The sequence below is a fragment of the Hirundo rustica genome, chromosome 16 (assembly GCF_015227805.2).
Source record: "Hirundo rustica isolate bHirRus1 chromosome 16, bHirRus1.pri.v3, whole genome shotgun sequence".
Taxonomy (NCBI): domain Eukaryota; kingdom Metazoa; phylum Chordata; class Aves; order Passeriformes; family Hirundinidae; genus Hirundo; species Hirundo rustica.
The window spans coordinates 2718554-2788285 of NC_053465.1; the positions used below are offsets into that span (position 1 = coordinate 2718554).

The following is a 69732-nucleotide window of genomic DNA, read 5'->3' on the forward strand; positions in this document are numbered from 1 at the left end:
AACCATAGCATAAGCCTTTTCACTGGGCCTTTTTGTTTTAGTTGCATGCTAATCTGCCAGGTTTCTTTCTATTTGTAACAAGAAAGGGGTGAAATGTTTCACAGCTGAACATGTGGTAAATAGCACAAAACACTAAAGGAGTTTAAACAAGATGAGAAATTAAACTAATCTCCTAAGAAGCCTGTTGTGATTGCAGGAGGAATTGTAATGACAGAAATAAGAATATCATGCATCCAGGGCAGTGTTGTGAGGAGGTGTGTGTGTGTCATTGATCACACGACAGTTTTTTTCAAATCATTTAGCACAGATGCACACAGTTTCAAGTGCAGACTTGTCCTGAGAAGAATCTCCTTCATACCCTCTAGACACACCCAGCTCATTAAATCCATCACTGCCTCACAGAAAGCCCCAGGGTTCAATCTTTTCTAGAGCACTGTTACTATCCAACCTTTTAGCTCATATAGTGGGCAGCCAAGATTTCATGTCTATGCATATAGTGGGACTCATAGCCAATATTTCCTACAGTTTCCTTCCCTCCATCCCAGTCTGGAGATATATAATAATTTGGTTATGTTGTTGGGGGCGGGTAGAGCATTTGGGGGGGGGTTGTTTATTTTTGAGGGTTTTTTGGAGGTCTTTTTGGATAGGTAAAACTTCAACGTTGCTTTCAGATTAATTTCTTATATCCTGTTTCTATAACCTATATGAGGGTGGCAAGTCAAAACGTAATAAAATGAGGAATCTGTGCTCCATGTAAGTAGCTGGCCATGAGAAACTGCAGCAGGGATGGATATTGAATGACTTCAATAGCCCAGCCAGGTTTTATCAGAACAGGTCATCAACCTGTGGGCTGCCTAAACCTGTTCCACTGCTTCCCCATTGATTAAATATCTGGAAGCATTCACAAGTATATCAAATTCTCCATAATCTATTTTATCTTAATGACACCCAAGTTCTTTGTCAAGCTGGAGCAAAAATGTTCCCCCCAGTGATGAGAGGAGATGGTGTACGTCCTTAGTGTGCTTCAGTACATTGAATTTCCTTGAAGCCAAACTATGATCTCAGGTTCTCATGGGCTGAAATATAAGCGGAACTGCAGGGATACAAAGGAGGTAAAACCTGCCTGTGTACACCCAGATGTTAAGGAATTTAAAACTGGATTTTTTAAAATTGATTGCAGACCTGACAAATACGGAGGAAAGGAAGGAATAGAGGGAATGTGTAGCTTCCAGCCAAGTTCTGATGGCCAAAATTCCTTCTGAATATCAATACCTGTATCATCCAAACAAGGCAAAGGGTTTTGCCTGAAGTTGTCACCTGTCCCTGTCATTTGGGGATTTCCACTCTCCTTCCTCTGTGTTTGGGCCCAGCCTATTTTCCTGCTCTCACTCTCTGCCCCAGACAGAGATGCAAACATCCTGAGCACTGCATTCCCTCTGTCTTGCTTCAGGCTCCCAAATGGTCCTGTCTTTTTTCCCATTCTCACCCCCTTTTTTTTTTTTAATTTTCCTTCCTTCCCTAGTCCATGACTCCATGACAATAGGAATCAGGGGAAGCAGTGTGGAAATATGTAAAAATTCTGAAAAAAAACCAACACCAAAACCTCAGCCTAGTGGCATGGCAAAGGTGAAAAAAGGCTGATTATTCACTGTCTTGTTCAACATCATAAATAAGGAGCATCATAACTAATGAGGAGATGGCAAGTCCAAGAACACACAACTTTGACAATGAGTAGTTAATCCGTGGAACTCCCTGTCACATGATGTGCTGTGTTAAATATGTGCATGAAATCCATTGAAAAAAACCCCGATGAATACAAAGACACCACCAGAAGTCCTTGAATATGAATTCCCACCAGTTATTCCAGAAGTCTTTGAGTCATAAACATGTTTGGAATACATCACTAAACACTGGTTTTGTACTCTTCTCATGATGTCCAGAATTTCTTGCTGTCAGAAGGAGAATATTAGTCTAGGTGGACTTGGGATTAACAAGTATAATAGGTCTTATGCTTTTTATTAAGAATAGAAGGCAGGATGCAATTTATCCCTTAGTTGTCAAACAGGACTACAAAGTGTTGTGGTGTTTGCTCTCCTCTTACTTTTTCATCCCTTAATCCAACCCAGTGAAGTGTGGTAGATGTTTCTTATATTTTGTTGCCAACTGTTTTAAGAAGTTCATAAAAAGCTTCTCTCATCGAGAAAATTTATGTGGGGGCTCATGAGTCCTTGCAGCAGTATGTTGAAGCACAGAGACATTGTTAAATCAGATCCAAGCTGATGGAGTCAGTACAACAGGGATAAACTCTCAGGAATGGATTTTAAATAAGTTTCAAACACTAGGCAATGTAATAAAGCATAAATCTATATTTATAAATCTCCAGACATTATCTTTACCATTACAAATTTCCTGTGCAGAAAGCTTTAGTTTGCCTGTAGGCAAATCCATGTCTTAGGTTTTAACACTGTAGAGATAATTATGTCACCCATGTTGTAAACATTTTGTCTTTCTTGAACAGAGGGTCTGTACTGAAAATATTAATCACTGATCTGTGGAAACTGAAAAGTTGCAAAGGAAAGGAACCAATTTTCTCTCTGGGTACTGAACATCTGAATGGCTGGAACTGTGTTTGGGAAGCACTAAAATTATATAATATAAGCCATCTGAAAAGTGCTAGTGGATTTAAAATCCTGAGGGAAAGGTGAAGACTTGCTGGTGTCCCAAAGTGCCTTAAATGGAATATCTGCAGTTTAGGGGATCAAAATTAACCCCTTTACTCTCACACACATGTGGTGTTCTAAACCAATGCTTAGATAAATATCACAGCTGATGTAACAAATACCTGAAAGTGCAGGTAATAAATACAAGAAAAAACCTGTCTCGATTATTCAAGTAACTGCTTCTAGTTAATTAGCATGCACATGGGTTTTGGGCCAATGGAGTTTTGCAGTTTCCTTTCAGCTGAGTTTTTTTCCAACTTTTCTTTTTAATCCCATTGGACACAGTGATGCAATAGTGCCCAAACAATTGAATGAATTCATTGTGAAGAACTAATTTTTGATTCAGAGATGATAGTCAATATTGCACTGCAAATTGAGCACTGTTGAGGTTTGCTTGTAGAAAAAGAATTCATTCCTCAACAAAAAAATGGCATTCTGTCAACTACTAATTGCATACAAAGAATTTTAAACAAAACCAGGTAACATATGCATGTAACATGCCTGTATGATTAAATGTGTGTAATACTGTAATTTGTGTAGTATTAAATGTAGGAGATATCTGAAACAATAAGAAACCAGAGGATGGCAATTTTTTTCTTTTTTTTTTTAAATTTTCTATTGGGTTTTTCAGCTGTACCCATACCTGGGTGTTGTTCTCATAGTTCTTGGGGGGGTTTTGGTTTTGCTTTTCAAAGAATGCCTGAAAAATGAGTAACATTTTTTCCTGATTTTCAACTGAACCTCCCACGCTGTGATTTATGGCCATTGTTGCTTGTTCTGTGTTATGACACTACCTACCCTGAACTTGGCTGGCATCTCTGTAACTGCTGTGCAGGCAGAGACCAGTCCCTGGCCTCTGTTTTGCCAGGACAAGCAAGCCCAGCACCTTCAGCCTCTCCATTTCGATCCTGTGCTCTTGACCCAGAGTATCCCAGCACCTCCTGCTGAACCTCCTGTCAATTCTCTGCACTGCTCTTGGACTGGGGGAGTCAAAGCTGGGCACAGCATAACCAGCCCCATCTATCTGAGTTTGTCCAGCTCCACTGCCAGGTCCCTGCCCTGCTCCATCACTGCCTTTTTCCTTGCCAAATTGGTACACAGAGGTGTCAGGGAGCTGCTTGTGCCTGTTCAAATCAGAGGGTTTGAGAACTTCAGCCTTTTTCTCATCGTGATCGTTAGGTCACCATCCCGGCTATTGGCAAAGTCATATTTTTCTGTTGTACTTGGCTTTGGAGACATTGGCTTCTGTGCAGGACACACCAGAGGCAGAAACTCCATCCCTCTACTACCACATAGATAGAGGCATGACTAGAAAAAAGGAGAGTATGACAGGTTTTTCCATGGATGAATAACTTCTGTGCCCTGGGGACTGTAAATAGCTGGTATAAATCAATGCAAATTGGCTATTACAAATCTTGCCAGTAATGAAGTGAGAATGAACGGAGTACAAAGATGAACTTTACATATCGTTAGCACCACTCTGCCTTGCTGCATTTATGGGTAAGGCTCTACCTAGGAGGTCAGTTGGCAAAACTTACGGTTTCTTTCTTTTGAAAATTATGCATTTGTGGTGCACAGAATTGTCTCTCAAACATCAAGACCATTTGGGGATTTTACAGTTATGAAAACTTGAAAACAATTGTTTCAGAATTTCTCAAGCACTCAGCAGCAAGTACTTTTATTACAGTGCTTTAGCATCACAGTATATAATTTAATATGTTTATTACAAATGTGTCATATAAAACACCGAAGTGTATAATTTCAGAGTAAAAGTTCACTTTCAGTTTAGCTCTCAAACAGAAAACAGAATGATATGCAACACAGAACAAAAAAAAAATCAAGACTGTTGTTGTTAGCCCATAACAACAGAAAATTAACATGAATTAGGATAATGACTAGATATTCTGCAAGAATATTTCTCATAAAGCAGACACTATAGAGGTTATGAAAAAAGATCTTTTCCACTAGGACTGGAAATCAGTTTGAATCTCCATAAATTAAAAAAAATTATTCTACATTATCAGTGACTAAACGCCCTTTATAGGAGCCCAGTGACCTCTTTGGTTTGTGATGTGTTGTTTTCCTCTCTGTACAAAGAAAGTGAAATATGAACAAGGTCCTGAGAGATGGACAGCATTGAAATGAAAAGTTGGGAGCAGTGTTACAAAAACCGGGTCAGTCATCTTTCTTCAGCCTCTGAATTTGAAGGCTATGCCTTTGTTCTTCAAAATACATTCAAAAAAATAAAGATTTTGATATATTGGCCATCACAAAACAGCTGAAATATGTAGAAAATCAATGTATTTAAAACTTAAAGGAATGGTTCTCTCCTGCTTGAACCTTTCAGAGGGAAGAGCCAATATAGTGCAAGAGCAGCTGTTCAGTAACACCTATTATTTGCTTACACTTCATGACTAACATGAGGCACCCCGGCATTAAAATGAGAGTTAGGAATTGGCTCTCCTGATTTGCTTCCTAGCATTCCATAATTTTGCTGAGGCTATGATCTCATCCAGCTCTCCACACCACCTAAGAATCTGGATTGGTTGATGAGCATGTTAATTTTCTTTCTGATGAAGTATCAAACTTCACTAAAGGGTTGAAAGATAATCTTCAGTTTAATTTATAAAGAAAGCTTTAGATATCCTTTTCTTAGGACTAATGGATGGTTGATGGTATATTCAGCAATGTCATTTCTATTTTTATTTTTTTAAAATTCTTCTTAACATGTTAGGGTCCCACTCTTGCATTCCTGGCACTCAAAACTCCTCAGGATTGGATCCAAACATGGAAGCATTCCAGTACAATGCATGAGAGACCCTGTAACACTACAGAGCAGAGGACAAGCAGAAAAATGTTGAAACAATAAATTAACACTACATCAGGTTTTTAGAAAGGAGCTCTGTTAACGAGTGCTAGACCCACCTGTCACCCATCTGTTCCTAAGGCACAAAGAGGAATTCTTAACCTAGCAAAGGTACTGCTGGCAGCAGTCAATGGCTATTTCTCATTCATTTATTGTTTATTAAAATGAATATGCTAACACCAAAAAAAGCCTGGATCTTGCAGAAGTTGTTGTATATTTCTTTCTAATAACGTGTATGATGCTATCACAAGGCTGATGACTGAGATGTGAGATCCAGCAGAGACTACAGCAAGTAATTTTGTTAATATTTTTGCACTGACTTAATTAGAAATGAGGAGTTTTTTAATGATTTAGTTAAACTGATGCAACATCCTGTAATGGACATAACCTTGCAGATGTAGAGATGTTCTCAGTATGTAAGTAATCATAGTAAATTATAATAATATATCTTATATTAGTAAATTAAATAAAGGATCTTAATCAATTGCATCATGATCTTATTCAAAATTCCCTTTCCACTTTCCCATTTTGCCATATGTTATAAATCAGACAAAACGTATTTTTCTGTAAAAAATAAACCAAGCTTACTACAGCTATGCATGGACACTGTGCATTTCTGCATATGGGGAAAAGTGACCAAAATAGTTATTCCTGAATAAACTACCCATAATAGCTCCCTGTGTGGATATTCTAGTCTGGAAAAGTCATGGGTCAAATAAGTCATTGTAGAATAGCTGATCCTGCAATAGCAATTCCAGTCCACTTTCCAGTGCAGAAAAGTCCTTAGTCAACAGCTCCAAACTCCTGATCCTGCCAGAAGACTTTTCTCTTTAGAGAATAATATAAATTTGCTCTATTCAATTCTTTAAGGCCCAAATTCTGCACTGAACTCCCTTTGGGAACAATACGTGAGATCAGCCAGGGAGAACTTTATATTATAGGAGCGTGTATTTATGTGCACAGACTCCACAGTTTTATTACACAGACATTTCATTAACACCTTCACGTGGCTGTGAGCTGTACACACCTTTGGCTGTGGAACATCTGGGTGATTCTTCTGTTCCAGTACCTCCTAGATCCCTAAAGCAGCAGGCAGAAAGTTGCCTGGAAGAAGATCCATCAAGTCAAACCCAAGGTGTTTGGTGGTCCTGGCCAGGAGCAGTGGGACAAGGCAAAACAGGGCAAAATGTCACCCCTTCCTCCACGTCCAGGTACAGGGGATGGGTCACTGCAGTGACATCCAGCTGAGGCTACTGAGTTTGCTCTGAGAAGAGAGAAAAGAGTGATCTGTGCAGAAAGGCTTTGAAAATTGTCTGAATGGGCTAAAATTGTATCCTGAAAAAGCAGCACAGAGTCTTCAATGAAGGCTGACCAGCAATCTCACTGCATCCAGAACTGCTTGTGCAACAGCTCAGTAAGACATGTTTTGGGCTGTATTCGTGTTTATATTTGAATCACGATTTTTCTCTTCTTCAGTAGGGGAAAAAAAAAAAAAAAAAAACAAAAAAACCACCAAAAAAACCCCAAACAAACAAACAAACAAAAACACAAAAAACCCCTCCAAAAACAAACAAACAAAAAAACCCCCACACAAGATAAGACATCTGTGCTATTTTTAAATTTGATATACTTTTTACTGAGCCTTAAGACCCTCAAAAGCAAAGATTGCCATTTATCCAAAATTACATCAGTGCCCCTGGCATTTTTGTGGTGTGGACCAATTGACATTAGCAGCTTAATTAAAATCACCCAAGTGCATTTTAAAGAATGACATAAGGTTGATTTTAATCTAGACTTCCAAAAATGAAGTAGAATGTTAATCAACTGCCCCACCCGTCATTTATCCGGCCCACAGTACTCACTGTCAGAACTCCTACATCATCCTCTGACCTCATTTTCCCCAGGGATTATTAAATAGTTAATAAAAACTGTCTGAAGTCCACCCCAAGTTTTACCTGTTGGCAGAAATCTGGGGTCATGACATCACTAAGTGTAGCATTCCCATAAATGCAGCAGATTTAGGTTCAAATAGTTTTAATGTACAGCAGGTGGCATTTTTGTGTTTAAATAGTAAAACCACACCTGAGTGTTCATGCTTTCTAGGCTTTTGCCAACAAAAGGAAAACAGAAAATAAGACACTTTACTTTTTGAAAGCCAGAAGAAATGGTGCAGCTGTTTTCAAGATTGCTATTTTCAAGCTGTCATATGAGCATGGAATAGAAGTCATTCTTGCTTTCCAGTTATATTTTAGTACAAATATCTTTCATTTGTTTGTTCCAACATATTTCCCCTTCAACATGTTTTTTTAATCAGAATTTTTCCTAAAAGTCTGGAGGAGTGTCCTGTCTTAGTGTGAGACCAGCTCAGGAGAGAAGGAGGAATAGTAACTAAGATAGTACTGGGCAAGCTCAAACTTCTCAGCATGTAAAAATCGTGTGTTCAAATGTTCAGTCATACAGTGCTGCCTGTTTGTAGCTTAATTACTATGAGTGCACATGGAATTGATGCTAAATTATTAACAAGTAATCTTTTATTGAATTTATTTTGTGTTTCTTTGTCTCAAATACCTACTTTGCCCTGACCTGCCCAGAAAAGGCTTTACTATCCCTAAAAGCATTAGAAAATGTGGATCTCAAAACTGACAGAGGTTAGATGAAAGGTACTTTTCCTTTTAAGAATGGTCTGTAGAGTTTATTTCTGGTTGAAAGATAAAAAACCAAAAGAAAGGATGGTAACAAAACCCAACTTCCTCTTACAGTGATTTGACTCACCGCAGAATAAATATTTTGCAGGTGTTTCTCACTCTGGAGCCAGGTAGGGTGAGCTCATGCAACATTTTTGGGTTGTTCTTTTTAACTACTAATGTTATTTGGAAGGAGATATCCCATTTGAAGTTGTGAGATGTTAGCAGTGAATAACATTTCATCTCCTATTTCTCTGGGCTTTGCTCATTAGAAATAGATTAGTAACTTTTCATGTATTTGGCAGGTGATAGATGTTGCTCCTGTTTCATCGTAGTGTTAAATTTAACAGTTTCTGAGCGGTAACACTTTCTCTGGCACCTGTGGTGCCATCTACTGCACAGCTTGGTAGAGGCAGGACGAGAGGACTGCAGCCCTCCACTGCTGCCTCCACTTCTTTCTTCTTAACATTTAAAAATGGTTCCTCATTTGCTTTCCAAGTATTTTCCTTCTTATACATATATAAATGTATATAAATTCGTATCAGAGTATGTACTTATTCACATTTATCTCTAAACGTATATATGCATATTTCTATAATTTTTAAACATATGCAGTCCATATTTGGAATTTAATTTTGGTGGGTTTTTGACAAGAAGATTCTAAAAAGGGAAAATAAATAAAGAAAGAGGAATCTATGAAAATAATCTGCTAGTCCATTTATCAATTTTAGTTCATTTACTTATCATATTCTGGATTCAAAATTATCTTGTTAGATATATTTATATTTACATATATGTGTGCATTATTAAGTTGGAAGCATGGAAATTTTTGTTATTGCTATTGTTTTTGTTAACTCAGATATAAACACTAAGTATTTTAGTTGAGGTTTCTTATGGTTGCTGTTTGATGCTATGAGGAAGAAGCAAATCATTAAATTGGCTTTCCATGAGTTGACGTATTTAGTTTTGTTTGCAAGCTCTTGCTGGGGGCATGGTGTAATTTTGGCAGTTCCATATCAAACAAAAATCTGTTGATTTTGATGTTGAGTTGTTGGAAAGAGCTACAGAGATTTTACATAAATATTTCCGGAGTGATCTCAAAGATACCTAAAGGCCAAAGATTTAAGATGAAAGATCTGAAATTTTCAATTTATTAATTCCCCTTTCTTTGGATTTCCTCTGTTAATTGAAGCACCTTGTGCTCATATCATCATAGCCTGAGGTTTTCCTTGAATAAATCAATGCATGAATTTTATAATTACCTACCCAGGCTGGATTTGGATTGCTCACTCATACAAGTACCAAAGAAAAATGTTCAGCGGCAGTAGCTAATGGAGCAACTTTTAAAAACTACATCCTCTAACTTGCTAACAAGTCTAAGCATCACCGCGTTTGAAATGCTCTTGGCTGTGAGCTGGATTGAGCACAGCTTCCAATACTGCTGACTGCTGTGCACTAAACATGATGTTATCAACAGTGAGCTTTGAAAATTTTTCCCTAGAAAGGACAAGCCTTGAGATATTTATCTCCTAAGCAACTTCTAACACTCTCAGAGAGCCATCTAATGAGGAATCAATTATGATGACATAGTTAGGAACTGAAAATACACCTTGGCATATGATAAGTGCAAAGGTAAGAGCAGTTTAAGTTCATAATATTTGGGGTTTTTTTCCACGGAGCTGATGGTGCAGGAGCCCTGATCTCTGCACACGGAAACACTGCAGAACCAGAGTGCCAAGGAGTACCAGGGGCTGCTCCTCTGGCCCGCACAAGCACTCCCAGGAGCGCTGCATTTTCTCTTTGCAATCGCCATGAATTTTAACATCCTGAAGTGAAAGACTGGATTTTTTTGTTGGAAAAGCTGAACATCTAAAGATGAAATGCACCGAAATACTCATAATGTGCGGGGTTTTCTCGCCAGATTCACCGTCTGTGTCCGGCTGTGTCACCCATTGTGCAGCGCAGCCCTCTGGCCGGGGATCCCACGTTAATAACAACAATCCCAGTTCAGCCATAACCCTTACAAAATTTAGCATTCTTTTCTTAAATTTCAGCTCCTCTGGAAGCCAGTGATTCATGACTCTTAGAACTGGGGTTTATTGTTTGTTCAGAATACAAGGCTTTAACAACGTATTGAGAAAGATTTGACAACATATCACAAGACTGTCGTAAACTTTTGGAATGCTGAAGGCAAACGATAAAAAGTAGCGCTAAATCTTTAATCTCAGTAGAAGTTGAATTCCATTTTGGGGAAGGACATGGATTTTTCGACAGCCGGAGCTGCACTGGAATCCCAGCTCCCTCAGCTTCCCGCCGGCCAGGAACAGACATCCGAGACCGCGGGAAGAGGAAAATGGCAGGATGAGAAAGGGATGGATCAGCGGTTCGGCCGCTTTCTAGCCGGCCTGGTTGGGTTTATCCCAGAAACCTGGGTGCTGTGGGGTTTGTGGCCGGACATCGGCTCCATGGACGTGCCCGAGGGTCAGAGTCCAGCGCAGGCCGCGGCCCCTCAGGGCCCCTCAGGGGCCACCACCTGTCCGTCAGAAAAAGGCGGGAAAAGCCCTCAGGCATCCAGACCAGCCGGAGAAGCCCTTGGCCAGCCGGGACAGGTGGGAAAAGCCTCAGCTGGTCAGGAAGAAGGGTGGGAAAAGCCCTTGGTTGGTTAAGATGTGTGGGAAAACCGCTCAGCTGGTCAGTCAGGAGAGGAAAAGCCCTTAGGTGGTCAGAAGGCGTGGGAAAAGCCTCAGCTGGTCAGGAAGGGCGGGGAAAACCCTCAGTCAGGCAGAAAGGCCAGAAAAAGCCCTTGGTCATTCTGGAATGCCAGGAAAAGTCTTTGGTCATTTAAGAAGAGTGGGAGAATTCCTTGGCTGGTCAGGAAGAGCAGGAAAAGCCCGTGGTTTGTCTGGAAGAGAGGGAGAAGCTCTCAGTTGTTCAGTCAGGAAGGGTTGGAAAACCTTGACTTTGGTTTCTGCAGCAAATTTCCGCCTTTTCTCAGTGACCCCGTGGTTTGAGCTCAGGTCATGAGTTTTACACCCAGCAAGCAGAAGAGCCTTTTCCAATTTCTGTGATAACCTCTTTTTGTCTCTTTTTCACAGGGCTTCTTCCCTATGCAGAGAAGCTGGACTGACCCGCACCAGCCTTAATGGAGGAGCACGGCCTGTGTTCCACTGAAACGCCAGCTGGGAACAAGGCCAGCTTCAGGGAAACAAGTCCGTCTGGTCAGGAGAGCCATGTCCCCAGGTAAAAAAAATGTTAAAAATAGCACCTCTACTCTCTTTCTGTGGTAATGCTTAAGTGGGTGGGACACTATTGCACCAAACAGGCTTATGCTAAAACAAAAACATAATCCAATACAAAAACAAATGGGGTCTTGGATTGCAAACAACATCTTCATTCCCTCAGACCTCTCCAAAAAGTCTGTGGCTACAGAAATACAGAAAACAGTGACAAAATTAGCATATTGAATTACATTGACAAAAAATCCTCATGGATTTTTAAAGAGTCTTTCTGCCCACAGTACATCAGACTCAGCAGTTAGAACAGTCTGGGAGCATCGTGAAGGTATTTTAAAAAGAAAAGGATATTATTAACATTATTACCTGGAGATTTCTTGGTCTCTGGCTCATGACTTCATGATACACAGGTCTAAGTTTTGGAGTGTGTTAGTTTCTTACTTTGCAGATTTTGGATTTGTAACAGTTTCTTTTGTGTCTCTTGTTAGCTGTCTAAAGGTGCTATAATATTAATATTTTGTGCCATTTATGTTGAAGATCAGTTCTCATTCTACATAGAAACAAGTATCCACTCTGCTGCAATCTGTTACAAATGATCAGGCAAACCCTGTGAGCTGTGCAGCACCTTCCCTTTCTCTGCTCAGATATCATTGTTAACTAAACACAGTGAATTTTAAGTAGGCATACTTGGCAAGTGTCGTATGTTTGCTTATTAAAATTCAGATAATCTCTGCAAAAAGAGACAGAATATCAGCAGGGGGTACACGGAGACTTCCTGTCCTCTTCCCCCTATTTTCCATTTTACATATTGCATTTCCAATTTCTGCTGGCTAAGTGGGGAAATTGGGATTGGAACAGAAACCTGGACTTGCAAATTCTGCAGCAAACTTTGAAGTACATCTGGAATATTAAGATAGTTAAAGTGGATGGGATAAAATGAATAAGTAAAATATTTATGAGTATCAAAGCAAAGCAATGATGTGATTTAGAATTCCTACTTATCTGTTCTTTCCATCCATCTGCCCATACAGATTTTTATTGTCTTCAACACTAATTTTTGTTCTGCTAGAACTTCAAATTGCTCTAAAAAAGTTATAATCTAGTTTCAGCAAAGTGGAGAGAGTGTGGAAGCTGAGCTATAACATGAAAGAAGCATATTCAGCTGATATAATGGAGCTTTAATGACAGCTCATTATTGTTTAAGGAAACTCTGCTTAATTTTAAAAATCATTCTTGCTGATAAGAGATAATTCTTTTTGTGTGACATGCACTAATATTAACTCATTTTTTCTCTGTATGTTACTTAATGACAGAATTGGACTCTGCTGATAAAACTTTGAGCTAAAATAAGTTCCATGAATTCTTTAATTCCTACCTAGACTTAGGATAGTGCAGAGTACACTTGTAATTTTAAGGACAGCTGAAATGCTGGAGTCAGATTGCTTATGAAAATAAAAAGCATCTGTCATAACACTCAAACCAGCCTGGAGCTTTGCTGTAAGGGATCTGCTGCAAGGCTACTTTGTCTTTTTAGGTGCAAGATACAGATTTGATTCTTTCCATGGTGCATCTGTTGAGACTGAGCCTTCATGTTATTAAAATCCTTAGCAGTTTGTTCAGGGCAGCAGATCAAAAGGTTAATGTGCAATGGTACAACAGGAAGTATTTGTACTCTTGAACACTTTTTAAATTTATAGCATTTAAAAACAACTTTGCCAAAATCATGGCCAAACCCAATATTACCTCATTTATAGTAAAACATTAATCATTAGTCACAAGCCAGCCAGTTGGTCTAGAAGTTCAGCTGGTGAAAAATTTGATGGTTACAGGATTGAACAGAAATGTACTTTAAATTGTGTCCTCTAGTCATGTGTTTGCAATGGAAGGGGAAAGGTTTTAGGGAAAATGAGCAAAACAAAATTAAAAAATGAAAGTATTCCTCCACATTTTTGAAACTAAAGTATGCTGTAAGCAGTTTTGGTTCACGCGATTTTTCTAAGAGTGGGATAATTGATAAAACTTAAAGTAGAACTGGATTTTATCGTATGATCAGTGTCATTAATTCTCTTTGTTTCAGTTCTGAGGTTCTTGAAGCAATAGAAAATGTTATCCAAGGTGTACTTCAAAGCCTGGCCCAAAAAAAAGCACCTGTTCTCACAGTGGCTAACAGAAGAGATTGGAGGAACATAGAGTAAGTAGTAAATATTTTAAAATCCTGCCTTCTATTATTATAAATGCCATGAATATGAATTTAATTATGTAACTTTCAGAAAAGTTAATCATACTTAATCGTTCTATAAGCATTAGAATCAAGAAATCAGTTTAAAAAGTGATGGACAAATAAAAAGTAATGTTTAGTAACCACTCTGAACAGGCATCATGTGTTAAGTAATAGCAGACCACAGCACAAAGGGAAATATAAAAGTACTGTAATAGGGGTTGGAAAGGAAAGGGAGGTCCTATAAACAATCCTTTTCTGGAAGCAGTAGAAACCGGAAATGATAGGTTGTGTTAGAGTGAAAAAACCTGGTTTAAGCTGGAAGAAATTACTGGCAATTCTGTCCTTCAAACCCTTTGAGTGCTTTCTCTTTTCTTTTTTTCTGCTTTTCCTCATGGTATCAAATTTCTTAAAATGACAGAGATAAACTATCTTCCTATTCTTCGAGAAGATTCATCTCACCTCTCCCTGCTGTGTTTCTTACCTATGTGCTGTCCTAAGTTCATTACCAGCAAAATAAAGCAAATCCAGCTTCCAGCAGGTTATCTAATTTTCAGATCTTCTGCCAGCTGACCCAGACAGGATCAGAGAAAAAGAAACCTGTCCTCCTTTATAGCACATTCTATGATTTGTAGAAGTTGCTTGTGCAAAACTGTTTCTCCAATGAGTTCATTTAAACTGAAAATCGACAAACCCAACAGATTAGCTGATTTCTACAATACATAAGCAAAAGTATAAAGGAAGCCACAAATGTGTTTCTGGACTTGTAAGAGCTTTGGACATCAGTGGGTTAAAGGATATTCAGATTGATAAGATTGCAGAGGTGCTCGTAAATGGACACATTGCAAACATTCAAGGTTGAGGAAGCACAGCAAACTTTCCAGGCGTAACACTCTGGTGGAATACTCATATAATGAGAACAATAAACTTCTGCCAATCAAAAAACCTGAGGGGCCTGAAGGTAATCAGTTAACTGAAAAGCTTGTAGGTTCCAGGGAATTTAATGGTCTGTGTCTTGATCGTTTGACAAAAATGTTTTGCTCAGATGTCTGTAAAATTAAAATACTCTAACAAAGTTTTGCAATTTTTGGCAGTCTTTGGGGAAATGGCATTCCATGCTAGAAAAACAAATGTGAGCTGTTAGTTACCATCCGAACACATATGGGGGAAAATGTTCAAATTAAAGAGAGTTAAGATCACAGTATGTTAAAAATAAGAGTCGTCAATCACATCCAAAAGAGCAGAACCATTATTTCTGGTGGAGAAGTGTAATCTCAGATGTGTGCTACAGAAAACTACTCTGCTGGAGTCAGCACAGTCCTGGGAAGAATGGGAGTGATCCTGGTTTAACCTGAGAGCAATTCAGCGGCGTCTTGATTACAGTTTTCCTCCTTTTCAGTTACAAGGCTGGGAGCAGGCAGGCGAACCGCACCAATAACTTTAAAATGTTGCAACACAAAGGCAATAAAGTTACTTTAAAGCTGGCAGGCAGATGCTACATCGGGCTGTCCCTGTAGATTTGTGCAGCGTGTGCGCTCTGCCACCCAAAGGACGCGCGGAGCAAAACCTCGGACAAACGAACTTGGAAACGTGATGCGGTTTGGGATAAAACTATAGCCATTAAACCACCAGCACTTTTTCAACGTACGCACGAAACTCTTGACATGAAAAAGAATGCTTTAAAGAGAGGCTCATAAGGCACTTAATTAATTTTAAGTATAACAATGGAGTGTCCTCAAGAAAATAACTGATTCTTCTGGTGAAATGTGCACCTTCAGATGAGAAATGGTGAAGCATGAAATAGTGCAGCTCATTTAGGTTAAACAACTGTTCAGAGAGCAGGATATACCTCCTTTTTGTTTCCAACACTTAAAACCTGAATACAATTAAGTTATGCTGTTAATAATTTAAGGACATAAATTAGATAACATTGTATTCAGAAATAGTAACTCTTTTCATATAGTCTACATCAGGAAGTCACTTGTGTCAGATGATTGTTATTTTAATAATGATTCAGGTATTTTCTTCTCATTTATTCCTTCGATTTCATACTAAGTAATTACTGATGCTGAGATATTAACAGTTCTAAACATGTACAAGATGCTTTTCTTGCCTCTATTTTTGTCTGGAAACCTATCTATATTTTAATTCAGTCTTGAAACATCTTCTTGAGGAACTCTTTGCTGCCTTTTTCCTTTGGCCACTCCAAGCCCACCCAAGCTGATGGTTTCTGTGCTGAGTCTGAAAACAGCACTGCTGTATTTGATCATAGGAAAGGGGTTTCTGAGTGTGAGTTACCTTGCAGAGAACAGTTTACCTGTACTCGGGAAGTTTGCAGTTTATTGTGTTTATTTTCATTATGTCAGATTTAAAGATTCTGTAGGTCTACAGATGATACCAGGCTGTACTACAAAACAAATAAGAAGTGACTGCCCTCAATCAGCAAGAAGATTTGGTGAGTGAAAAAGAGTCCAAAGTCCAGAGTTCCTGGGCTTCTTTTTTTTTTTTTTTTTTTTTTTTTTTTTCCTTTCTTTTTTTTTTTCCCCCTTAGTTACCAAGTTCATTTTAAAAAACATCCAAAAATCGAAATATTACGCACTACAGTTTGGAAGTGTGTGGCCGATATAACCTGATACTATGATCAGCCTTTCAGCTTTTCTCTTTTTTCCTCTATTAAATTATAGTGAGTGACGGTGAAATTAATACAATATTCTTAGAGTCTCTCCCCTCCCTTAATGGATATCAACTAAAGGCATATTCAGTAAGTCTTAGTGTAAAAACATCACCCTTCTTCAAAAAGCTGGCCAGGAAAGTAATCTTAGAATACAGACAATACGCTCATTTCTTTTTCTAACTCAGTCATTTCATTTCTTGGCCTGGACATTACTGCATACATTCCCTCACTTAACTCCCTCATATTTTTTCCCATTATGTTAGAAATTAATGAGTCTATTGAAGAGCACAATCTCTCTGTATTTTCACTGTACATTTCAAACTTTTATTTATGGATCACAAATATGGTCTTATACAAAGACAAATTATTGTATGCACATTTCTGAAAAATGGATCAAATATTTTGTAATTTTTTTTTTTTTCCAGCTCTGATGCTCAAAATACTATCAATGATCTATAGGATGGTGCAGAGCAACACTTATGCGACTAAAAGGTAATGGAGTCAATTTCTACAATTTCAAATAAAGCTGTGTTTTAAGTAAGTTCTTGTGAAAAACCAACCTGTAGGATGCAAACCTGCAGGACTCCTGTACATAGAATGCTTTAGGTTTATCTGGTTAACCATGCCTGCAGCTGTTTCAGTATTATAATTACAAATACAATGTTTTGTCTTGATAGAGATATATATTATTCAGATACTCTGCTGTTTGGTAGCCAAAGTGTTGTGGACCAAATAATCGATGACATTTCTTGCATGCTAAAGATACCTCGGAGAAGTCTACATGTAGTAAGTGGCTTCTTATCACTATTTATGTCATTATTTCCAAATCTTAATAAACTGAAAGGAGAAATATCACAAAAAGTTGCCAGCTGGAATTAAGTAGTTAAAATAAAAAGTCTCATTGGTGCTAATGAAACCTAGTTATTGTTTATTGTGGTGCTCAAAAGTTTTTTCCTTCATGGAAAATTCATAGAGTTTGCTTTTTCCAAAGGGTTTGGGACAAATTGCCAGCTAAAATCACAGGGGCTTTTGTTATCATCTAGTGAAGGCTGTGCTCAAACTTCAGAGTGCAAGACACCTGTTTACGAGTCTCTACTCAAATGAATTGATAATTTGGGGGTTAAGTGAAAACTTAAAGTACATCAGAAATGTAACTACCTGTCAAATTGACTCATATCTCATGGCATACATGGGTTCCTTTATATTTAAAATTATTTATTGTAACTAAGTCCTTACGTCCATGAGGACAAAACATCGTTCAGTGTTTAAAAGGCTGGTGGCAGTGAGTCACTGCTTAGTACCAGTTGGAATTCCTTTTAGAGATCTCTTGTTTTGCCTGTGCAACATCCCACTTACTCTGTACAACTTACTATTTTTTCCAGCTGTCTACAACTAAAGGTTTTGTTGCTGGTAATTTGAGTTACACTGAGGAAGATGGTACAAAAGTGAATTGTACCTGCAGCACAACAGTATGTATTATAAACCACAAACACGATCCAGAGCATCTGCCTGTATATAAAGATATTCTCCACTCCTTGCAGCTCGGGTTACAGTGTACATTTATTACACAAACCTCTGCTTGTGGCAGATTGAGGCATTACAACCTGGGTGAATAAAACACGACGAAAATATTGCTTTACTGTACTGTAATTCTGAAGCTTAGCTCTAGACTCACCAAGAATAAACCTTTGCATATGGCTTTTAGCACTACCTTCTGCCATGGGTTCTTGCACAGGAAGGTGTATATATTATAGATCTTAGGCTTTATATTACAGTGTTCTGTCAAAGGAGTGCTCTTGAAGCAAAGAATCCTGGGCACTCTGAACGTACGGCATTTCTGTCACAGAAGATTGAATTCTGGCAGCAAGAGAAAACAAGTCAAAATTGGTTTAAGGAGGTGAGATCCAACTGGCCTAATCCTGAAAGATTTTCTACAGCGGTGCAGAGTATGAAAGCAGAGATAAAGCTCAGACTTGCTGACTACCATCACATTTTCCTGAAAAATGTGTTCATTGTGAGCCTTAGTTGGTCATTTCAAAATTGAAAGGTAACCTTAGCAGCCCATTACACTTTGTTTGTAATCATTAAGTCCCCTGTTACTGATCTCCATATTTTTATTTGCCCAGTTGTTCCACCCTGGCACTGGGGCCGATTTACAGTCCGGAGTTAAAACAGACCACACACTTCCATATATACATTCTCTTTGACCAAATTCTTCCCCCAGTTCCTGTTTTCTCTTCCATATGCTTGCCAGATTCAGCCAATCCTAATTGAAGATGTAAACACCACCATGTCTTCAAGTTGTTGCTCCAAAATACTCATAAAATCAGATTAGAGGTCAGTAAAAGAATGAATTTAATGATCTTACAAAAAGAATGTTTGAATGTTTTAAGCCTGTATATAAAATGTATATAGCAATCTTCACACCGAGCAGAGGTTTTTTTTTCTATCTAAGACAGATAAAACTTTTATCAGGGTATTTTTGTCTTCATCATGCCCATAGGATGAGCAGTTTTCTGCAACAGCAGCACAAATACTTTTGAAAAGCATCTTGTTATGACAGGAGGACTCCTAGACTGCTACAAAATAGTGCATATGAATGGTTGACTACACTTGTAAAGAGGTGAAAATGTCAGAACTGATCTTGCATATAGAGGAGGAATGGTGGATTCAGGATGAAATTGGGTCCTTCATTACCTAATGTTGTTATTTTAAAATATATCATTTTCTCTATTTAAAATGATTAATCTCATTTTTGTTGTTTTAGGCAGTCACTGTGCCGTCTAATGTTCAAGGAATTAAAAGTATCCTTTGAGCAAGAACTCTAATCGTAGACAGAAAAAAAGAAAGTACAAACAAGAAATATTCCAAGTTAAACAACGTTCTGGTAATTTTTGCTGTCCTTGTTGGCTCTGAAATTGAGTCATGGTCACTGCTCTTGGCTCCAGAACAGGTATTTTAGAGCGGTTGGTTTTAATTGATCGGTGTGATGGATCATTTTACTCGCAGCTGGCCTTAACACAAAAGATTTAAACTCACATGCCAAATTTATATTAATTGTAGAAAAAGATGCAACTTTCCAGAGACTCCTGGATGATGACTTCTTCGGTAAAGTGTCCCCATGTATCATGATCACGGTATGCACCTTGTGTTTCATATCCTCCAGCTACACCTAATTTAAGGAATACTTTTGCATTGTAGAGCTGCTCAAACTCGGGCAAAAGTCCATAATAAAGTTAATATGAAACATATTTAATAATAATTTTAAAAATTTAATTATCCTCATAGAAATATGAAATACAGGTTCTAAAGACTTATTTCCTCCAAACATCTCCTTAGAGCTTGGTAGCTTATCGGCTTCCTGTGCTGCTGCAAAGCGGCTGCTCAGCCTCAGAAAGGCTCAGCTGTTGAGTGACCTTTTGTCCTTCAGGACCTGAGGTTTTGCAAACCCAAATGAAACAGAACTGGTTGATTTTGGATTGTACTGAAAGAGCTGTGGAGCCAGGGGAATTAACAGGAATGTGTAAATGAAATATGCATACAATGAGGAAAAAACATTTCGCCATTCCTAAGAGAGATAAGCGCTTCTACTATGCTATGCTGCAAATGGTCCAGCTTCAGTCAGCCATAGCAAGAACTTGTTTTACATTGTTCCATTAGTGCCATAAATATTTTTTTAAGATAAAAAAGTGGCCTTCTTACACCAGCCTATGCAGACACCAGGGTACATCTATATATCAACTCCCAGACTTTACAAATTAACTCTGTGAACAGAGCAATGTCTGATGCTCCTGCAGTGCCCATAATCCAGAACACCTGCCCAGCTGCTCCCAGCCTGGCCCACCCTCTGCACAAAGCCAAAATAGGAGCGTAGAACTTTCCCCGCAAAACAGCTGCTGGAGAAATATTTCTGCCAGCATTTTGTTTGTTTGCTTGCTTTTAAATGGCAAGTGTAAACACATATGTAGCCAGATGCTGTTTCAGTTAATTTAAAACCATCTGCTTTTCTTTTATTTCTTTAGGGAAGAGGCATACCAGATCTTAATACACGACTGTTGGTCAGGAAGCTGTGGGATTCTTTTCAAATTCCTGTTTTCACCCTTATGGATGCAGATCCACATGGTAAATTTGTAGAGGTTCAAAGGCATGAAAGGAAAGCAAAATTTGTTTAGAATGTCCTTTCTCACTCATATGGGAAGGTTCTGAGAGCTCAGAAATCCAACATGATCAGAAGGTGATGTATCTACACTGATCCCACCTGAAATTAGGGAGATTACTGCAAAGTGAGAAGCAGATGCTCAGAGAAATATTATTCTGAGATATGAATAACGCAGGATAAAGAAAGACACTTTTAATAAGAGATGTTGGACAATGTGTAAAAGAGCTGATTATCCTTGAGTTCAAATTGACTGCACACATATAGCGTGAAACATTTCAGTGTATGAAGGTGACATGCTGAGATTCTGATTGTTTTGACATAATCTAAAAATATATATAAGCCATAAGAACCTCTCTAATCATAAAACCATAACTGTTGTGCCATGAAACTGTTTTTTTAAACATTCCCATTGTGCAGACAAACAGACACCTGACTTTTTCTATTTTGCAACCCAGGTGTAGAAATAATGTGTGTCTACAAATACGGATCTGTGGTGAGTATATCTTTTCCCGTTTAAATACACTGTTTTATTGCCCAGCCTGGAAGCTGGAATGCATGAAATGCTACAGCCTTTATCAGAACGGCTGCTGCCTTTTACCAATTTGTTTCAACCCAAAGAGGTGATTCTTAGGCCTTGTGTGTCTGCAGAAGCAGCTTCTTCCTGCAACGAAAAGAAATGGGATAGTAATGCCAGGCGTTTCATTTAACCATATTTCACAGTTTTTCTCTGCTGCACAGGCAGTTTTCAGACAGTCCAAATAGAAAAGAGTTCACCATTTAGGTTTGTTTCTGCCTTAGAAGAGGAACAAAGGCTGGAAAGACCCTGGGAGGAGGCGAACCTAATTTTGAGATGGGTGATTCTCCACAAAATAATGATATGTTGGTAAAGATTTTATTCTGGTGTGAGAATTTGCTTAGGGATACTTGTGTTAGTGTGGAACATTGTGGAAGAAGAGGCAAGAGGAACAAGAAAGTATTGTCCTGTTATGTGGCTACATAGACAAGGTATGGAAACACAACGTGGGAGGCAGGCAGATGTAGGAGAAGGCACAGGACGGATGGGTGAACTGTTCAGTAGAGAAATGGAAAAAGAACATCCCGAGTTAAACTAAAGATCACTGACTGTTATAGCTGACCTTTCTTATTCTAGTCAATGTCCTTTGAGGCCCATCATCTCACCGTTCCCTCTGTCAAGTGGCTTGGTCTCCTTCCATCTGATCTTGAGAGGTGAGTTATTTCCTCAGAAGAAAAAGAAATATCCTTCTGCTTCACAGACAGGAAACGCAGTCTGACTTACTGCAGAAAATCCGTTAAATCCATTACTCTTTTCATGCATTATTTTGGCTTAATATAAGGAAAAAAGATGGTCAAATATATTTTTAAGTGTGTTTGAAAACTTAAGAATGTTTTTGTTTGGTTTTTTTCAGATTAAACATATGCAAAGATGCCTTGATTCCATTTACGAAGCAAGATGAAAATAAGTTAGCAAGTATTCTAAAGAGACCTTACGTTGCTTGTCAGCCCCTGTGGAAAAAAGAGGTTTGTATAAAACTACTGTTTTCTATTTCCTGCTCTCCACAGGACAAATCCTATATCTGACAAGCTCTTAGGACAGCAGAACCAGCCAGGTTTTGTAGCCCTAAAAGAAAGCAAGATTGAGAAAGCCTGAGATGTCTCTCTGAACCACTTTACAGCTCTACATGGGCATACAATGAGTGGATGAAATTTTCTTACTTAACTTCTTACATTAATTTCTCCTTTTTTTTTTTTTTTTTTTTTTTTTGCTCTTTAGCTGGAAATTATGGCAGCATCTAAGCTGAAGGCTGAAATTCAAGTTTTAACTTCTCTCTCATCAGATTACCTGTCCAGAGTCTATTTACCAAACAAACTGCACTTCGGTGGATGGCTATGAATGCTTCTCTGCAAACGAAATGTTTTTCTATATATTGATTTAATTTGACTGCACTTAAGGAAAAAAAGTGCAGAGACAAAGGAGTATCTGTCAGTTTCTTGTTCAGTTTCTTTATCTCTGTACCTAGAATATAGCTTCCTCTTTTTCTTTGTTCAAACTATGAGTAATTATGATTTTTGCAGAGTACTGCTGCTTCCATTCTGTGGTTTCTGCTGTGAAACAGTGCCAAATGAAATAGAACACATAGAAAAAATAATGAAATACATTCTTTCTGGCCAGGAAAAAAAGTGAAGTTCAAAAAATGTATCCAGGAATTGTTTTGCCTTCTGTCTTAAAGCACAGCACGATGCTGTACCAAGCCTTTAATATTTGAAGGGTGTGAAAGGCTTGCCTAAGAATTTATTGTACATGTCTCTTTTTGGAAATTATTTTAGGTACAGCGTTGTGGGGCTTTGTGTTCATTGTAAATTCAGACCTAAAAGCTGGAAATAATTCTTTATTACCGTATATCTCAAGCAGCTATAAATCTTCAAGCAATCAAATTATTATTTGTCTTCAATGGAGAAATAAGAAAGATGATGTTACTGAATAAGAATTTAATAAACAATCCTGTTAATAATGCACATCATAACAGAATCCCTCGTTCATTTAATTTATTTAGTTGGCTGTAAAACAGTAAAGAGAAGCACAAAACTGTGGTGATTAAAGTTTATTAATTTTTACATGAGGGAGTCAGACTGACTGCATAGAAAATACCTCCAGAATTGATCTCCAGAGTCATCAGCATGGATCTTACAGATATTTTCAGTAGGTTTATTTAGCTGGGGCTATTCCGCCAGTATGAAACTTGAGCGAAACGTCCTTTTTTATTCACAGCACAGTGGCAGGGTTGCAAGAAGCACTGCAATCCCAGGGAATACAGGGCTGGTCCAGCAGCCGCTGTGCCCCAGGAGGGTCAGGTCAGCCGCGGCTCAGGGACATCCCCAGAAGCACCCAGCAGCGATTCCGTGGAAGAACACGGGATTCCCACCCTCGGGCGGGGTGAATTCCCCCTCCCGCCCGGGCGGTACCGCCCCCACGGCCCCGCCCCACGGCCCCGCGCAGTGCGCAGCCGCGGCCCCGCGGCGCCTGCGCAGGAGGCGCGGCCCGGCCCGTCCCGCGCTCGCCGCCGCCCGTGTCGCAGGTTCCGGGCCGGAGCGGGCCCGCAGCGGTGCGTGAGGGCAGCCGCGGCCCCGCGCCGCACGAGGGCTCGGCCCGCTGCCGCCGGCCGCGGGGGAGGGAGCCCCGCGGAGCGGCGGCCTCGGGGGTGGGCGGAGAGCCCCGGCTGGGGTGTGCGCCGGAGGGGCGGCGGGCTCGGGGAAGGGTTAGCCGGGGTGGCTTCGCTGCCGCAGCCCCCGGGCTTGGCAGGGTTAGTTCTGCCAGGACGCGGCCCGAGAGGGATCCGAGGCGGGGTGGGCAGCCGCGAGGTGTGGGCGATCCAACAGCAACGAGAAGTGTCTGTTTAATTAATTGATTAATTAATTAATTATACTACATTTTGTTTGATATATTTGCATGTCCGTGGGTGCCTCCCAGGGCCGTGCTGATGCAGTGGCTATGGTGAGATGCCCCGGGCAGGATTGAGGGCCTTGCAGGGCTCAACCTTTGGCTCGTTCTCAGGGCAAGGATGAGTCTGTTCGGTTCACCATCGGGGTTTGGTACCGGAGGTACCAGCATGTTCGGCAGCACGACAGCAGATAACCACAACCCGATGAAGGTACGTGTGCCAGCCCCCCGTGCTGCTCCGTGCGTTAATTTGTCACAGCAGGGCTTACTGACTCATTCTGTAGAAGTAGTAAGAGCTCAGTTCACAGTTTTCAAAAGTTGTTCTGTCTCCTGTCCCTTACAGGATATTGAAGTAACATCTCCACCTGATGACAGCATATCTTGTTTAGCATTTAGTCCACCAACGCTGCCAGGCAATTTCCTCATTGCAGGATCATGGGCAAATGATGTAAGTATTCTCAATTAGCCATGCAGATTAATAAAGTGTTTAAACTGCAAATGCACTAAAAGCTTGTGCAGGGCACCTGAGAACCCAGCTTGTTGAAGAACTGCAAAATTTATGTCTGATATCGAGGCACTAAGTTTAACGTAGTTGATAGATTATCCACTTTGACAGCACAAACCCCAAAAGATTAAGTTATTGATTGAGTTATCGTAACAAGTTTTATTGGTTTGAAGGATGAGGTCCCAGCTGGCTCAGGCAGGAGGAGGGGAAGACAAATGTGGGCACGTTTTCTAACTTGTGTTCTGCTCAGCTGAGGGTTAAGGGTTGTCCAGGACGGTATAGCGAGGGGTTACAGGTTTGCAAGGCACTCTTGAGGTGGAATTGAAGTTGTGGGGTTGAGTTTTGGCCCTGCAGATGAAAGGAACATATAAGCAGGAAAAATAAGGTTTCAATAGTACTGAAAAAACCCAGACTTTGGTATTTATAACCGTACTTTTTGTTGGATAAACTAAGGCTGGGGTCTTCAAGACAAATCTTTTCATGTTTCTGTTAGTATGGTTTATCTGCATTTGCTTCTCCTGTTACAGGTTCGCTGCTGGGAAGTTCAGGATAACGGACAGACAATTCCAAAGGCTCAGCAGATGCACACAGGGCCCGTCCTAGATGCCTGCTGGAGTGATGTATGTTGTATTTAAAAACAAACATTTTTACCAAAAGCCCAAATAAATTGTTGTGTGGTTTGCAGGCAGATAAGCACCACATGTAGCTGCAGCCCGTGGTTATTGCATAGAGTTAAACTGCTGTAAATGTGTGCTGCATGTGTCCTAGTGGGATGGGCTGGCATGGATATAAGAAGGCTAAAAGTGAGTTTAAAAGTTAGGAGTGTCTTAAAAGCTAGATAAAACTAGCACGGTTTGTTCTTCTATGGCATAGTCAAAAGTAAGTTGGGGTTTATGTTTCTTCTTTGTTGTGCAATCCCTGTACGTGTTACATTGATGTAACACTGTTACTAGAAGAGAATAAGACTTGGAAAGTTTTCCCATAGAGCCTGTTAATCTCTTGGTTTTATTCTTGTTTTTTAGGATGGGAGTAAGGTATTTACTGCTTCCTGTGATAAAACTGCCAAAATGTGGGATCTCAACAGTAATCAAGCAATTCAGATTGCACAAGTAAGTAAAGCCCAAAGTACTGGGTTTTTTTTCTTTTTCTGTTTTTATTAAAAACTACCTTCCTAATTTTTATACTTGTTAGATAGTGAAGTGCACCTGAACAAGTGATCAAAGTGATTTAAAAACCCTGTGCACCTGTTTCCCGTTTTACTTAAGAGAGCTCTTTACACTGCTGCAGTGATCTCACTAAGTCACCCTGCTGCATTAGAGAGGGAAAAAATATTTAAAAGTCATTCAGTTAATTTCACAAATACCAGCTTTCTACTGCAACAATAACAGAATTCACAATTTACGTTCTCAAATGTAGAAGTTAATGTCTGCTTGTAGAATATGTAATTATGGTGACTAAAATGAGTTACCAGTTATAACTTAAGAAGAGTTAGTCCCTTTAATGATTGATTCTTGCATGTGTGTTTGTGCTTTCTTTCTTCAGCATGATGCTCCTGTGAAGACTATCCACTGGATTAAAGCACCAAATTACAGCTGTGTGATGACAGGAAGCTGGGACAAAACTTTGAAGGTAGGATTTTTACCAGAATAGATGGACAGAAAGTGTGCTAGTAATTTGTGTGTAAAAACACTCATGTGAAGTGAAAATATTTTATTAAGCTCTAATAATTAACAGACTAGCCTCACTTCACAGAGAATTGCATTATTCTGACTATAAACAAGAATGAAACAGTTGCATAGTCTCTCCTGTAGTAATTTTAAGTGTATCCTGAGCTGCAGGTGTAAGTTTGTGCATTTCTCTGTTCCCCTCAGTTCTGGGATACCCGTTCACCAACACCTATGATGACACTGCAGCTCCCTGAGAGATGTTACTGTGCAGATGTGGTAAGTCAGGGTAGGTGGTAAACTGGTGCCAGCTGGGTGACTGGGAGCAGGAATAAGATTTGGGGCTAGAACAGGACTTGAATAGTGTTGGTGTTTGATGTCTGTGATTGTAGTACTAGAACATTACCTGATCTTCTTGATCAGGCCCTGGAACACAGGGATTTTCATCATACCAGACACACTTGGTGTCCTTTTAACATCACAAAAAACAGTGTGAGCACTGACCTACCCTTAGTTCTGGACAAGTTTGTAAACAACCATTGCACTTCACACTGGAAGAATCTACTCATAATTAGAAGATTTTTGGTGTGTTTTAATTTCTCAGTGGCGGGGAAAAACTGACTTGTGTTTGAAGATATGTGAATAAATGAACTATTTTCTTTATCTGCTTCTTGTTTCGCTCCCTCTCATTCCCTGAAGTTCTTCAGGGTGTCCTGCCATGCAATTAACACAAGTGTCTCTCTTCCAACCTGTTTTACAACTTTATCCAGGTTCATCCCATGGCAGCTGTGGCCACTGCAGAAAGGGGTTTGATAGTTTATCAGTTAGAGAACCAACCCTCCGAATTTAGAAGAATAGAATCTCCTCTGAAACACCAGGTAAATAATAATATTTATATTTATACAGATCACTTACATTCTGGGTTTGACATTTTTTGTAAAAGTATGCAGTGTTCCAAAACCAAGTTATCTCAGCATGGCAGTGACCTGATTTGCATTGATCTGTTGATGATCTTCACAAGGATTTAGAAATTTAAATACTATTGCCCAAATTATTGACAGAATTTGAGCTATCTCTTGACCTTGCTGGTGGTTTTGCTTTACTTTGCATTGATGACTTTGAAGTTTTGTGTCCCTGTGGAAAAGATCTGTCTGAAACTCCTTTGTGTCCTTCTCAAATTCAGCATCGCTGTGTTGCTATTTTCAAAGACAAAGTGAACAAACCAACTGGATTTGCCCTTGGAAGTATTGAAGGCAGAGTAGCTATTCATTATATCAACCCCCCAAACCCGTAAGTATTCAATAAAACATCCTCTCTTTATTGCTCAGTTCACAGTGATGAAAATAAAAAGGTGGATTTTTAAAATTATTATTATTATTTTTTAATTTCCTTTCCAGTGCAAAAGATAATTTCACTTTTAAATGCCATCGCTCCAATGGAACAAACACATCAGCACCTCAGGACATCTATGCTGTGAGTCTCCAACACCTATCATGTACACTCCCAGTGTAAAATGGGCTCTGAATTGTTTGTTCTCCTTGACCTTTGATCTTGCCTAAGGCTGTCTTAGACACTTAAAGACCTGTCACAGTCATTCTTTAAAAGGAAAAGCAAATTTTTATATTTCCCATAAAATGAGCACTAGATCAGCCTTTCATTGAACCTGCTTGTCAACAAGTAGAGTTGACACTTGTTAATTGTGCAGATATTGAAACAATAGTTGTGTAATGGTGTTATGCATTGAATTATTAGGTACTAGCCTAAGAAGATGATGGGTTTTTTTGCTTTGGTGGTTTTTCTTTGGTTGTCTTTGGGGGTTTTTTCTCCAAAAAAGTTAAAAAATTAAGAGCTGTATCTAGTTGAAATTTAGTGTATTTACTCTTGTAGACTTCAGCACATCTTGTGTGAGTGTCCCCATCACCTGTTGCTGTGTGTGGTGTTTTAGCTGGTGTTCTGTGTGGCTCTGCAGGTTAATGGGATTGCATTCCACCCTGTCCACGGTACTCTGGCCACTGTAGGGTCTGATGGGAGATTCAGCTTTTGGGATAAAGATGCACGGACAAAGCTAAAAACCTCAGAGCAGCTGGACCAGCCAATATCTGCCTGTTGTTTCAACCACAATGGCAATATATTTGCTTATGCTTCCAGCTATGATTGGTCAAAGGTAAGAATGGTTTGGACTCATGTTCATACTTTGAGCTGACAGCCAAGACTTCTTCTTGTGAGGTTTTTGCTGTTTTTTATAAGTAGTAGGTGAATCTTTCTGATTTCTAAGAGAGCTTAAAATGGCCATTTTGGCCATCTGATGGGGTTTAACATTGAAGCTGTGAATTCGTGGTGCTTCAGCTGGACAAGATTGCTAAACGATGCTGGTTTCCAAATGTGGATGAGCAAAATGTAAATTCTCTGATTCAGAGGTTGCCATGGTTGCTCACACACGTCGTGCCGTGGGCAGTGTCACAGGGCAGTGTGGCACCCTAACAGCTTCCCACAGAGCTTGTGAAATGCACATCTCTGCTGCTTGTGCAGGGAAAGAAGCTGTCACTGTGATTATAAACACTTGTCCCAGCGTTTGAATGCTCTCTGTTAAATTCTCACTGCCACTTAGTGAGGCTTTTGATGTTGCTTATTTATGTGTTTCTATTCCACACTTGACAATACAGATGCAGCAGAACCACAGCAAACCATAATCTGTGGAAAATCAATACTTGTTAATAGTTTAAGGAGGGAGGGCAGCAAGCTTGAAATGTAACTAACTTTCATGGTGCTTGGAGGATAATGTTCCTTGTGGTTTTGAGTGAAATGAATGCAGAAATCACGTGGGTTAACTCAACTGCATGCCACAGAGATCTAAATTTTAAGTCACTGCATTGTATTTAGTCCTCTGCCAACATTAAAATACTTGTTGGTGCCAGGGCAGATGAATTCTTCAGTTCTGATGCTCGGTACCTTTCAGATCTGTGAACTAGTATTAAGTAGTAAAATCAGTTGTTGCTAAGTACTAACCTTCCTTGCCAGAGCCATTTTTTGTCCCCAGCGTTGGTAATTTCCTCCTTGCATGTTGGACTTCAGTAGCTTTATTAGTGTTTACTCTTCCTGATTTGGATACTTGGGTATTAATTTGGTAATGTGTATGCAAATGAGATGCAAAACAGGACATTTGCATCTGCAGCTGGGGAACAGAAAACTCTGCAGCTGCCTATGGAACTTGGGCTTCACTTGGAAAAAATGTGACCTTATGTCATTTAAAAGACAGAAAATATAAAGTGAAGCTGGCTGGCCATTAAAGGTTCTGTTTTTTCTCTGCCTCAAATGATATTTAAAGGAAATCATATTGAATTCTTAGATTGCATCTGTAAAGTAGAACTTAGTGTGGCTATTTTTTTAATTTAAAATATTTTATACTTTAAAAATGGATAAAAGTCTCCTAAATTTTACTTCATCATTTTACTTGTAATTGCTTGTTCAAGTAAGCTGTTTCTAATCCACCAGTGTGGTCCAATATCTGGTCTTAAAAACGTCAAGATTAAATCTTAATAAACCAAACAAATGGAATATTCATATTCTTACATTTTAAGCAATGCTGATGTTTTTTCTCTGAAGAGAGTAAACGGAGATTATTTTTGTCTTTAGGGTCACGAATTCTATAACCCACAGAAGAAAAACTACATTTTTCTGCGAAATGCAGCAGAAGAGCTGAAGCCCAGGAATAAGAAGTAGTGAATCTGACTTGAGCGCCTCTACTTGTTCTGCCCTTCCTGCCTTTGCTCTTCTGCCATTTGTGCCCTGTTGCACCATGGGTCAGTCAACTTTGGATCACAAACATTTAGCAGGAGCTGTAAAAATTACACTGAATGTGTTTTGACTTGCTGGAGAACATTTTCCAAATTGGATACTCTGATGTGTACAAGAAAGAAAGGCTCATACTGACGTGACTTAACCACTCTCTGTTCCACAGCAATAATGAAATTGCAGCAAAATCAACATCTGGGGTAGATATTCCTGCTTTGAAGTGCAACCATTTGTATCTCTGGATTTATTTTGTTAGTATTACATTAAAATATGTTCATTATAATAGTTCTGGAGAAGTTGTATAAATACTGTATTTTTTGTAAGTACTTGGAGAATCACCAGTAATTCTTCTCAAAGGAGGCTTGTTTTTTTCTTATTAATAATTCAGGGGTTCTTTCATTGCTTTCTGGTGTTTGAAATGGAAGCCTTGTCTGCTGTATGCCAGGAAGAAATGCCTTGCAGATAATTCTCCCTCCTTTTTCAGATGACTGGGAAGGTATGTAAGGGGCCAAAAGCGGTGACACAAACTCAAGACAGAAGAGGGGCCCGGTGCAAACTTTAGATTTTTCTGACACTCCTGCAGTGGACATGACTTCTGAGCAAGCTGCTTTTTCTAGTGGAAAAGTTGCAGTGGTGCCCAGTGGTAAAATTGCTCAGAGTTCAGGAACATGAGGAAACCTTGAAAGGTTTTATTCATAACCAAACCGGTGTGTGCAAAGTCCCTTCGACTGAAACTTCTTTGAAGCTGACACCTTTTCAAGTTTTGAGTATTTTACATCTCTCTTAACATGGTTTTGTCCTGTAACAGGGTGTTCAGGACTGAAAAAAATATTCATTTTTATATTAACTAGAAAGTAGGGCTGGGGAGCTTCATCCTGATCAAAAATGCTGTGAAACAAAATGAGTGGGGTCTTTTGCTGACTTGAATCTACCACTGTTTACTTTTAACTAGCCAGTTGTATACATGCCAAAGTTTTCTTTTTGGAAGTGAATGCTTATTATTCCTGTCTAACTATTGTTTGTTTGATAAGGACTGAAGAAAAAAGGGATGGGGGCAGCATGTATAGAACTACATGGCATATTGTACAAATTCTCTGTAAAACTGTTATGGTTTAATGCTGATGGTTATGGATTCATGCTACATTTCAAATAAATTTTTTTACTATATGCTTTTTTATATTCAGAAGTTCTGTTATAATAATGTGGGCAAGGCAATGTGCTTCACCTTTAAAAGCAGATTATTGGCCTTTCACTGTAATTCAGGGACATTTGCACTGTTGCAAAACAATGCATTTTCCAACTTCTGTTCCACTGTGAACGATTCCTGGGTTTGCTTTAAAGAATTGGGAGAGCTGGTGTGCAAGGACCTTTTGTTTTGTGAGATGAATCAAGTTCATGGCTATTTCAGCAGCCAAACACCTGACAACGTGAGTACAAATGAATCCTAGACTCTCGAAACTCTCCAGAACACTGTCTTTTCACTCCAGACTCCTCCCTGTGTTCATCAGTTTTTGCTGGATGGGTATTTCTTGTTTGGTATAGAGGAAAATCCTTTAAATGCACTCAACTCTGCTCTGTTGAGGGATTATCTTTTTCTGTTTTATTTCTCAAGATAGTTTTTGGTTTTTTGGAATTTTTTTCCTGCTTACCTCTTATGTTTTATGTAGTTTTAGATTTCACATTCATGCACAATTTGCTTTCTTTAAGGTGGGAAAGAGTTCCCAGCACTTATATCAGTAGCTGGTCATTTGCTCAGACATTTCTTTGGTTTCTGTTGATTTTTTTCCCCTAAGGTTGTGATGGTTATGCAGCAATCTTTGGTTGTTAGGATATTTTTCCAGACTTCCCAGTCAACTGAATGCCACCAAGCAACTGCAGGCTCAAGATCAGGTGTATGTGATCACTGAAGTGTGCAGAACTCCCACTGCTGTGAGCAGGAAAGAATGGAATGTGTCATTGTTTCTTGCTTTAAAAAAAACCTCTAAAATTCTGTTTAAATCCCCAACAATGTGAATGAGTGAGGGAAAATAGGTGAGTTCAGCAGGTTCATTTCTCTGGGATCCAGTGGAGCTGCACCTGAGGCCAGCACTGGTGAGTCTTGTTTCATAACACATTCTGTGTTAATATCTTGAGTGCTTACTCTGCTGGACTGAATTTCTTTGTCAGTGAGGCTTCAGGATTATTTAGTCATCACTTGCTACTTGTTAGACTAATTTTAGAAGGACATAGTTTCCATTATGTTGCTGTGCACGTTAGATTTGTTCAGCTGGGAGGAGAGTCAGGCTCTGAACTGAATTGTTTTCCATTACCCAAGTTAGGAGAACACATTGTCAATTTGCTCTTCCCTGGAACTATTGTCAGGTTCTGTTGTAAAGTACACACAGCTGTATCCCTTCAAGCATCAAAAATGAGAGTTTATTCACACCCCTTTAAGTGTTAGTGCATTTCTGGAAATGTATTAACTTGCTATTCTATGGCAGTTATCTGTCCAAAAAAACTAAGAATGTAAAATTTCTAACATGTACCCAAAGCTAACCATAGGAATGCTTGATTTATGAAATAACTTCTTTAGCTTTCTGAAAGTTTGCTGCTGATGTGTTTTATTGCAGGAAAATAATATTTGGCATAAAGAGCAGCCGGGTTAAACCCCTTACAACATTTTCAGATGAGTTTCCTGCTGCCGCTCTCACATGTCAGTGGTTTTGCACATTGGTTTAATGAAATGTATTTCAGAAAACTAAATAATTGGCCAAGTTTGTCTGCTAAAGCCTTTCACAGATGAAACACGACATGTTTGCACGATGGCAGGCAGAGCATTGATTTGCCATCTGCCACAGGAAATGCAGTCCTGGATTGGGGAGTACTCCAGTTTAGCTCCTAGGCCAGGAACACTGGTCACTGAGTTGTTCTGCAGAGAGGTGTGGATCTGAGGTCGAGCTGGGATTAGGTGCATGTGGGAAATGTCAATAATACTGCTTTGGCCTGGCTCCGCTTGGTGGTGAACAGGTGCTGTTTGCAGAGGAGGTGTCTGGGCAGCTGCCCACGATAAGGAATTGTGTCAGATCGCCATCATGAGGTTTTAACCATCCGGCCTTTGAAATGATAGAAACCACTGAATTCTGATTTGCTTGCTTTTTGCAGAGACAAACCTGAGCAAAATGAATTGGCTGTTAATTTTTAAGTCTCCAGACTGGCTAACTGTCATTTGCAGTCATTTGGGTGAGACTTTCTTTCAAAAAGCTTTGGTGCAGATTCACCATGTAGAGCATTTCCCCTGGGTTCCTCAGCTTTGCCGGCCAGGTGATGATCATCATCTGGAGCTGCAGCACACAAGAAGGGCTGGAACAAATTCAGAAAAGGAACAATTCTTCAGGAACAGGAACCCCACTGACTTTCTGTACCCCGGCAGCTGCGGAATGCACAGAACGCTGCAGTTTGAGGCCGTGGCTGTAGCTGTGCTGTGGTGCCAGGCGATGGCAGTGCTGATGGCTCCTGAGCAGAGCTTTCCCTGCAGCCGGGGCTGCAGCGTGCCTGGGGTTCTGCACGGAGCTGGAGTGCTGCTGGAATACAAGGTACAGTTATTTGTAAAAGCAAGTTACGCCAAAATACTCAGGGAACAGAAGAAGATAGATAAAATTTCCATTTTTGAGTTTTTCAGGAGTGTACCTTCATATATCCATACACATAAATGAAGTTTTAACTATGCAATGCTCTTTCAGCTGCTCAGCGAGACATCTGGCCAAGCAGGTCATGTATTTGTTCCTCTTCTCTCACTATCAGGCTCTGAAGGTCCTCTGAACCAAGTCAACCAAACGTTTCTTCTTCCTCCTGCTGCTGGCATCACGATTCCTGGGCTCCAGGCTGATTCCTCCCTTCCTTGCTGGCCTTGAGGGTCCCAGGTGGTGCTGCTGAGCTCATCACAGACAGGGAAGTGTAACAGCACCCAGGGCTCTGTAAAACTGTGGAGTTAGAAATCCTCAGTGGAGAGCTGGGACCCAAACTGCTGCTGGGCAGTGACCTGTGAGCCCTCATGGCCACAGGTGCCTCCTCTGCTTCCTCAGGACTGAGTGACTCGTTCTGTGGCATGATTTTTAGGTCTATATGATCATTACATTGATACTCTAAACCATGTGTTCAGATCCTCAGACCTGCAGAGGGTCCAGGCTATTAAGAAATTATGAATTCTGCATTGTGCTGTTTACAGATTGTACCATATTTATGCTACTGTGCCATACTAATCATAAATTCTGTGCTGCGCTAATCAGACTATCCTGCTGAGGAAACCTTGATGGTAATGACTATTTAGTGCTGTCTTTATTCTGCCAAAGATCCCTAAAAGAACCCATCTGTGTCCTCAGTGTCAGGTGTAACAGGTGGAATTCAAAAGGAAGAAACCCAGTAATATTTGCACTGACAGAATGCTGTCTTTGCACGCCTCGGGCTGTGAGTTGGAGCTGGTAGAACTGTATCTCATCCTGCAGCTGGAACCCACCTATTTGCATTTCCAGGTAAGCTTAGCTTTATATACAGCAGTGCAGGGCCCGTTGTGCTCTCAGCCCCAGGACAGCCACTGCATGAGAGGAAACTGCTGCTGTTCTCGCCTTGCCAGGTCAGAATAAACGGAGCAACTCCAGCTGGCCAGCTGTGTGCTTTCAGCAGACACGCTGGGATTGCCACCGTGTTCTGTGTGCACACGGAGCAGCCTGTGGTCCCAAGGACGTGCAGCAGGGAACGAGCCCATGAGGGCAGAGCCTCTGGAGGGGCACACCGGGACAGGAACGAGCCCATGAGGGCAGAGCCTCTGGAGTAGCACACTGGGACAGGAACGAGCCCATGAGGGCAGAGCCTCTGGAGGGGCACACCAGGACAGGAATGAGCCCAAGAGAGCCTCTGGAGTGGCACACTGGGACAGGAACGAGCCCATGAGAGCAGAGCCTCTGGAGTGGCACACCGGGACAGGAACGAGCCCATGAGGGCAGAGCCTCTGGAGGGGCACACCGGGACAGCAGCAGTGTGAGGAGAGTGGCGGTGACTGCACAGCCCCAGGCAGGTCCCACCTGCTCCCTGTGCCAGTTTGATCTCACTTTCTCCTCAGGAGCAGAACAAACTTCCAGGTGTTTGCAGCATGTACCTGCTTCTGGCACGGGGATGGTGCCACGCTTGGTTAAAGTAATGCACATTTTTATGTCTTGGTTGTGAGGTAATATGAGAGGCAGCACCACAAAGGGGACCATGTGCCTTGGGAACACTCGTGCACGGACAGAGCAATTCCAAATGTTTGCGTTGCATCAGTTCTGCAAATGCTTTTTGTTACAGTGCATAAAAGATACAATACCTGCCAGCATTAGCTTTGTAAAGAGAGACCGTTTTCTTCTGTTGACTAATTATCCAGTGCATATATTCAGTTTGAAGGGACACTTCAATAATTTAGCAGGCATGTGCCAGGTAATACAGGAGCCTTTGTCTTACTGGTGGCACAGATCTTGAGCTGTGTGTAACCCAATCCCCGGCTTTACGTGCTCAAGGAAGTGTTGGGTATAGCTCCTGTATCAAGTGCCACTGAGAACAGGCCTAGATAACAGATGAAGGTAATGCTCTTCCCTGGGCATAGGGAAAGTTTACCCTTTGCTGCCCAGGGTGTCTTTGGCAGGCAGTAACTGCTTTACACGTGTGAGGTGCGGATATGCTGAGACCCAACGCTGAGTTTGTTGTAGGAATAGAAGAATGCTGCAAGCTGCATGCTAAATACCCTGATCAACTAAGCCTGTTCTTGGGGGTGAGTTAACAAATGCTTTGTAGTTTGACAGGGAATGCTTTCTGTCATCAATGTTTCTTAAATGCAGATTGTTGATTTGCTGGATCACACCAGGAGAGGGATAACGTTCAGTTCCTGGGAACACAATGAAATAAAACTCAAGTAACAGTTTTTCTTCAACCCTTCCCAAGGTACTTCCTCACAGCTGTGCCATTTCCCAGAAAGGTATAAGCTCAAGTATCCTTTTCTGACCCACTGCCAACTGGTTCAGTCACCTTCCTTTCCTTGCCTATAAAATGCAGCTCAGTACTGATCTACATCAAAGGGAGATCCATTTTGTTTAGATTATGCCACGATTATTGCACTCAGTAAAGGGCAGAGATAATGCAGGAGCTCAAACTATTCTCACATGACTAAACTGGAGTTCAAATACAATCTTTCCAGCCTTTTATTTCTTTGGAAGGACAGCTGTCTGCCATGCTCCTGCTGTAAGAGTGGGATTTATATGGAGTCAGGTATCACTTACTGACAGGTAATTGCTTTCTGCAGATACCTGACTCTTTTCCTTGGAGGTCTCCCTTTCCTAAGTAATGTTCATTCTTGGTCTGCAGCAGCAGAGTTGCAGACAGCAGGTGGTTGTTTAGGCATTAATGTTTAATTTATGGAGCAGCATCTATATAATTGTAAAGAAGAACATCCACATTGGTGGGACATTGTCAGACTCCAAACACGAGCCTGCAGCTTTTCAGAAACACTTTCACTGGGCTGAAACAGCTTTTCAAAAAACCACAGAAAGATGGCCAATGTCTGTTCAAAGAGAACAGCTTAGCAAAACCTTGTCATTGAACCCTTCTAGCTTTTGTTCAGCCATTGGCTGCGTGATGCAGTTGGAGTCATTCTGCAGTGCTGACCTGTGTCTGTCACAATGGCTGAGCTCATCCAGTTCATCATCTGAGCACCCTTCTTTGGTGGTCCTGCAAACAGCAGCAGGGAGAAGAGAGAGGCGATGATTAAACTCTCCAAACTGTTCTGAATGTGGCTTGGCCCAGGGTAACGTTCCCCACTAGTGACCTACTTGCTACTCAACAGGTCTCCTTAGGGACGGTGCTGTCACAGCCACACTTCTGGTAAGGAAACAGAAAAGTGGGGTTTTTTTTCTCCTTGTAGGCTGATGAAAATGTCCTTTGAGGTCAGACTGGCCCTGGCACCCCAGGGCTGGTAAAAGGAAAACCATACCCTAAGCAGCAGGATGGATTTCCTGATTCAGCACTGATCCATGCACTTCATTCACGAGCTTGCCTTCAAAATACGGATCAGCTGATCTGCCAGCCTTTGTGTCCTCCTGAGAATGCACGTAAAACCTTTTTACTGCCTTGCACCTTTCTCTGTGTGCTTCCCCGCTAACTAAAGGCATGGTGGGCACTAACTGGGCCGTGTGATTTAGCAGGAAGTGGCCTGCCTTTGTTTCCCTGTCATGTTCAGCTGATGTCATTGTCCTGTTGCAGTGTTGGGGACATCGTGTTGCTGGCAACTGCCTGCTGAGCTGTTGATGGCTTTTCCTCATCAGGAATCACTGCTCCAGCAGACTGGGTGTGGGTGTTGCACTGTCAGGAGCCAGAGGGCATCACCCAAGTGAGCTTTGACCCTTCCAGTCAGTGATTGTGCTGCCCTGCTGTGGCACCACTGTAACCGATTCACTTTGGACTTTCTGAGATCATGTAGAAGCTGTAATCATCCTGCCCAGATTTCAGTGCAGGTAACTCTGGTTTTCTTTTTAAATTCCTTTCCAGGCTCCGTGGATAAACCTTCTGTATCCAGTGCTGATACGTTGGTTTGTTGTCTTGACATTCCAATTGTGTTTATATCCTGTTCAGAGCCACTGCAACGAACCTTTGCTGCCTTGTGATTAAATAGAGTAGACATGGTAACTAAAACAAAACCTTTAAGGAAGGTTAACTGCCATGCTGATATTTTTTTTTTTTTTCTTTTTGTGTATGTTCTTCTTCACCTGGCCAGGTTCATTGTGGGCATTAAATACCTTCTAAAAGTCCCACAATTGGAAAAGTGATATCAGAGTAGGTGGATTATTTATCTCATTGGATGTGGTGTGACAGAAGATTCTGGGTTAGTGAGGACTAAAATACAGCACCCTGGAGAAAAGGACCATGAGGTTAAGGAGAGGATCCGTGGGTGAGGCCTGGGTGTGCTCACCTGTGGGAAGGGGGATAGAAGTTGGGTCTGCCCCAGTTCTGTGGATGTGTTCCAGCTCTGGAGTCACTTATCTTTTGCTGTTAGGAATATCTGTGGTGTCCATACAGCTGTGCTCTACATCCCAGAGTTAAACATCTTTTTTAATGTTCTTCTGTGCCCTGACTGTTCCCTGGTTGGAGTGGGTGGACAGTTCCTGCTCAGTTTGTGCTACCAGTGTCATGTGCACTCCCATGAAAAGGTCATGAGATGTGGCCCTGGCAGCTTTGGCAGAGATTGTTAGAAGCCTTCTGGCATTTTCTTTTTTTAAATCAGAAAATACCACTTTGTTTTAACATAACTCCCCAAATATTTTGAAAAAAAAAAATTAATGTTGTTTCAAAAGGCCTTACTTTTTCTGCTTCCTTCCTTCAAAGAATATAAAATGATTTCTGGTTAATTTTAAAATGTAGTTTTATGGTTTTAAAACTTCAAAAGTATGAAGTTACAATTAATATTTTCCCAAAGTACAACATAAAATTGAAATAGCAAAAATATTTGTTTAACTATTTTGAGATGTAGTTTGCATGTTTGACTCAAATGGAATGTTTTTTTCTAAAAAACTTCTTGAGGGAGGAAAACCCTTCTGATAATTAAATCCCAGCCTGAGAGCGATGGGACAGTATTTCTATTAAAGAGAGACAGAGTTTCTGTGCAGGAATTCAGGAAAGGAGCAGTATCTTTACTGGAGGTTGTGTTCAGCAGGTGATTACAAGTGGTTTCATCTCCTTATCCTTCTCTCCCCTCTCCCTGTGCCCTGCCTTGCAGATCTGGGGATACCTGAGCCACTTCCTGAAGAGACTCTCCCTCCATGACATCACCAAAGGCAAACTTGAAGAAATGGGCAGTATTTTGGCCTACATATTTAAAGTTCTGCTGAGATGCTGTCATAGCAGGAAAACGTTTTCTGGATCTGTCTGACAGCTTCTGTTCCCCAGTGCTGACTGCCAGTGGAGGAGTTGTGGTAGAAAAATCTGGAGAGAACCTTCTGTCCCAGAAACCACCATGAGTCGTTTGCTCTGTCCTGCTCCTTTTCTGCTTCTAACCCTTTATCATCCCTTTCCTTCTACGGAGTAAAGAAGAAACTAAGATCAGGTAGTGAAGGATTCCCTGGATTTGTTGCATAATTTAGTTGCAATATGAACATCTGCACTTTTCATTAGCCAGCCGCTAAGACAAAGGGGGATCATCCCCAAGGCCACAGGAAAGGCAGGGGTTACCACCGCTCTAGGCCAGGACATTACAATACTAATGATGACAAAACTATTTGGCAGAGGTGCCAACAGTGCCAGAAAACAAATCACCATCCTAATCAAGGGCCGTATTTTGATGGCTCAGAAAGCCAGCCCAGCTCCCTGCTGTCACACTGTGACAATCCCCAGCTGGCAGGCCCGGGCTGCATCCCCAGCCCTGTGTCATTCCAGCTCCCCTGAGTGCTTTGCCAGGGCTGGGGAGAGTCTGCACACACAGCCCCAGGAGCTGTACCTGGATAAACAGCGATCTGGAGATGGCAGAGGAGAAATTCCCCAACGGCAGAGTAAAAAAGCACCAAGAAATATAGGTGTGACCACTCGGGGTGGCTGCAGCACATCTTCACCACTGAAGGGACACCACCACAGGGTCCACTGAAGCATCTTCCCTTGCTGACCTTGTCCTTCCTGGTCCCAAAAAGGAGCTTCATCCTTCCCCTGACAGACATGGCTGGCACAAGGGCAAGTGGAAGGAGAAGATGTGCTCTGAGAAACTCCTGGGAAACGGTGATGGTGGCACAAAGAGCAAAGCACAAGGTCCCTGAATATGAGACATTCTCCCTGCTGGCAGTTGCAGAGGTATGAGCAATGTGATGGCACAGCCTTTTAGTTTCCTTGGCCATATTTTATGCCTTTATTTTCATCTGGACTTATACCCAAGCTTGCAGTGCACTTCCTGTGGTAAGATCCACCCAGCAGTTACAAGCTCTGCAATGTCTCCTCCAAGCCTCTTCTTTTTCAGGAATCTTGTTTGCAATTTCCATAATGGGGTTTGTCTTTTGTCATGGCACAGATATGCCATTTTCATTTTGTGAAGGGATATCAAATGGGAGGGCAGGACAGTTTGGGAAAGTAGAATTAGATTTTTAATGACATTTCCTTTAGCCACACTCCAACGTATGCTCGTGGTCCAGCAGAATTGAGTGAGGTGTCCCACTTGTTGTTCTCTCAGTCCCAGAGTTACAAATGTCATATCCATGGGGTTTTTTAATGCAGATTACTGGAACATTGAACCAGATCACTCTAGATGCCCACTAGAGCTGGTGGTCTGCGTGTGTGTAACCAGTGTAGCCAGCAAAAGGAAGCAGAGTTTACTCAGCATCCCCAGTTCTGGAATATTCAGAAGAAGAAATAGTCCTATTGGAAGATTCCTACAGAAACCAAAGCCAAAAAGCAGCTCTGATTGGGAACCTCCCCTGCTCAGCTGTTTTGTTACAAGTGGCCCAAAGAATTATTTTCATATTTCAATTCTTGTTGCAGCAGCAGCTCTGGGTTAAGCAATGGTTATGGTGTGCTCAGGGCACCAAACCAGAAAATCTGTGACAGGGAGCCCAGATGCAGAATTTCCTGCAATAACCTAAACCAAACGCCACTGACTGCAGCTCCCCTCAAGATCTCCCCGTTCACAGCCTCGCTGGTGGCCAGCATCCAGACTGAGCATTAGTAAAACCAACAAACCAAGCAGTTCCCACAGTGAGTCCCTTGCTCTCCAGTTAACTTATTTAACTGCGGAGCTTCTAAGGGGGATGTTTCATCTGCTGTTGTTGCAATAAGCGGGTATCCATGGCAAAACCCAAGGGCTCTGCCCTACAGCAATGAACTCTTGGCTAAGCAGCAGCAGGAACTGGAAAAGGTCAGAGCTCCACTGTAGTCCTGCTCCATTTTAAAAATAAAGCCCATCAGTTTGCTAAGAAACGAGGCAGGTTCTCCAATGGCTTGCAGATCAGACCTGGGGTGTCTCAAATCAATTTTCCCAAAGATGCTGGGGGAAGAAAGGAAAATGCTCAGACAAGTCTACAAGGAGAGCACCACAGAGCTCCACTGCCAAGGGAAGGACAAGAACAGAAGGGACTTTGGGGTTTTGCAGAGGCCAAAACAGGGAACATTTCCCCTGCTGCTCTTTCCCCACCTCTGTCCTGTTCTTGTGCCCCCAAAGGTGTAACTTCCTGCTATAATTTGGTTTTCATCCTTTAGGCAGGGACCATTTCTATATGGTTCTGTATCTGGATAGCCTTGCAGTGCCACCTTCTCTAGGATTTTCAGCGGAATCCAGCACATTGGTTTGGTGCTCTGCAGCTGTTCTGTTCCACCTCTTGGATAATGCTGCTGAAGTCCACCAGAAGGAGCCTTTGTGAATCAATTTTGCATAAGCCATGAGGAATGTATTAACATGTAAGTAAAAACCCAGTGAGTCCTCTTAACTGTGTTGAATCATCATAAAATTAATCTTCCCAATCTGAATGAGAATGGGATGCTCTGGATTTGCAATACAAATCATGTACATTAAGGATATGGATGGTTGTACACCCACTGCAAGAGATGACTTTTTCTCCCAGCCTCCTCATTGACTGACCTGTGTAGTTTTATTTCTTAATAACTACAAAGGCCTACATGCACCCCCACAATAGCTTATATCAGATCTGTGTTCTCCTTGCTTGCAGTCTGCCCTTAGATTTGTGCTAAGCAATGTCCTGCCTTCCCCAAGGCAGCTTTGTACTTCGAGATACGCCTGTCTTTGCAGGAGTTATCTTCGACCAGAGAAAGCTGAAATATATTCTTCTCTCCTCAGGTACTTGTTGCAGTAAAAGCACAGGGAGGTGTCAGCAAACTGGCTCTGCCAAGCTCCTGCAGCTTTGATCTGATGGCTGGATTTTATCTGTAGGTGTTTTGAGGAGGCCGAGTGCTTTTCACAAGAACGAGGCGGGAAAATATAAAAGCAAATTAATTGACTTCCATAAAGTTATCCTTGCTCACTTTCCCTTCCCTTTCCTGCCGCGTTTGTGGTAACAGCTCATTAGAGCCTGTGTCTGCAAGAGCTGCACCATGAGACAGGAGATTTCATTTCCCGTCCTGCTTTCCAGGATGTGGCAGAAGCGAAGCTGCCTCCCCCAGCCATGCCAGTGCTACCGGGGGGTTTGTGGTGCTCACCGAACGCAGGTTTAGCTTAACCCCTCTCTCATTCTGTTCTGCCTCTAAGAGAACTCCTGTTCCTGCCTCCAGGGAAGAAGAGGAGCCGGGATTTCCCCTTTGAGAGATGCGGGGCTCATGTTTGAAGAAGAGAAAAGCCTGTGCTCTTTTTCCCCCCCTGCCCAGCGTAAGCATCAAGAACAGAGATGCAGCCGGTCTCTTTGGAGAACTTTGCCAGCCCTGCCTGCCCTGCAGAGGAGCCGGAGCCTGGTTGGACGATTTGAGCCTTTGCCATCATTTGGAGCAGAATGAAGCTCTGTAAAAGGACACTGACTGAATGCCAACTGGGCTGTCATTAGCTCGGGCAGCCCAGGAAGCAGCTGATGTGCAGTTTGTGGTGGAAGTCATGCAGACAGAAGGGGTGACTCAGGGATGGAGAGGCCCCAGCCCCAAAGGTGTATTCCAGGCTTGCTGTTTGGATGCACCGGGGACAGCTGGTGGCTCTCCAAGACACGAAGGCTCCATGGACCATCCATTTGCAGAAGGCTGTCAATTTTTTCAGTGATGTTGGGTGCTGCTGGCCCAGCTCCATCTTTCTTCCACAGTAATCAAAGGAAATGTGCCCTAGTCTTGAAGTCTGGTGCTTCAGGACTGAAAAGCTTAATGGCTTTCCTTGGCTTTTTTTTTTTTTTTCCCCTCTCTTTTTTATGAAGCATAGGGTGTTTAAAACTATGGAAGCAGTGCAAGAAAAATATTAATGAATAACTATGGAGTGCAGACATTAATGCATTCCTTTCTTTTGAAATAATTGGCTTTTCTCTGTGGGGTCTGTAACAAAAAAAAAAAACTGTCTGCATAGACTGAACCTGCTGTATAGAAGCCAAAGTAGATGATGATTTAGAACTTCACTGGCTTTTTTAATTTTTTCCTAAAATGTTATCTCTCCATTTTTCACATTGCAAAAAATCTCTTTCTCTGAGAAATGATAAGCCTAAGGCACATGGGCAGTTCTGGAGATCCTGGGTGATGGAAAGTATGAATGAATAATGATTTTGGGGATCCTCTCCCACACCCCAAACTCCAACTGATGATGGAGAGGAGGAATTAAAGCACTGCAAGCATTCCACCATTGGAGTTCCCCAGTGGTGGGTTCTGAAGTACCAAGTAGCTTTTCAGCTTTTGTTTTCCTGCAGTTATGGACCAAGGGGTCCACGCAGCAAACGCGGGGCTGTGCTGCAGTAACAATTCTCCCAGGTTTGAATCGCAGGTCAGGGCAGAAACCTGCAGCTCAGGTCAGAGGCACTTCACAGCCTTATACTTCACAGCAGGAGCTGCCCCTCCTTTCATGGGACGAAATGCAAAAGGAGAAGGGTGGAGAGCCCCATTGCTGACTACCAATGGAAATGGGAATGGTGCATCCCTGTCCCCAGAGAGAGGCTGCACAGGTGCATAACCAGCTGCCCACTGGAGAAGCAGGAGCCTTAACACCCTGCTTAAGATAGCTCTGAACCTTTGTCCACCCCTTGCCCCCCTCCCCGGCTGTTCCTCCTCGGCGATCGCGTTCACCCCCGCCCCTTCCTCCCGCCGCGCCTCCGCCACCCCGCGTGCCTCGCAGGCCGCCAGCCGCCGCACGGCTTTGCCCGGGAGCCCGAGCCCGCCGGGCACCGATCCCTGCCCGTTGCGCCGGTTGTGCAATAGCGGCGGGCTGGGGGTGCGGGACGCGCTCCGCCCGGGCGGGATCTTTGGCGGGCTCGCTCCGGGGAGCGCTGCCCTCATCCCGCCCGGCCCCGCTGGCCGGGAGCCGCCGGGACTTGTAGTGCGTGCGGAGCCCGGCCGGAGGGGCAGCCCCCGGCGCCCGGGGAGTGCGGGGCGGGCCCGGGGACCCCCGGGCGGGGCCGGACTACGCGCCCCGAGCTCCCCTGCGCGGCGCGGCGGGGCGGGGCCGAGCGGCCCTACAAAGGCGGCGGCGGCGGCGGGGCGGCCGCTACTCACCGGCACCGGCGGGCGGGCGCGGGGCCGCGCTCCGGCTCCGGCTCCAGGCGCGGCCATGAGGCGGCTGTAGGGCCCCGGGACCCGCCGCCGCTCCGCTGCCTTCGGCCGCCGCGGGGTGGGGTGGGGGGGGGGCGCGGCTCTGCTCGGGGTGGATGCCGGCCGGGGCCGGCCGCTCCCGGCACCATGCACACCGTGCAGAAGGACACCACCTTCACCAAGATCTTCGTCGGGGGGCTGCCCTACCACACCACCGACTCCTCCCTCAGGAAGTACTTCGAGGTCTTCGGGGACATCGAGGAGGCGGTGGTGATCACGGACCGGCAGACCGGCAAATCCCGAGGATACGGCTTTGTAAGTGCCGCTCCGCCGCGGGACGGGCGCCGGCGCTGCCCCCGCTGCCCCCCGTGCGCCGGGGAAGGCGCTGCCGAGCTCCCGGTGTAGTGACAGACTCCCGGTGTAGTGACAGACTCCCGGTGTAGTGACAGTCTCCCGGTGTAGTGCCGAGCTCCCGGTGTAGTGACAGACTCCCGGTGTGGCCGGGCGGACTCCCCGGTGCCGGGTGCTGCGGAGCCGCCGCCCGTCCCGTCGCTGCCGCGGAGCTTGCGGGAACGAGGGGCTCGGTCAGGACAAAGGCTGGGCTGGGGGCCCGTTTGGAGCTCCCTCCGTGCTGGCCGAAGCCGTGCCGCTCGTCTCAGCACCTGTTGCCCCCTCCCGATGTCCGTGCGGGGCTCAGCGCGGTCCCCGCATCCCGGCCGCAGCTGCCCTGAACTCCTCTGCGCCGGGGGTTTGGGGAGGGGCTCCACCGGCGCCTTAAAAAAGGCACGGGAGGAGGTGGAAGGGCAGGGGAAAACAGCTGGCACCGGCCCAGCGGGGAAACCGGGCGCGGGGGGAGCGCCCGCTTTTCCAGCGAGTCCCAGCAGCCCTTCCCAGCTCGTCGTGCGAGCGGGGCTGCACGAAGGGAGTTCAGCTCCCGATTCAAAATAGAACAGTAAATAAACTCCGCTTAGTGCCTGTTGCTGGAGTGTTTACAAAGCGCTGTTGCTACAAACAAGGCTGTGCTCGATTCCAGGTGACCATGGCAGACCGAGCTGCTGCTGAAAGAGCCTGCAAAGACCCAAACCCCATCATTGACGGCAGGAAAGCAAATGTGAACCTGGCGTATTTGGGAGCAAAACCAAGGAGTATTCAAACTGGTGAGGCATCCAGGAGATCCCATCTCTCTGTATTAGAATAACTTGTAAGGCGAGGAAACAAGTTCCTCGGGCTGGAATCATCTGATCTGACGATGCACATGTATCTGTCCCCCATAGTTCTGATTGTTGGCTGAGGACGCTGCCTAGTCCAGTTACCTCTCTGCTGTATCTCCTTACTCAGCCCTGCTGCACTAATGTTACTCACCAAAGTTCATATAACCGTGTTAAAGCTGTTTTCTTCCACAGCTGATCTGTTTGCCCGTTAACCTCTTTGTTGCATGCGAATTAACAGTAAGATCCACTTTGTCATTTCTCCCTTTGGTTTAATGACCACAGTACACCAGTGTGTAAAATAAGGCTTTATACCCCATTGTCTGTTCAATAACAGCACGTTCACACTGGGCTTTCATCATGAATTCCCATCTGCTCCTCGTGCATATCACATATGCATGTTAAATTTAAATTCTTTCTAAATGGGGCTCTGAATTTGCTCACATGCATAGCAGTTCAAATGCAAAGACGTGTGGTGTAATACTGCCTGTGTGTTACGAGTTGAATGGTACAATGGATGCCATTCATTAATATTTCTTTTTTTTTCTGAACCTTTTTTTTTTCAGGTTTTACCATAGGTGTGCAGCAGCTACATCCAGCCTTCATTCAGAGACCCTTTGGGTAAGTGGAAATGTTTCCTAACGGTCTGTTCGAAATCAGATTCGCAAATCAACTTCCTCATTATTTAAAATGTGTGAAAAACCCTTCGTCGTCAAGAGTGGACAGTTTCAACAGCTGTTGTTAATGGTCAGAGCACTTTATTTCTGGTGGAGATTTCAGAAGTTTTGTGCATTTGTCAGCTTTAATGTAATTCCCAAAGATCCTTCTTTATCCTCAGTAAATCTTAGTCATAATAAACCCAGTGCATTGCTCGCTGCTTTGCCAACTTCAAGAATTCACAGGAATTCAAATAAATGGAAAATAGTTTCTCTATTATAGTACTTAAGGTGTCAAAACAATTAAGCAAATTCTGTTCTCATGTTTCTCAAATAAGATCCTCTGCTTCCTCTGTGCCGTTTCCCACGTAATAACTCTTAGGATATAGTTTTATCCTAGAAAACAAATTGCATTGGAAACAAAGTCTGTTACTTAATGAAAGTAACATTAGGTCAAAAATTGATTTTGGACAGATGTTATACAAGGCTTGAATAGTCTGCAAAAGTGGGCTTTTGTCTGCTGTTTTCAATAGCTTATACCATCCCTACTCGGTTAGAAAAGTCCTCTTTTTATACATCTAATAGGATCTGGCAGCTGCTCGGCAAAAGACAAGTGTGCTTCACGAGAACAATAGTGACTGTCATACTGCCCTCATTTAACTGTTTAATGATTGATGCAGCTCTTTTTTTGCACCATTTCAGAAAGTGAATATTGATAAGGTTTTTTATTACTATTTTCTAAGAGCATTAAGAAAGTAGGTGCATTTTTTAAAGCTTTTGAGCACTGCCCTGGTGTGGTTTTTGTGTGACTCTAATATAAATAGATGGGATTTTGGCCTTTGTCAACAGCAATACTTCATCCCTTCCCTGCTCTCCACTCATTTTTTGGGGGGTTTGTTTTGTTTCTTTTTTTTTTGTTTCTTTTTTTTTTTTAAGGAAAAAAACCCTTCTAACAATAAAACTTTCGTTCCTCTGCCCTTATGGCCGCAGTTGCCAACTGCCTGGATAACCTCATTCCGATGAGTTTATGGATGTTAGAGGCTGTGTTGCCACAATAGTGCACACCCGGTGTACGTGTGCTGTGTATGGTTCAAACACGCCGCTTTTCTCCAGCGGTTATGGCTCTGCTGGAAAGCCTGGAGGAACATCTGCCATAAATGAAGAGTCTCCCCTTTTTTAGGGCAAGAACCACATTAGCTTGCATAGACCCAATGCTGCTTTTTTAATAGCTCTCCTTGGAGGGGAGCTGCAAGAGCTTTCACAGCCCCCAAAGCGGCAGCAGCACCTTTGAGATGCAGAACCCAGAGACTTCTGCATGGGAGTGCAGGAGAGAGGTTGCCAATAAAAGCAGCCTCTGGCAAGTCCTGCCACGCATGGGAACAGAGGAGAGCAAAATGGTGAAGCCCGTTAGAACTCCTCTTGTTGGCAGGAGCACCTTGCAGATTATCTGCAGTTTTCTGGGTGCCCTTCCTACCCTGCAGCCGCAGCTCTTGAAAACATTTTTTTTTTTTCCCAACAGTTTGCTTTTGGTTTCACATCCAGAGGAGTGTGGGATCGACTGATTACACGTTCCTTGTGATGTAGACAGTTCCTGTTGCAGTTCTTCAGCATTGGTTTCATCATTAAGCCAGCAGAGCTGCAGTTAGCACATACAGTGGAGAACATTATAAATTATTTATCAGTTGCCAAGAGACAGGAACCAGGAGAATGGAGGGCTGGAGGCAGGGGATTATATATCATTATTTGCAAGCATCAGTAAACAAGAATTTCATTGAATGCAGGCATTGCTGCAGCGGAATCACTGGAAATGTGGGTTTTAGAGAATGTGTTTACCTGAGCACCACGTCTACCTGAGCACCACAACTGGAGCTGCTCTGTGGCTTCTGAGCAGAGCCTCAGGTGCTCAGACGAGCAGCAGAGCTCAGCTGCCAGCTCCCTCTTTGTCTCTTCATAAGACCAACAAAATTAAGAGCCTGCCAGGCTCCACTCTTGCATTCCTTTGAACCCACAGTTTCCTTGGCCCTCAGTGGGATATGAGAGCAGATGAGGAGTTTATCAGGGTCTGTCACTGTCACTGATGTCTGTCTGCACCACGCCAAGTGGATCCTGACCTTTCCCAAAGGAAGCTCAGTGGCTCGGCTGCTTTGCCCCTGCTGTGAGATGTTGCCTGGCTCTCCCTCCTGCAGTTCCTGTCTCTGCAAAGTGTTTGTGCCCAGGGGTTGGCATTGTGGTTTCCAAAAGACGATTGTCACGGGGCGCAGGGTGTTTGGTGAGCGAGCTGGGCCTGGCAGGGCAGGAATGAATGAACAACCGTTAACTCCTGGGCAGTTAACGAAGAGAGAGCAGCCGGTCGTGTCCCAGCTCTCAAGCCACAAAACGCAGGTTCTGGTGAAACCTGAAATGAATGGAAACTATGAAAATTACCCAAACACCAGAGAGGATTATTTATAAACTGAAGGCTTCCCCCCACCCCCCCCCCCCAGCCCCAGACACCTAAATGCAGCTGTAAATATTGCCAGGGCTATGCGGAACAGAAAGAGAAACCACGAGGAGCCTCTCTCCTTCCTCCTGCTGTCCTGGCAGGGGAGGCACTTGCACAGCAGACAGCATGGGGTCAGTAGTAAATCCTGTTTGGAAAAGAAGTTTCTGGCTTGTTGTAACCAGAGATCTTAACAGTAATGCAAGGCAAAGGACGTGTGTGTGTCGGGGTGACTTGGAGATCCGGCTGCTGAGTTTAGGGAAGCAGCATTGGGCCTGGGGCTCAGCCTGGAGCTTGCAGACTGTGCTATGCTTGGAGGCACCTGGCAGTGCCAGTGTGTCCCTGCGGCTTCCCTACCTCATGTGATCAGCTGATGTGGCAGAGCTGCTCAGTCCCACCTTGTGGTTCCCTCCTCTGGGACTCTGGTGCTGCAGGCAGGTTTGAGTCTGTGCAGGGAACGGGGATTCCTTGGTTCTCCTCTTTGCTTGCTGCTCTGGACACGGGCAGCATATGGCAGATGCATTCCTGTGGCTGTGCCTCAGCGGAGGAGCTATCTGTGTGGGAGATCTACCAGTGACTAAGTGACTGGAGCTCTTGCAAACATAAAGCTGTCTCTTGTGGCAGGATCCAGCTCTTTCCATTGCTGCACGTTGGATGTCGTTGCTCCAGAGACCCCATCCATGTGTAGTTACTTGTTTTGGTGGCCCACATTTGCTCTCCGGCAACGTCAGAAAGAGTTAAATCTCTTTGAGTTTAAAATTTCATGCGTTGATGCTGCTGCAGTTAGGAAGTGAAGAAAGTCTCTCTTTGTGTCAGCCCAGCCTCCCTCGCAGCTGTTTATCCTTAAAATTTCTCTATTGGGTTAAAAATAAAAGGCAACAAACTTTCATCTTTTCTGTGGTTATGCTTATGAAAGGGCACGTGCTGTGCCCAGCCTCTGTCAGCTGGCATCCCCCTGCCCCACCTTCCCACTGCCCACTCTCCCGGAGCTGGAGGCTGCAGGATCCCATCCCGCCCTGCCAGGCTCGTGTGGATGGAGCACCCAGCACCTGGTGTTACCCTGTGCCAGGAACATGAAAGCCTGGGGGGGAAAGGGGGCATTCCCTAAGAAATGTCCAAATCCATTTTCCAAACGGCTTCAGCTGCTGGTTCTCATGCGTGGTGACTGCTGTTCAGACCAGATGCTTGCCAGTTGGAGAGAAATCCCTTTCTTATTCTTTTATTATTTTGTGTTTTTTAAGCATAGACATGTATTTATAAGCAGATCGGACTGCTTTGAGAATTTTCTTGAACATCTACTTCAAGATGGCAAATGCTGGTGTCAGACCCAAGGGTTTGGTGTGCCTGTTTTTGGGTTTGGGGCACAGTTTGCTCATGTTCTGCCTGTAAAACAGTACAAAAGCGTGGTCTGATAGAGTGACCTCACACTTGGCTGTGTGAATGATGTGCTGAGCTCAGACCTGTTGCGAGGAGAGGCTCTGGGTGAAGGATCTGAGCCATTCCTGGGCAGTCAGGAATGCCAGGCCTGTGTGTGATGGAGAGACAGCCTGAGCTGGCTCTAGCTTTGTCTTTACAGCACGTGGCTTGAGCGGTGCCATCTTCTGTGTGTGATTCCATTGCCTCTGGTGGATTTCCTCTTTATCCTCCCCTGGATAAGAGCAGCCTCCTCAGCCGCAGAGACCTGAGTCCTTTCCTGTTGGTACAGGAGCTGGGGCATGGCAGATCCCAAATTCACCTGTGTTTGGCTGGTGCCGCAGAGTCCCAATGTGGCAGATTGATGCACACGTCTGAATTTCCAGAGCAGCCCAGCTTGTGCTTGATCTCATGTTTCCTTTGAGCAGCTGTTGGTATATGGGCCCCAACTCGTAGTATTAAGCACATGCCCAGTAATTTGAATGATGAATGCAGCCCTGGGCATCCTGCCCCGGCGCTGAGGGCACCAGCCAGGGAACCAGACAGTTGTTGTGCTGATAATTTGGTAGCAAGGACACCGGGTCATTTCTAAATACAACTTTTATGAAGAACTTGTTCCCCACGGATGGGAGCAAACTACATACCAGAGCTAAATATACTCCATGATCACAAAAGATGAAAAGTCCTGGACCTCGCAGTTAAGACTCAGTCTCCTGTTTCTCAGTCTCCAAGTGCTGTAAACAGGGTTGTGCTGTCCCCTGCAACTTCCCTGTCACCAGCTTTGAGCATTTCAGCTCTCCTGTGTCAGAGTTGAGCTGCTCTGGCCAAAGCAGCAGAGGCTGGGAAAGCCACGCTGGATCCAGGCATCCCCCGTGATTCCAGCTTGCAGGAAGGTGTGGAGGGATTAGATTGAGATATCTTAAATGTTCTACTACCACAAAGTTAACAGCTGGTAGCAGGGATCACAAGCTCTTAAAATGGGATTTCTTTCTTGACTGAGAAATTAACTTAATTACTTGTTTTATCAAAAAGAGGTATTTCATTGCTCCTTCCGTAGCTGAAGCATTCTACTTCAAAATGCTTCATCTCTGCAAAAAGGAGTTTTGATAATTCACATGAGTGGATGGTTTTAATTAAAGGTCAGAGGAAGGGATCATGTGTAAAGAAAGACTGTTAAAAATGGAAGCAGTTGAAAGGAGTCACTAATGTGTACTATTCCAAAACTTGTCAGGTACTTCAGAAGACTTTAGAGATGTATCTGCCATTGATTTTCTCTAAATTGCAGAAGAGAATTGGAGAGCTCAGTCAAAGGCAGAATTCTGGGGTGTACTGGATTAATCTGTTGGAGACCCTGGTTTTCCCTACCATGCTACCAGGTTCCTCACAAGGATGTTGAAGGACTCGGGTTCCTGTCATGCACTGGTGTGAAACAGGCCCTGTTTTTTCTGTCAGTTAAATTCTGGTTTGGCTGTGCTGATAACTGGAAAGGGGAGGGGTTTTTCCTTCTCTGGAGAGCTGACTAGTTGCGGATAAACTTCCATGTGGCTTTTTCCTTGGTGCCAGATGGCTCTTGTTTCAGGCAGATGTTATCTCCTGCTACCTGAGTGTTTTTCAGCCTGCTTCTCTCCAAAACTATTTTTATTCTGGCCCAGCATGCCTTTGTTTGGGATCATAGGGTTTTTTTTTTCCTTCTTCCTTTGGGTGTGGGGGAAGCGAGATGCAGAGGATAAAGCTATTGAGCCAGGCTGTAACTCATGGTGGAGCTCAGCATGATGATCTCAGACTCTTGGTTGAGCTGAGAAAAAGGATTAGATCTTTGTGAGATGTACTCCCATCTTTGGTTCTGCAGCCTTTTTTTTTTTTTTTTTTTTTTTTTTCCTTCTTTCTGTTTTTTTTCTCACTGACTGCAGTCTGGGACAGTTTGTTGTGGCACATCATGCCTTGGTGATTGGCGTGGTGACATCTGCTCCCAGCAGGGAAGCAGGGAACTCAGTCCTGTACCTATTTGCACAGGCTGCTGTGTAAATCTTCTCAGAGGGACAGGGGACGATGAGGAGAAGACAGAGAGGCAAATTACTTACAAGAAGAGCAAAAATTGTGTTGATTGCTTTGCTATTTTGTGTTTGTGTCGTATTGCAGCAGGTGATGATAAATCCCCTGGAGCTACAGAGTTCATCCTTGTGTGACTTTGAGCTGGCTGGGATAGCTGGCTGATGAGGCAGAAGCTGTTGACATTTCAGTGCACGTTTAAATCAGCTTTAGCAGGGACATTTCAGGAGTTGGAGGTTTTGTCATGTTGTGGTTGAAGCCCGGCCCTGTCAGTGAATGATGAGGGATCGTGGGGTGATCAGGGCACAACCAATGTCCTGATCTGCACCCAAGTGTTAGTGGCTAAACTGTGATCCTCCCGTGGAGTGAGAGTCCTGCTGGGTAGGCAGGAGCCCCCAGCCATCCTCCAGCCTCCTCCTCCTGTCTGGACTGAGAACAGCACCTGAATTTCTCACATTTCCACAGCCTGTCATCGTGGCTGGGGCCCGTATGATACCTGTGGCCAACCCTGCCTGCACTCCACACACGTTTACTGAGTGTCTCCTCGAGGTGAGTGCTTGCTGGCTTGGGAGTGTCCCTCAGGAACGATTCCTTGGAGTGTGAATTACACCACGATGTGTGCCTGCATCTCCAGCTCTGCCATGGTGCCGTGGCACTGCCAGTGCAAGTGCAGGCTGTGCTTCTCAGAGCAGCTTTAAACTCAGGAGCCTGTTTCAAAAATCCACCTTTGGATCTGCCGTGCAGGCAGTGGCTGGAGGTGCCACAACACCAGGGGCTGTGCTCAGCTGGTTCTGCTGCACCCCCGGCACCTCCTGCCATCACGTGCTGTGGCGGTGTGGGTGTCCCTGTGGCAGCCAATGGGTCAGCACTAGTGGAAATGGAGGCCAAATTCCTGGGGTCAAATGCCAGAATTTGTGCCTTCACTGGCAGACACAAAGGGCTCTGTTTCTTTTATTCTTCAAGGAATAAAAAGGCTGGTCGTGGTGGTGGCGTTTGTGTGCTGATCTCTGTGAGGCTGCCAAGAGCCCTGTGCCCCTCCTTGTTTCCCAAATGCTTGTGTGATGCCGTGTCCCTCCTGACAGAGGGGTGCAGCTGTCTCCACCTTTTCAGAACTGACAAAACCAGCTCCCAGCAGGGCTGGCAGAGAACGAGGGGCGCAGGAACTCCCACCTTGTGCGGCTTGCAGGAGCAGCTTGCGGGAACAGCACGTGGCTCATGTGTAGGAAGTCCTGCAGGATGGCAGAGAGCTGAGAAGGTGCAGCTAAAGCACATTTTAGGTGTAAATCTGATACAAAATAGTCAAATATATGAAGTGTCTCTGAGATGAGCTCTGCTGGGAGAGCTTGTTCCTCTTCCTCAGTGTTTGGGGAGAGGTGTGGGACACGTTTCCTCCTGACTTGTCCCTTTTTCCTGGCTGCCCCCCGGCCAGCCCTGCCCTGCTGCTGTGGTGGCGAGACTGTGTGAGGGCAGGTTTTGAAAGGGACTTTTTCATCTGCCTGGAGCCACGGGTGCCTCCCCTGACGTGTTTGAACATCTCCAGCCAGGCCTGCACCAAAGCGGGGCCCCTTTTGTCCTGTCCCCCAGCCAAAGCAGGACAGAGCCCGTGTCCCTCTGCCAGTGGCTCTGGAACCATCTCTTTTGTTCTGGTTCAATTCGGGCTGCCGGGGCAGTGGTGCCACGTGGTCAGGAGCGTGGGCTGGCACCACGAGGGCCCTGCCAAGTCCCTGCTGTCCCTCCTGCTGTCCCTCCTGTGCCACTGCTGCCTCTGGGCTTAGGTTTGACCATGCTCCTTGTGTTGGGTGGCCTTTGCCCGTGGGTCGTTGTCGTGCCAGCAGCCTCTCGTCCGTCTGCTGTTCACGGGGTGATTTTGGTGTGTGGTGGCCACGGCTGATCACTTGGTTGATGTTTTATAATCACACTCTGCGTGTTTCTGATGAAGTTCTCTTCTGGCTGGCAGGGCCCGTCGTGGGGGATGGAGGAAAACTGCAGGGAGGGAGGAAGGGAAAGGCATCTTAAAACACAGATGTGACTCATCCTGTAGAAATTCAGATTAGAGTTTGCTGAGTTCTAGAAAGAGAACTCCAAAACAGCTTGCTTTTTTTTTTTTTTAATTTATCTTTTGAAAGTTCCTCTTCAGAAATAATGGAAGAGGGGAAATATTTTAAGATTTTCAGTGGATGCTAAATGCAGCCAGCAGAGAACTTCATCCTACTGCACTGGTTTGTTTTGTTTGTAGCTGCAAGTCATCAAAATGACCTTACTTTGGGTTGTGTGTTTTGTTTTGATTGAAGAATTGCCATCTGTCCACCTAATTCAGAAGACCAACCTGCATAATATCTTGACTGAAATTTCTAGCTGAATTACTGAAATCCTACAGACCAAAAGAGCCTTCCTTTTTAAATTTACATTCCCTTTGGAAGCTGATCCTGGAGTTGCTGAGTGGGATTTTTAGTGCTGTACCATATATTGTGAGTGATGTGTGCTTGTGTATGCCCTGGGCTGGTGGGATGGATTTCTGGAAGTACAGGAGTACTTTCTGCCTTCCAAGCTAATGGTGCTTTTTATTCCAAGCAGCACTGAGAAGCTGGAATTCTTCCTTGCTGAAGGAAGGGTGTAGTGCAGGGTGTTGCAGATTTGCTGTCTCTGAGCCCACCATGGAGCTGCGATGGAGGGGCTCCATGCAGGAAAGCAAAGCCAACGGTGCGGAGTTTCCTGGGATGAGCTGGGAATTTCCACTCACATGATGGCACCACGTCCCCCACATGGGCTGTGCCAGCTCTGGGGAGCAGTTTGGTGGCAGCAGGGGACATGGAGGAGCTGCTCAGACAGGGTGCTGCTCAGGCTGGATTGCCAGGAGTCTCTCGAGCTGCCCTGGTCATTTGGAGAGTGCAGGTGGAATGCCTGTGGGCAGGAAAAGTGCAGGCCCCTCCTCTGCTCCTGCCACCGGCCGGGTTTTAGTGCATTGTGCATTTTTTGTTGCATGTGTGGAGTGGTTTTAACTTTGTTGGGCCCTGGAGTACCAGGAAGCCTGGTGGCAGGCTGTGACATGCAGGGAGAAGTCAGGAGCAGCCAGAGCATCCATCCCCCGTCTGGGATGCAGGATGCTGGCTGAGCTGCTGATCTGCCAGGGCAGTAAGCGTGGACAGAGCCTGCTCATGTCCTGCCCAAGGGCCAGTGCCTGGGGGTGCCTCTGCAGAGCCTTTTCCCAGACCCTGGCAGGCCCAGAGAGCAGCACTGCACCTCGGAGTTATTTAAAACAGAATGAAAGAGAGAATCCCCCAGTGACAGGCGTGGGGAACATCTGGGTGGGACCCAGCTCTGCTCCTCCAAGAGGTGGCTGCCGCTGCCTGGTGTGAGTGTGTGACATGAAGTGCCCTTGGGCTGAGCTGGTGCCTAAGCTCCAGCTCTGATTCAGCTGTGCTGGCCTCAGTTTAGATCAGAGCTGAACAAAAAGGGATTCAATGGATTTCTGCTGCCTCATCTCATTCTTGTTACGCACAGGGTGATGCTGGGTATGGTGTGTTTCTGGACTGAAGGACTGGGAGGTCCCTCTCGCTGTCCAGGCGTGTCTGGTGGCCTCAGAAGAAGGTCTTGCACTGAATCAAAGGTTGAGGTGCTGCTCACCATCATCCATCCTCCCTGGGCATATGGAAGCACCTTGATTTCGGAGGCAGTCTTGCTGTGTGGGGAGAGGAGAGCAATCATTCTCTTGTCATGCAGATTGTCTCAAGCAAAAACAAACTGCATATGGGAGTGGGAAAAGGAGAGAAAGCTGGGTTCAGATGAGCCCTTGTTTGTGAGAAGCCTTTCTCCTGCCTGAAGAGGAGATTAAACCATCCAGTGCTGGTTGTAAAGCAAGTGGGAACAGCCCTGTAAGTGCTGGGTGGGAGGGACAGCCCCAGGTGGACCCCAGCACGCTGCAGGTGGTGGCTGAGATTTAGGATGCTCAAGGTGGAATGAGGGTAGCCATGTACAGCCCTGTGCCTTGTGAAGAGCCTGTGGGAGGCTTTTGAAAATGTGTTTGAAAATGTGCTGTCACACACATCCACACAAAAATCCCCAAAATATTTGAATCTGCATAATCTCTCTGCGGTTTTGCCTTGGGCTTTTTTTTTTTTTTTTTTTTTTAATTGGACAGAATGAGTTGGGTTTGGAGACAGTGTGGAACAAGCTTTCAGGGGATGCCTTTGCTTCATTCTGTGGCCTTAGGTGGTTCAGCAAGCAGTGGCCAAAAGAACCTTCTCCCCAGGGTGTCCTTTTTGGTGTCGCCCTGCCACACTCTTCAAGCCACATGCAATTCCCTATTTTTGCCTGGCCCCTGGCAGTTTGTGTGGGTGTACCTAAACCTTGAGGTTTGCACAGTTTTTGCCCTTGTTTGAGACCTGACTTGCTGTGGGCCCTTTGGAAAATACAGCCCTTTCATTTTGGTGCTTCCCTCCCCCTTTTCTCCTCATTAACAGTTTCTAGCAAATTAGTAGGCACTCCTGCATTAATCACCTCCAGGATCTTTCCATCTATGGACTTTAATTGACTGTGACATTGTTAAGTTCCTCTCAGCAGCACAGCTACCTCAGGGCAGGGGCAAGCCTGGGAGAAGCAGCACTTTTGGACCCTCACGGAAAGGGCAGCGGAGATGCCAGGGGCAGATGTGACAGCTCATGGACACAGGAGTGTCACTGCCCTGCCAGCCACTGGGGAGGGTTACTGGGGGGAAGAATTAATACCTTGTGTTTTGCAACAAACACCCTGTAGCATTCCCTAAACATCCAGTGTTGTGGAAACATGGTGTAAGTGTGTAGTAACTGATAACACCCGGCAGGCTGGAGCTTCTGGGGCTGTGGTCATTCCTGGTGGGACAGGTGGAGAGTGACACGTTGTCCCTGGTGCCAGGAGGTGCCCCACGGGGCCTGTGGGTCCTCAGGACCCTCCACACAAGTTTGGGTGGAGAATATAGGAGGCAGAAAGGTTGGCAGGGGCAGGCAGGGTGTGTGGGGGCCGAGGAAATGAGGTGAGCCAGGGGCTGTGTCACGGCCTTGCAGGGATGAGGACCAGCAGCCTGTGGCAGATGGAAGCCATGGGGACCAGGCTGTGTGTATTAGTAGCAGCCCATGCTTCACCTTGCACTTCTCCCACCCTCAGGTCTAGGAGCGTTTGCTTTCCATCCCCACCCCTGGGGAGCACCCCTCGCTCGAGGGCAGCACTGCTGGGCAGCACCACTTCCATGGCTGATGCACGTGAATTCGGGAGGGAGAAGAGGGGCTGTGCAGCCCTGGGGGACCCCAGCCCCTCGCTGACTTCTCTCCCTTTGCCTCCACAGACTCACGCCTCACTATGTTTACCCCCAAGCCATCATCCAGCCCAGCGTGGTGATCCCTACCCCCGTGCAGTCCATCACGTCTCCCTACATCGACTACACCGCCGCCAGCCAAGCCTATTCCCAGTACACCACAGCTGCCTACGACCAGTACCCCTACGCTGCCTCCCCCGCCGCCGGCTTCGTGGGATACGGCTACACGGGCACGGTGCAGCCGCCCATCACCGCCAGCAACCCCGCGGCGCCCGCCACCGCCTTCGTGCAGTACCAGCCGCAGCAGCTGCAGCCCGACCGCATGCAGTGAGGGCTTCCCCGGACAATCTCTCACCGCCAGCAAGGATACGACTAGGACAGCGAAACGACAGAAAAAAAAAAAACAAAAAACAATAAAAAGAAACAAAGCAAACAAAAAAAAAAAAATCACCCCCGTCCCTTTATCCCTCCTTACGTAGGTGCATATCGATACCTAAGCTATTTATAGTGTTGAGGGCGAACCCAAATCCTCGCGGTCTGATTGCGCTTATGAAAGTGGACTTCTGGTAAGTTGTTGGGGTTTTTTTTTTTTCCTCCCCTCCCTTTTTTTTTTTTTTTTATTTTATTTCAACCTGGACAGATACTGTCTTGAAGATGTTCTAAGAGCGGCTGAAATGTTTCACAGGAAAACTACAGATTCTTGCACACATCGCGGTCTGCTTCCATCACCCGTGGTCTTCTTTCTGCCCCCCACTCCTTCCTTCCTCATCCAGCCTACAATCCTCTTATTTACTGGTGAGGTACAGAGGTACTCGGAGAACATGGAAAAAAAAGCAATCTTATTTTTTTTGGTTGTACAAAAACTTTGTAATACTCAGAGATGCCTTACAGGAAAAAAAAAAAAAAAAAAGCAAAAGAAAAACTATTTTTTAATATTTATTGCGATTTTATTCGCATGAGCTGTGAATTGCAGACAGAAGAATAGTAGTAAGTATCTGCCTTGTTTAATTCTCATTTTACTAAATTATTGTATGTAGGTAAAAGTTCTTAAGTAATTGCTGAATCACTTCAACATGCAAAAGGGAATATTGGCTTGAAGGAGAGCGGAATATTCCTTTAGTCAACGCACTGTACTATTTTCTTATTGTAATTGTTACTCTGTTAAGATTATCTCAAATTTAGGTATATTTTTAAATGCAAAAAACCAACCAAGAATACTGAACACTTTGTCTACTTTGGTAGATCTTTTGTTACAATGCTGCAACCTATGGAGACATTTACAGTATTTATGTAAAAGAGATCTGGGGCTGTTGGCCAGCAAGGTTTAGGAGAATATCATGAGTGGAGCGATAGAGAAAAAGGTGTTATGTCACTGAACAAATGGGTAAATGTAACCTTTTTATGCCTGTAATCCAACAGCCAAATAAAGGAAGAGAGCAGGCGATGTAAGTGCATTTCTACAAAGACAGCAATAAACTATTTTAACTTTTAAAATTACTCAGTGCTGTATGGTACCATGTTTGCTTGGCTGCAGTGCCTTAGGGAGTATTTCCCAGCCCACCAGGTCTGGCCATACTGGGCTTCACCCTCCAGTGTGCCGGGGTGGGACACAGGAGCGTGTCCTGCTCTGGTCCTGGCAGGCATCAGGTGATGTCTCCATCCTGCAGGGATGCATGTGCTGCCCTTGCTCTGCATGTCCCAGGGCACCTCAGGGCTTCTGAGCTCACAGAACCCTGTGGGCTGGTACCAGGTGCTTCCTCACACCGTGTGGAGCAGAGGGTGGGAAGTGTTGCCAGCCCGGTGCAGCTCCAGTGGCAGTAGGGGCACATGGGATCTCACATCCCAGAGATTTCGAGCCATCGCTTCCCTTCTGTTATTTGCTTAAAATATTGTTGGGGGTTATTTTTCTAAAATTTAATATCTCTGAAAGAGAGTGGTCTGCCAGAGCCCTGTCCTGGTTAAGGGGATTTGCTGAGGGTTATCTCAGATCCAGCAGAACCAGGCAGGTGCCAGCAGCAGAGACACTCTCACCCTTGAGCCTCATTCGCTGCTCTGGCGCTGCACTTGACTTCCCACAACCAACTTGCTTTGGTGTTCGGGTTTTGACAATTACAAACTTCAAGAATCAGTCTGTAAAAGTAAATAAAATTACTCTGTTTGATCATGCCAATTATCTGGTTCATCTCCATAAAGGTCACGGCGGGCCTGGTGCCAGGAAGGGCCGCATTTTTGGCACCAACATCTGCTGCTGGTTCAGGTGGCGATGCCTAAAGCCATCCTGGGGGAAGAGGATGCCGTGGGATGAAAGCAGAGGCAGTTCAGCACTTTGGTGCCCTGGGGAATTTAAATGCCCACGGTGGGCATGTCTAATGTCATCAGTGGCCCTCAGAGTAAACAGCCCATCTCGATGAATGGAAACAACTCGCTCCTGCCTTGCTTGTGTTGCGTGAGAATGCAGATCCTGGTGGGGCTCTGTTCATCCTGCCCGGGGTTTTGCTTACAACCATGTGGGTGACATTTATTTCCTTTTTAAGTAATTGCTTTCTGGATACGCTGTGGGGCTGCCAAAGGAGTGAGAGCCGAGCGCCGCATCCAGCGCGGCCTGGCCCGGGCCCTGCCTTTGAAGTGCTATCGGGGCTGGAGATTATTCAGCAATTCTTCTTCCTCCCTGTCAGGAGTCCTCTGAGGAGAAGGGAGGGGGGGATTTTTGGATGGGGGAGCTGCTGGAGAGCCCTTGTCCCCAGCCCAGCAGCACTGAGGTGCCCGTGCCCAGGCAGTGGGGCCTGGCACTGCCGAACTGGGCTTTTGTCTTCGCTGGGGACCCGCGTCTCCCCCGCTCAATGGGGACAACAAGGCTGCTGAAAATCGGTTTGTTGCTGAAAAAACCCCATGTGTGCAGCGTGCTCTGAAGTGAGAAGAGTGATGATTTTCCATTTAGCTGCCTGATTTCCTGAAAGGTGGCCAAACCGCCAGGAAGCGAGGGCGCAGGCGGCGCTCCCAGCACCCGGCGCTGCCGAGTGCCATTCCTGGATCCCGCTCGGTTTTGCTCCGGGCTCATTTCGAGAAGCAGCCACATCAAAACAACAGCACAACCTGCCGCCTTCCTGCTTGCGAAAACCCGGCTGTGAAATTGCGGGCGGGCGGGCAGAATAATGAACTCTGCCATCCTCCTTCCCGGGGGGAGCGGGGCTGGGTTGCCAGGTGGTGCTGGCAGCCTCCGGAAAGGAGCCCAAGGGCTTCCCTGTCCCGTGCTAGGCTGGGAAAGTGGGAAGAGCTCAAAGGTTTGCAGCGTTAGAAGGGCAAGAGATGAACTGCAGAGTATGAGCAGTGGGGTGTGGGTGAGGCAGTGGCTGCCTGGCTCCTGAATGATCAGGGTGGCACAGGGCAAGTGCTTAAGTAATTTTGAAATTTCTTAAATATATATATATATATTAATGTATTCCTTGATGATGCATCCTCTTCCACCTCCTTATGTTGTCCCAGCACAAAGAGAGCTCAACCTGAGCAACTCAGCTCTGCTGCAGCCAGACAGAAGCCAAGGGAGGGGATGAGCAGGGGGGTCACAATGCTCGTTTTAAAAGCTTCAGTGAGCCACAGGGACCGGGAGGAGCGGAGAGGGCTGGGTGGTTTTGGCAGCACAGCCCTGGCAGCACCATCTGCTTGGCAGGTTCCAGGGGTGGGACCAGCTTTGGGGGAGCCAGACCTTGCCCTGGGTACATCCCTGTGGCCATGTCGGCAGCCAACCCAGCCCAGGCCACCTCTCAGCAGCTGTGCCCACATGCCCAGTCATTTGCATGACAAATTCAAATCTTTTTTATAGGAAACCATCACTCCGGGGCTGTCAGGGGGAGGTTTGGCTTGTGTGGGCTGGGCCGTGCACAGCCCCTGTGCTGTCACGGGGAAATGTCACCATAAATACCAGTGCTGGGGTGCTGGCCATCATCTGGATGAGCCCAGCCACAGTCTGGCATCATGTCCTGGCATCACCTCCCTTTCCACCTGGCAGCAGAGAGTGAGGGACAGCCCCGTACCCCAGGGTGGCTGCTGCCAGACCCTCCACTTGCCTGCCTGAAAAGGGATGTCTTGGGTGAGATTTCTGCCCTTTCCAGGCACTCCCTCTCCCTGGGGTGTCCCCCTGTCACAGAGGCACTGCCAAGGGCTCTGCTGCCAGCAGCTGCCCGAATCTGTTTGTGATAAGGAGCAGGGGGTACCCAGCCCACACCTCTGCAGCACTTCCCCCGCTGTCCCATGTTATCTGGGGGACACTCGGCACCCCCATGGGCTCTTGTCAGGGTCCAGAGTTTTGCAGTGGCATCCCCAGCCAGTGGCCATCCCCAGGATGGGGATGGGGGCACTGGGGACACGGGGGGCACTGCCAGCCCCCACAGCCCAGCTCCCCTGGTTAACAAGCCCCAGCACCAAAACTTTGCACTGAGGGGGCAAGGCTGAGCGCAGGATTTATTTGCGTATTAACTGGGCTGCTGTAGGCCCTTACCCTTTAAAACAGAGCTGACAGCAAAATGTTTCTACCCCCTCGAATACAGGGAATGCTAACAGCATCCCTTTTTTTTTTTTTTTTTTTTTCTCTCTCTCTTCTGGCTGAAGCTTGTTTTTCCCTCCTTTGTGCCTCTCTGAATCCTGCCAGCATAGAGATTCCCTTGTTCAGAGAGTAAAAAAAGAAGGGGGAGAGAAAAAAAAGAGAAAACAGAAAAACTTAAGCCTGGGATTAAAAACCATCACTAAAATAGTTTGAATAACAAAGTCAACTGACTGGCCGGGAACCTGGTGAATGCCTGTCACGTATCGCACTTCGGCCGGGCACACTCACGTGTTTCACTAGATAGTTCCTGGAAAAGCTTCTGCTCAGCCTGATAGACCTGTGCCTGCTGATACTGCTGCACCCATTCCTGGAGGGCTGGGGGAAACCTCCTGACAGGGGGATAATTTGGGGGGGAATAAATAAATAAATCTCGCTTGGGTACCAGAGGCATTGGGTGTTCTTGGGACCTGAGGCTTTTCCACCCTGGTGGGCCAGGCACCGCTGGGCCAGCAGGACCCTCGGCCCTTACTGATGTCTTTAGCAAGGGAATTTATGGTGGGTTTGTGGGTTTTTGTTTGGTTTGGTTTTTTTTCCCTGCACAAATTTCTCACCTAGTTTCAGCTGCATAAAGAATCAAAAAAGGGACCCTGCATGAGGTAAAAGCAGAGGGTTTGTACCTCCCCCAGGCAGAGCCAACTCAGCCGTGTCAGACACATCATGTGGGGCCATGCAGCCGTGGAGCGTGTTACTGCAGGGATTTGTACCTAAACCCAAACCTAAATAACAGTTTTATCCTTTTGCTGACTACAGCAGCACAAACCTGGAAGCAGAGAGATTCGACAAGGCGCAGCGACAGGAATGATGACAGATAAAGCCACACAGTGTGGGAGGGCAATTAAAGACTCAGATTTATTCGCTGTGTGCCCATGCTCAGGAGGATGATGAAGCAGTTGGAGATGGAAAAGTTGGTAATGGAAAGGTCAGAGATGGAGGCTTGTCAGAGGATGAATCAATGAGCACCCAAAATCCCAGGAGCCAATTTTTAAAAGCCTTTGCCCACATAAAAGAGGAGACTGTGGCCTTTTGTAAATCAGCCAGGAACATGTCTTGGTTTGAAAATAGCACTGAGCATCTTATTACATGCTTAACACTGAAAAGATCTCTTAAAATCAGACTCAGTTCAATGGAGTGGCTCCTGTTCATGGATAAACGGGGGGGTCAGTGTGTGCAGACACCCACGGCCGTTTGTGGTCTCCTGTAGCATCCATTGGTGTGTTTGCATGAGCTGCTGACATGTGAGCACCTTAAACAAACCCTGAGCTTTGCAAAACGAAAGTGAAATGAAAGAAATAAGTCATACCATTAGTCTCCTGTGAGCTGGCTTTAAAATTAGCAGGTTCTAGACATAAACATGGTAGAACGAGCCCTCAGGGGAAGAAAAGCCCTCCAAAAACCATATCCTACCTTCTTTTCAACAGTCTACACTGCTCTTTATTTCATGCCACTTTAGTAAGGTAAACTAATTTGGTTTCCTGTTTCCAGTGAATTTTATATGTAGAAAAACATTTATATTATATACGTTATAAATCTGATTAGAAACATGTACATATGAACAAACTCATGTTTTTTATCAGTAACTGTGTGCGTTCATGTGTGTATGTGAAAGAACACATATAAATGCCTTATTTCAACTGGCATTTTAACTTTCATTGCACAAATCCTGGCTCCTGAAGATGCTGGGTGAACCACAGTTTAGAATATAATTTAAAATGAGAAGCATAACATAACAGCAATGCAACCAAATATAATGGCTGGTAGCACAAGCTAATCTGGGGCAAAACCATGTCCTGGACTGAGTTCAGGCTTCGGCAGACTGGGAAAAACTGAAAATATCCCATGCTGGTGTGAGAGCCATGCCTGGAGATGGGGCAGACCCCAGGATTATCCCCCATCCTTTTGCCATACATGCTCAGGCACTTTTCCCCTGTCTGTCTGTCTGTCTGTCTGTCTTTCTACATTCCCCTATGTCCTCTTCAATCAGCCAACCACGGGCACTTGAGCCTCAGCCTGCTCAGCTCAGAATACAGATATTTTGGGCATCTGCAATCTGGACGAAAGCTCCAGTCCTGCCAGGAACTCTGCACAGGCTTGAATGGAAAAAAAAATAAAAATATCCCATGGAGTTGTGCAAAGGCTGCCAGGCTGCCCCAGCCCCTGTCCCACAGGCAGGGAGCAGCCCCGGCCCCTCTGCAGCCGCCAGCCGAGACAGAGCCTGCAGGAAAGATAATAAATTAAATCCAAATGTTTATTCCATTGGCACTGTCCGGGTCATGTGCCTCGTGGAGCTGGAGAGTGCAGGAGTATTTTCTTGTAGCTGTCGAATAAACTGCTGGAAACGGTCGCTGTGTAGAGGTCCTGGAGGAGGCAGGGGCTGGGACCTGCTTGGATGGATGGATGGATGGATGGATGGATGGATGGATGGATGGATGGATGGATGGATGGATACACACAGGAGTTGGGCCCAAGTTCAGAGGCTGGGTCAAGAGCTTTGTGCACAATGGTTTTGAGGGCAGGTGTGGGGGTCTGTGTGCAAGAGAGACACTGGTGATTGTGGGCATGTGAGGACCTTGGATTTCCCCTCCCTCCTTTGCACACACGCAGAATTAACTCTTCACATCCTCTTCAGACGCAGTGAGCCCTGGATGTGCAGGGCCCTGAGCTCCAGCACAGCCCCAGCTCTGCTGGGTGTCTGCAGCGTGTCCTGGCTACTGCAGGTCACAGTGCAGAGATGCTTTAAAACCCCCACACCACCCCATCGAGCACAGCCGCTGCCCCACATGTCCCAGCACGGTGGTTACAACAGGCTTACTCATTTCTCCAGTGAGTAAGACCGAAAGGGGAGCCCCACAGGGGCAGGACTGCGGGCTGATAAGGAGCAGCTCCCTAATCTCCAGCCCCAGCAGCCAAAAGGGTGAGGGTGATAACTCGCAGAGCCCCTGGCTCCCAGCAGTGCAGGGTGCTGCTGTCGGTTTGGGTGTTTGCAGAGCTGCACCCCCTCACCTCGCAGGGTTTGTCTGCAGGGTTTGTCTGCCCAGCACCCCTCTCCCTCCCTGGGGGAGCCAGCAGGAGCTGGTGCTGGTGCTGGTGCCAGCCCCAGGGCTCACACCCTGGCCCACTCACATCCTCTGCTCTTAATGCCTTGAGCTCCTGGAGCCACGGGGAAAGGGGGCTACAGGAGGCACCATCATTCATCTGAGCAATCAGCTCTGTTTAGGAAGATCCAAATTTTAGAAACTGGAGGTAGGGAAGGTCCCAGCTGAAGCCCATCCTCATGCTCTGGGTGACACCAGGAAGCCAGGAGCACGGCAAAGCTGGCACTCCCCTGATTCAGACCTGGGCTGGGATTTTGGCTCAGGTTTTTGCTGGCTGTGTCGGACCCTGCCCGTGCCCATCTCCTGTGGCCCACACTCACATCTGCACCAGCAGCACCCCGCACTGCTGCTCCGCTGGCTCCGTGTCACCTTCCCCCAGCTCCAGGGATCAGCTCCCCTGTCCCCTCACCCGGCCTGTGTGCCAAATTGCACATGATAAGCTCTGCTCCACAGCACATTTTTGTCAGAGGCTAGCGAGATAAAATCTTAAAATAGCTCACCATGACATCTGTCAGGGTCTGTGCCACTGCATTTCCCACATGCTGCCGCCCTCCCTCCCTGGTTTCAGCCGGGAACATCCCTGCAGGAAGGCTGGCCTCCTGAAATGCAGAGCAGGACATGCAGGGCTGCTCCTGTCCTGGAGCATCGTGGTCTCCAGGCAGCCTGGGACTGAGCACAGCATGGCACTGAGCGTGATGTGGCACTGCCAGCTCTGCAGGGCAAGACTGCCTGTGCTTTCGGGGTGCCCCCACTCCCCCAGGCCCCACTGCAGGGCCTCCATCCCCTCCTTGGCTTGCTGCAGGGAGCACCGAGCCCTCTCGGCCTCTCAGAGCCTTTGGCTCTGGCCAAGCACCACTCAGCCAAGTCCCCAGCACGGGAACAAAAGCAGAGAGCCCCAGCGATGGGCCAGGGAGCTGGGGGAGGGTGCAGCTCCCTGCACAGCTCCTGTCCAGCGCTGGAAACCAGCGGGCACAGGAGTGAAGCATCCCCTCGCTGCCTTTGTCGCTCCTGGCGCTGCCCGGGGCTGCTGTTGGCCGGGCTGCCGTGTGTCTTTCAGGGGTGCTCTGGTGGCTCTCTCAGGCTGGGTGCCAAGGGGAAGAGTGGGGTGCCAGCATCTCCTCCTGGAAAAAACCACTTTCAGCTCTTTCCTTGTGGGGTGAACCCACTTCTTTAACCCCTCTGGTGCCAGCTGGCCAGCACCGTGCCCTGGCCGTGGTTCCCGGGCTCTGCTCTCACAGTGCTGCCAAGCGAGTGGCATTCAAAGCTTTAGCCTTTCCCAGCTTTTTCGGCACATGCTCCAAGTCTCCCTTATTTTGTGTTTAGTTTCGGGCAGCCAATATCACGTCATATTTAAAGGCGCAGTTTCAATTCATATCTATCTTGATTTTTTTTTTTTTTTTTAATGGAAAACAAGATTAAAAATAGTCACCAGAGAAAACAAACACTGTAATGCCCACACAGATTTTTCAAACCATTTCAAAAATGCCCATGAGAGCAACTGGTCTGAAGTGTTGAAGAATGACAGTGGAGCCTTTGCAGTGCGGACATGGCTCTAAGGGAACAAAGCATTTTACACAGAGGGGAAAACGTGGTCCAGGTGTTACTGTACCACAAGCCACAGCTCCTTCCACTGCACCTGGCTCACACCTGGCCGGGGGCAGGTGGCCCTGCAGAGACACATTGGGGTTACTGGGGAAGTCCTGTCGGCATCTCCCGGCCATGCCAAGGAAAATCATTCCATTTTCTCTGCCCTGTGCCTGGGAGGGGCTCATGAACCTGCCCAGCTCAGTGCCACCCTCAGTGGCCAGACACAGCACAGGCTGCTGTGGCACACCTGGTGAGCCCTGAGCTCACAGGGATGTCACCTGTGCTGACAGCATCCTGGGCGCAAAAGGCCCTTAGCTGAAGGGCCAGCAGAGCCCACAACCACTTCAACTCAGCTCTGCAGGCTGGATGGGGCTTTTGGGGGGTTGTTTAGACTTGTTAAGGGTTTTCCCCAGCCTCCATGACCTCGCTGCCCTCCCTCAGAGACACCAGCAAAGCCCCAGGGACCCACGTGCTTTGGGGAGCAGCGATGCAGCACAGCTCATAGCCCTGATGTGTTTGGGACAGGGCTGTGAGGAAACCCCATGCAGGAATCATTGGAAGTGACCCCACGCTGCACGTACTGAATGGAAAACGGGAGGTTCCCCCAGCAGGGGCCAAATTGTGCCAGCATCCAGTGAGGCACAAAGGCTGTCCCCCCATTTGACCACAGGGCTGCAGAACCCATGGGAGTCTTTCTGGTGCAGATCAAGAGCTTGTCTGAAGCCCCTTTTTTAAAAAGCTGATTCATCCCCAGCTTTAACCAGCCCTTTGTGGAGCAGAGTGCAGCAGACCGTTGGGCCTCCTCCGGGGCATAAGGATGCTGAGGCCAGGGAAGAGCTCAGCTCGGGGGAAAACCACTCTGGAGAGATGCAACCTGTCTGGAAAACAGGGTTTTACCACAGGTGCCTGTGGGCAGAGTGCAGGCAGCACCACTGCCTCACACAGCCCGTGCTGCCGGAGCACGGGTTTGGCTCTCCCCACGGAAATGGCAGCGTGGCATCACTGCCCACATGGGAAAAGCACAGCTTTGTCCCCTTGGTGCCCCAGGACGCTATGTAAATACTGCCAGGGTTTTCTTAGCAGCATGAAATGCACATCTGCTCATGCAAAGCTGCGGGCGGGTGGCCGGGGAGCTCCAGCATCAGCAGGAAGGTCGCCGCCATGCACGGGTGCCTCCCCTGCATGGACCGGCCTCCCAGCTCGACCTTTGGGCCTGAGAGAACTCCCTGCATCCAAAACAGCCACCCTCACTCCTCTCCTTGCCCGGAGAGCCCAGGCTGAGCCGCAGTCCCCAACAAGGCAGGCAGCAAGGGAGCTCCTCTGTGCGTCACCCAGGGAGAGCCCCCAGCCCCGCAGCTCTGCTGTCCCTGGCAGGCTCCGAGAGATAAGGCTGGAGGATGATCACTTCATGCTGTCATCAAGACAACATACAGCCTGGCTGCTTCCAATACCGTTTTCTTGCCCTTAATTGTTCTATTTCCATGCGCCTGTGCACACCCAGCTCTTGCCAGAAAAGCCAAGAGCTGATCATTGTCAGATGGTTCACGCAGAGGTTTCTGTTTTGTTTTGTTTTTTTTTTTTCAAGGATCCAACATGATAGGGGGATGGAGAGAACTTTTGTCCTCTGCTTAAAATAATTCGAGCTTTCCACTGTCTACGCCAGGCTCAAGCAGATTTTTGCCTAACAAATGAGCTTCTCCCCACATTTCAGCCCCGGGTTACCCCTGCAGCTCTTGCACGAGGTGGCTCCATCTCATTCTGTCTACAGCTCCTCCATCTCCATCATCTCCTCCTCCCATCTCAGCCGTGAATCTGGGGAGGGGAGGGCATGGAGAGAGTTGTAAATTTTTGGCACTTTTGTCAATCAGGGCTCTTAACAGCCTCAGGAACTTTCCACCAGTAAAACGTTTGCTTGGTGACCAACAAATAATTCCAGGCGTCTTTTATCTTGCTGTAAAAATGCCACAAAGCAGCTGATTAGTGGTGGTTTCTCTCCAAACTAAAACCTGTTGACAGCAGGGACAAACACTGAGTTTCCTGTTATCAGCAAAAATGTCCTCTCTGTGCTGGGCATTCTGCAGGCAGTGATGGACAAGCACAAGGCACAGCTCTGAGAGCCTCTTTGGGTGCAGAAAAACCAAGCAAAGCCCTGAAAGTTTCACAGAATTTTTGTTTCACCCCTGAGACACATTACCACTTTGCTAGTTGGGATGGATAAATTATGCTATTGCTATTTAAACCAATTTCCTCGCAGAGTGTTCCAGAGAACGCCTGCTGCAGTGGCTGAGGTCACGATTTCCAGCCCAGCAAGAAGATAAAACTGCTGCCAGAGTCCGTGGCCAGACCTGCTTTGTGCAGAACCCCACCACCTCAGCCTCTCTGCCAAGAAATTGGGGGAATTTTCCAGTTCCCATTCTCCTCCTGGGTGGGAGAAAGTGGGGGAGTAAAGCTTACATACCTTCATGAAGATCTGAGAGGCATCAGGAGTGTTTTCATGAGAAACTGGATGAAAGCAAACGCTATCAGAGTCCAAATGCCCCATTAATTATACCAGAATATCATTCTGGGAAGAAGGGAAGTCCCCGCAGTCCTGCAACAGCCTTCTTAGACAATGACTGAAAAAAATGTTGCAGTTACTCATTTTGAAATGAGTTTTTGGTAAGGGTTAGATTTTTCTTGCATGACAACACATTGTGGGTACACAATTAAAAAAATTAATCCATGACCAGTCAGAAGCAATCATCCCTCCCTTTTTCATTTCGAGTAAACTCTGAAATCTGCTCTTTTTTTTAACATAACTGTAGTTATAGAGCAATTCTCCAGAAGCCTTGGCAACTTTAAACATCCACAGGTCGCTTCTGGGCAGCCCCCTGATATCAGTGAGTCACTGCAGCCCCCACAGCCCCAGGTGGAGGGCACACATCCCTCCTCCAGCCTGTTTTCCAGCACGGGAAATGCTGCTCACAGCTCCTGGAGACCAGGCAACGAATGCTTAATATGTGTTTTGAGATTCAACCAACCTGGGCTGTGTCTTTCCACAGCAAACTCAGAGCATCACAAAGTGAGGCGCAAGGTAAAAATCCCAAGAAATTCTCCTGAGTCGTTTTGCTTGCCTCTGTGGGTTTGGGACTAATTTTGGGTGGACCCTATCAGGCTAGAACCACGTGTACCCCTCCTCCTGTGTGCTGCAGCGCTGTTTATC

At 45.2% G+C, this 69732-nt stretch overlaps 3 protein-coding genes across 7 annotated transcripts; all 3 read left to right on the forward strand.

Annotated features, from left to right (window-relative positions):
- Positions 1–11018: 11018 nt before the first annotated feature.
- On the forward strand, positions 11019–22898 carry SPO11 (SPO11 initiator of meiotic double strand breaks). 5 transcript variants are annotated; one of them, XM_040079776.2, is made up of 14 exons: positions 11019–11287; positions 11366–11510; positions 13557–13694; positions 16088–16176; positions 16821–16887; positions 17073–17181; positions 17778–17864; positions 19163–19199; positions 19423–19532; positions 20418–20517; positions 21010–21047; positions 21705–21781; positions 21982–22093; positions 22347–22898. In XM_040079776.2, the coding sequence occupies exons 2-14, from the start codon at positions 11413–11415 to the stop codon at positions 22464–22466; spliced, it is 1182 nt and encodes a 393-aa protein (XP_039935710.1). In that variant the 5' UTR covers positions 11019–11287; positions 11366–11412; the 3' UTR covers positions 22467–22898. The 5 variants fall into 5 exon arrangements, with proteins under 5 accessions (XP_039935710.1, XP_039935713.1, XP_039935711.1 ...); XM_040079779.2 differs by having other exon boundaries at positions 13581–13694; XM_040079777.2 differs by having other exon boundaries at positions 11019–11214.
- A 700-nt stretch (positions 22899–23598) lies between these two features.
- Positions 23599–31142, forward strand: RAE1 (ribonucleic acid export 1). Its single transcript, XM_040080213.1, has 12 exons — positions 23599–23676; positions 24126–24222; positions 24355–24459; positions 25044–25136; positions 25539–25625; positions 26059–26145; positions 26388–26459; positions 26951–27058; positions 27364–27470; positions 27578–27653; positions 28150–28344; positions 29814–31142. The coding sequence occupies exons 2-12, from the start codon at positions 24133–24135 to the stop codon at positions 29898–29900; spliced, it is 1107 nt and encodes a 368-aa protein (XP_039936147.1). The 5' UTR covers positions 23599–23676; positions 24126–24132; the 3' UTR covers positions 29901–31142.
- Positions 31143–44129: 12987 nt separating this feature from the next.
- On the forward strand, positions 44130–58748 carry RBM38 (RNA binding motif protein 38). The gene is made up of 4 exons (XM_040079967.2): positions 44130–44474; positions 45193–45316; positions 45934–45988; positions 57282–58748. Exons 1-4 carry the CDS (start codon positions 44307–44309, stop codon positions 57580–57582), a joined length of 648 nt encoding a protein of 215 aa, XP_039935901.1. The 5' UTR covers positions 44130–44306; the 3' UTR covers positions 57583–58748.
- Positions 58749–69732: the final 10984 nt, after the last annotated feature.

What these genes read in the sequence shown, in the direction of transcription:
- RAE1 (XM_040080213.1), top strand. Translation starts at nt 24,133, where the DNA reads ATGAGTCTGTTCGGTTCACCATCGGGGTTTGGTACCGGAGGTACCAGC. An exon ending in CAGGATCATGGGCAAATGAT is followed by an intron (nt 24,460 to 25,043) that starts GTAAGTATTCTC and finishes CTCCTGTTACAG; the next exon opens with GTTCGCTGCTGGGAAGTTCA. An exon ending in CCAGCTATGATTGGTCAAAG is followed by an intron (nt 28,345 to 29,813) that starts GTAAGAATGGTT and finishes TTTTGTCTTTAG; the next exon opens with GGTCACGAATTCTATAACCC.
- RBM38 (XM_040079967.2), top strand. Translation starts at nt 44,307, where the DNA reads ATGCACACCGTGCAGAAGGACACCACCTTCACCAAGATCTTCGTCGGG. An exon ending in AATCCCGAGGATACGGCTTT is followed by an intron (nt 44,475 to 45,192) that starts GTAAGTGCCGCT and finishes GCTCGATTCCAG; the next exon opens with GTGACCATGGCAGACCGAGC. An exon ending in TTCATTCAGAGACCCTTTGG is followed by an intron (nt 45,989 to 57,281) that starts GTAAGTGGAAAT and finishes TTGCCTCCACAG; the next exon opens with ACTCACGCCTCACTATGTTT.
- SPO11 (XM_040079776.2), top strand. Translation starts at nt 11,413, where the DNA reads ATGGAGGAGCACGGCCTGTGTTCCACTGAAACGCCAGCTGGGAACAAG. An exon ending in AACACTTATGCGACTAAAAG is followed by an intron (nt 16,888 to 17,072) that starts GTAATGGAGTCA and finishes TTGTCTTGATAG; the next exon opens with AGATATATATTATTCAGATA. An exon ending in CCCCATGTATCATGATCACG is followed by an intron (nt 19,533 to 20,417) that starts GTATGCACCTTG and finishes TTATTTCTTTAG; the next exon opens with GGAAGAGGCATACCAGATCT.